We start from the raw sequence: 72,089 nt of genomic DNA, 5'->3' as shown, positions 1-72,089 counted from the left end.
CGATAAGAAAGTATACTTGATGTCGGAAGCACACACATTTCCCGGAGGTAGATCCTGACACAAAGAGGATTGAGGCTAAAACCCTTGGTTGTATAACCAATATCCAAGTGACACAATGCCCGTAGAAAAATGTGATATAAAGGTATGAACTCCAACGAATCCTAGTGACGGGTGATAGAAGACAGTACAACATCAATGATATGGGAAGGGCGATAATAAATCCTACTCCGCAACTATTTCTCACCCCAAACGAAAGGGCAAGCCGAGGTAGGAAGTTGAGTAATCCTTGATGGACTGAAAGAGGGAAGAATACTCGAGAAATGACTAGGCAGACATGCCACTTGCAAAGAAATGATAGGAGTTATTCCATTCTTACTGGCTGATAAAGCTGAGGTTGTGATGCCATTATGAATCACTCAAAAAACTCCAAAGGTTGAGGTCTTTGAGCCCGGGGAGAACGAGGAAGATATTACACATACTTTAGATTCACTGAAGCCAACACCGGGATTGTTGAGCATCTGCAACAAGTTTCGATGACTATAATGTAAGAGAAAAAGAAAGATTTCTTCGATAGAGAGACTTAGTCCTCGGAAAGATTATGGCGTCCTTAGTTGGGCAGAAAGGAAAGGCAATCTCAATTTTTGAAGAGTCATCCCTAAACATGAACATATTTGGGACAAGGATCCCACAAACTTGGAAATATTTTGAGAAAATAAGGTACTCAGGCTCAATATACCTTAAACTAAAGGTCTAATCTAGTTGAGAATCTAAGTAGGACAACTCACCTGGTTGGACTAACTAGAAATAAGGCTCGTAGAGGCCATGTTGATTGAAGGCTCATATAGGCCACTTTCCGTCAAAATTGAGGGATCGAGGAACACAAGAAAAATATGAAGATGCCATCATGAGTTAGATCACGTAATAAGCTTCGTTTCGGTATATTATATGCTCAAATCAGAGTAAAGAGCGAAAAGTTATGGCCATTAAAAGGCTGGTAACCCGTAATTCAGAATTCCTGGTCTAAAGGGCTAGAATTCCTGGTATACGGGGTCAGGACGTATCCTGACCAAATTTCGACCAGGATGCATCCTGGTATAAAATCAAATCGACCAGAGTGTTGAAATAGCCCATAATCCGACGAGAGTGCTCGTCGAATAAAGGGAAGAATCCTAGTCGGAATTCCATACGACCAGGATGACAAATCAGCTCATGATTCGATCAGAATTCTAGACATACTTTGTGTAGTATATATCCTGACCAAACTTCGACCAAGACGCATCCTGGTCTAAAATCAGTTCGGCCAGGACGCATTCTGGTCTAAAATGAGTTCAATCAGGATGAAGGAATGACCCATAGTTCAATCAGAACGCATCCTGGTCAAAAATCAGTTCGAAGAACGCATCCTGGTCTAAAATCAGTTCGACCAGGACGCATCCTGGTCTAAAATAAGTTCAATCAGGATGAAGGAATGACCCATAGTTCAATCAGAACGCATCCTGGTCTAAACTCAGTTCGACCAGAACGCATCCTGGTCTAAAATCAGTTCCATCAGAACGCATCCTGGTCTAAAATCAGTTCAACCAGGATGAAGGAATGACCCATAGTTCAATCAGAACGCATCCTAGTCTAAAATCAGTTCGACCAGAACGCATCCTGGTCTAAAATCAGTTCGACGAGAACGCATCCTCGTCTAAAATCAGTTCAATCAGGATGAAGGAATGACCCATAGTTAGATCAGAGTTCTGGTCGAAATTTGACCAGGATGCATCCTGGTCGAATTTTGACACAGAGGTACGGATAAATTCCTAAAATATTAGGAAAAATACCCGGAGGTACGGAAAAATTACTAAAATATTAGGAAAAAAATATGAAAAATACCCGGAGGTATGGAAAAATTCCTAAAATCTTAGAAAAAAATATGAAAAATACCCGGAGGTATAGAAAAATTCCTAAGATATGAGGAAAAATTATGAAAAATACCCGGAGGTATAGAAAAATTCCTATAATATTAGGAAAAAATATGGAAAATACCCGGAGGTATGGAAAAATTCCTAAAATATTATGAAAAAATATGAAAAATACCCGGAGGTATAGAAAAATTCCTAAGATATTAGGAAAAATTATGAAAAATACCCGGAGGTACGGATAAATTCCTAAAATATTAGGAAAAATACCCGGAGGTACGGAAAAATTCCTATAATATTAGAAAAAAATATGAAAAATACCCGGATTTACGGAAAAATTCCAAAAATATTAGGAAAAAATATGAAAAATACCTGGAGGTATAGAAAAATTCCTATAATATTAGGAAAAAATATGAAAAATACCCGGAGGTATGGAAAAATTCCTAAAATATTATGAAAAAATATGAAAAATACCCGAATGTATAGAAAAATTCCTATAATATTAGGAAAAAATATGGAAAATATCTGGAGGTACGGAAAAATTCCTAAAATATTAGGAAAAAATATGAAAAATACCCGGAGGTATAGAAAAATTCCTAAGATATTAGGAAAAATTATGAAAAATACCCGGAGGTATAGAAAAATTCCTATAATATTAGGAAAAAATATGGAAAATACCCGGAGGTATGGAAAAATTCCTAATATTAGGAAAAAATATGAAAAATACCTGGAGGTATAAAAAAATTCCTAAGATATTAGGAAAAATTATGAAAAATACCCGGAGGTACAGATAAATTCCTAAAATATTAGGAAAAATACCCGGAGGTACGGAAAAATTCCTATAATATTAGGCAAAAATATGAAAAATACCCGGAGGTACGGAAAAATTCCTAAAATATTAGGAAAAAATATGAAAAATACCCGGAGGTATAGAAAAATTCATGAAATATTAGGAAAAAATATGAAAAATACCCGGAGGTGTGGAAAAATTCCTAAAATAATAGAAAAAATTATGAAAAATATCCGGAGGTAGAAAAAAATTCCTAGAATATTAGGAAAAATTATGAAAAATACCCGGAGGTACGGAAAAATTCCTAAAAATTTAGGGAAAATATCTGCGAGTACGGAAAACTTTCTGAAAATTTAGAAAAATACATGTGAGTACGAGATGATCCCCGAAAATGAAGGGCAAATACCAGAAAATTCCTAAATATAGGAATAAGGTAAGAAAATGAGTATGGAAAATTTTATAAATTCCAGAAAATATCCTGAAGCTTCGAATAAGGCAAATCATTGTAAATGTGTAGGTCGCTCCACGATTTACGCTAAAAACGATAACCCGGATAGGGTAAGAGGTAACCTAACTTCCACAAAACATCGAGTGTGTTTCCCAGAAGTTGGGGGGCAAAATGATAGGGAAAAAAATAACCCTAATTGCGGAGTTAATGTCGCATTAATTAGACCTGATTTGGTCAAAGGGGAATGCCCAATTAATGAGGTCCGAAACCCTAACTATTTATTAAATTCGTAATTAATAAAGGGGCTAATTAAATAGCACAATAAATGTGTTCAAATAAGTAACTACTTCTATAAGAAGTAGCCTCCAAGCAACCCAAATTCTGAAGGAAACTAATTCCTGCTTTCTAGAACTCTAAAGTCCAATTTGAGGAGGGGACTTGCCCATCAAGTCACCCAATTCTATCTTAATTCCTAGACTCTGAACGTCTATATAAAGGGTCTTACCTCTTCAACTACAGCAGAACGTTTTGGGGACAAGAGCTCCACACGTCACAAAGCCGAGAAGGCATCCTACAAGCCACGAGGCCATTACTTGGAACGACGTTTTAGACTTAGTCCTTGGAGGACATGAAAGTCACTACGTCCTTGGTGAGCTCTCGCTGCCATAGCCCCGAGGGCATGCATCACCAAGAACTATGTTTTTGCTTGATCCTAGGCATATGCCGAGGTACGTAGGTATCTTGTGAGGGCAGATTCAAGTCACAAAATACAAGCGCAGCCATTAAAGCACGAAGCTTATCAAACCCTAACATTAAATACACACAATAAATAAATACATGTTTTTTATCCATAACAGTTGTGTTGTGAAAGGATTTTTTTATTATCATTGCATAGTACCATGTTTGCCATGATACGTAATTATTGAACTTTGCATGATATAGCAATGCTGTACGATAAGTATATATCGTGAAATGTTTAATTCCGCTATAAGCATAATGTATTATAATAAGACCGAGAATCATTCAAGATAAAAACCCAGGAATCATTCCGGTGATATTATAGGACGATTACAAGTCCATAATAGTACATTTTAAAGGGACTCAACGTCCACTTACGAAACATTAAAATACCTCGAATTTTTATTAAAACGATTTCCCAATGATCATATTCCCTCAACTATATTTTATTATTTGAATAATAAATGTTATATACCTATTCCTTATTATGGGAGAAGTATACTCCAACTATTATTTATTTCAAACCCGATTAAACATTTAAGATTATTATTTTAAATATTCTTTTAAAGAGTAAACTCATTCGAGGTTTAATTATATAACGATTATCATTTAATTAATTATTATTTATTAAAGAGTTTAGTTACCAAATTTAAATTACTTTCTAATTTCAAAAATCATTCGAATAATTTCAGATCGTCAGAGAATATTATCCTGACTTATTTAATATTTTGAATATAGTTTCAAGGAGAAACTTTTCCCCCTTATTTAATTATCCGTTGGCAACGGTCAACTCACATCCTTAGTACTTCCTCCGAAAACTTTCGGAAGTACATATATATATATATATATATAAAGTAAAGTTGCGCCTATCAACAAGCAAAATGCTTGGGGGAACTTCGATGTGGTTCGAGTTCTCGAGGTATGATAGGATCTCCTAAAGGACAAGGGAGGGGTAGGATCCAAGTACTTCGTGTATTGGATATACTACTGGTACCGTAGGAGATGGTACAATAAATACCTACGGACCTGCGAAGTGTGTGTATACCCGAAATGAGGACACATAGCCCGTATGCGGAAAAGGTGATAACCGGGATACGAAGGTGTCATCCTTCTACTAGTAGAAAAGGTTACTTTTATCGCAGTATGAATGATCATCGTATGCGGTGGCTCAAACGAATGTCCTAATTCTTCCAATTGGAATTGTGATGCAATACCGTAACCCAAGCCTAGGTGCTGGGTTTACTTTTAAGGTATTCGCAGATTAATAAAATCCATTAAATAATTGTTTTCATAAGAAGGTGTGTATCACCAAAGAAAACTAATTTCGAATAAAACATAATTATCATATATGATATTTTACGTAAGTTATCATACAGTCATTTGCATACTGTACATTATTATGCTGGGCATTATAGCTCACACTTGTTTTCTTAAATTGACACAACACAACAGTGAATCAAGATGCCTGCCATGAGAACCACAGCCAGGAAACGGGTAGGAAATGGCCAGCTGTTCCATAGATTATTTGGTGTTGTACCATAGGTAGTTCGAATAAGCTGGATTAGTTTTCAATTGTTTTTAGTTCGGCTTATTTATAAGTATGACTTATGTAAGGTAATAAACAAGAAACGTATATTTTTCCGACGGACTAGCCTTACTTAAAGGTTACTCCCCGGTAAGACTTAAGCACTTTTGGGTTTTAATAATTATCACTTGATGGTTGAATTACTCTAGTTATGAACGGTTCATTTCCAAGATAATAACCTGTAAGTGTGTGTGTGATAAGTGTGGGGTCGTAAAGCGTGAGTATTTATATATGGTAGTGTGAGTTGTGTGGTTGTAGTAGTTTAGATGACGTGGCCTCCGAGATTCCTGACCCCGGATTTTGGGGCGCCACAATTTGGCTCTACAGATGAAAAACTTTGCAATTTTTTGACAAATTGATGCAAAGTAAGTATGAAATGAGCATGATGGGAGAACTAACTTACTTTCTTGGTTTACAAGTTAAGCAAGTTAGTGATGGAATACTCATTAATCAAACTAAATATATTCATGATCTTTTAAAGAAGTTTGATCTAATGGATTGCACATCTGCAAAAACTCCCATGGCCACTGCAACTAAGCTTGAATTAAACACTACTGAAAATCTGTGGATATTTCAAGCTATAGGGGCATGGTTGGCTCACTTCTGTACTTAACAGCTAGTAGGCCAGATATAATGTTTGCTACTTTTCTTTGTGCTAGATTTCAGGCTGATCCTAGAGAATCTCACTTAGTAGCTATTAAGAGAATTTTCAGATATCTCAAGGGAACACCAAAACTTGGCATTTGGTACCCTAGAGATTCTGGTTTTGATCTATCTGGTTATTCAGATGCAGATTATGCAGATTGAAAAATAGACATAAAAAGTAAAACAGGAACCTGTCAATTTCTAGGGAACAAGCTTGTGTCCTGGTTCAGTAAAAAGCAAAATTCAGTTTCTACTTCTATAGCTGAAACTGAATATATTGTTGCTGGTAGTTGCTGTGCACATATTTTATGGATGAAAAACCAATTATTGGACTATGATCTACAAAAGAATAGAATTCCCATTTTCTGTGATAACACAAGTACAATTTCCATCACTGAAAATCCGGTACAACATTCAAGAACAAAGCACATAGACATCAAGTACCACTTCATTAGGGAACATGTAATGAATGGTACTGTGGAACTTCATTTTGTTCCAAGTGAAAAGTAGCTTATAGATATCGTTACCAAGCCACTTGATGAATCCACTTTTTCAAGGTTGGTAAGTGAGTTAAGTATGCTGAATTACTCTTGAAGCATTTAAGATATTTTTGCAAGTTTTAATGCAGCCATAAACTTAATTGATTTCTCTTTTTTGGATGAAATTTTGGCTAAGTCAAAATTTACATCCCGATGGATGATCATTATCCATCGAGTTTGATCATCCGTCGGAATATTATTTGCTTATAAAATCAATTACTTTTTTGGATTATTTTATAACCCGACGGATAATTGGTTTATTCTCATCCGTCGAATTGTCTAAATCTTAGCCGTTAAATCTCTGAACATTATCCATCGGGTATACTTACAGTTTGTAAGTATAATATGACAGATAAGTGATAGAATTTTTACAGTTTATTTATTTTTTAAACAGCTATTTTGGGCTATTTTAATTGGTTACTTTATTTCACTTTATTATTTTTGACAGTTTATTTATGATATGGTATAAAAGCAGAATTCATATTCATTCTACTCTTTTATCATTCTCAAATAAATTGCTCTAACTTCCTTTCTTTTCCAAAGAAAATATTCTCTCTGCAAATTTCTCATTCTCTAACAATGGAACTAGTAGTCAAAATCATGTCTCCATCTGGATTTATCTATGAAAAGAACAACTTTGTAGCTCTTGTGAACAAGGAGATTCCACAGTCTGGAGATTTTCACAAGATGATGGACTTTGTGAAGAGCTGTAAACTCAGTTATGCTATGCTGAAATCACCCACAATCTACTGTGAAGTTGTGGAGGAGATATGGACAACTGTCGTGTACAACTCTACTAACAAGACCATAACTTTCACTCTTAAAGGTAAGCAGTTTTGCATTAATAGTGACATTATCAAAGCATGCTTTAGAATTCTAGATAACACCTCTACTGTTCCACACACAGATACTGATATAGTTAACATGTTAAATTCTATGGGCTATGCACTTTCAACTTCTAAGTTAAGTGAGATTAGGAGGCTAGGTCTTAGAAAGAAATGGAGCTATCTGTGTGATGTTGTGAGTAAGATATTTTCTGGTAAAATATGCAATTTTGATTCTGTTAATATTTCCATGCTTAACATGCTTTATATGCTAGTTACTGATAAGTACTTTAACTTCAGTGACTTGATCATGTTTGAGTTAGGTTATAATTTAGGGGAACTTAATAAGAGAGGTAAAAGTGTCTATTATGCTAGATTCTTTATGAGGCTTGCTAACCATCTTATTGAGAATATTACTGTTGAGAACCCAACCAACAAACTGAATTGTTGGGTTCAAGAAAGGAGAGTCATTGCTGATCTCAACAGGGCAAGTCACCACAAAGAGGTGCCCCTCTTCTACTTTCCAATCATGGGGGGACCTCAGATAAATGAGGTAAGCACCACTGTCTCCACTCTTCCAACCTCACACATTTCTTTGCCTTCAAGTATAGTTATGACATCTGTGTCATTGACCCAAAAAATGCCTACCCAAGCTACCAAAATAACAATTTCAAAATCCAAAGCTAAGAAAGCCCCCTTTGGTTTCTTTCAAAAGAAATCAGTTGAAAAATCTACTAAACACAAAGAGTGGAGTGTGAAGGAGAGTGAGCAAGGTGAGGGACAGGGTGAAAATCAAAGAAACCCTAAGGATAAGGCTGGTGAGATTAGTGTACCTAAGCCTAGCCACACCATAGTTTCCCAACAAACTGTGGTTGTTAATAAGGATATTAGCTCAATTCTAGTTTCATCCTCACAAAAGGATGTTACTATTGAAACAAGCTCCCAACTATGAGAACAGACCAGGAGGGCTAGGGACACAAGTTCACCACAGACTTATGTCAGAAAGAAAAGATCTAAAACCCTTGGGGATGCACAGGGAACACACACAGTGCAAACTGGTGCTAAAGACCCAGTCACTGCACCTTCTCAAATTCAGATTGATATGGCTCCAATAAATGTGGAGTCACAGCCAAAATCATTAATAATTGAAGCACCTGAAACACCAAATTCACCCACACACTCACTGGATGTAAACATTATCCATACATCACTTCTAAATTCTCCATCTTTAACTCTATTGGAGAAGCCAAAAATCCAAGCAAGTGAGCATCATCTTTTAGATGATTTGTTGGCTCACTTGCCAATTCTTTCTGAGTCTATTGAGTAGTGATTGTATCCCGATGGATGTGCCTAACAGCAGTCATCCGTTGGCTAGCCAAACTACTATCCCGATGGATATTCCTCATCCATCGGGAGTCTCTACACAACTTCAAATTCCTACAATTGTCACATGTGCAGATGACTTAGTGGTAGTACAATCACTCTTAGGGATGAGGGCAGGGAGTGAATTGAGTGAGAGGCTGGGTTGCTCCCAGGCAAAAGGAGAGAAAATGAGTGAATCAATGCAGACCATTTCTTCAGGTCTGGCAAGAGTGAGTGAGAGGAGTCCCACCTTAGATGGTGAAGGTGAGGGTGTGAGGGTGGGAAGCCAAGGGGAGCCCTTGATACAACAAAAGAGAGATTATGAGAGAAATGCAGATACAAGAGTGATAAGGATGGACACCATTGCTAGTGAGTCAATGAATGTCAGTGATGCAGAAATGGAGAGACTATTTCAGCAAGAATATCAAGCTGTCATAGATTCTATCTCCCTAGATGCTGAGACATTTACTCATCCCGTTACAGCTTATCAATCTCTAGCTGTACAGGGCAATGAGGAGGCTGAAAAGATGCTCAATCTAGTGCACACAACTGCTTCTCTACAAAGAGCAAAGGATGCAATCACTGCTATGCCATCCAATGCTAGCAGTGATTTTGAACTAGTTGAAGACTCTTTTGGGTATGTTGGTGGGGATGATGTGAAAGACAACATGAGCATAGGGGGAGATGCAGAAATTTCTTCCTGGATGCTAACCAAAGAATGTTTATACTCACATATTCAATCCACATTATTTAACCTCATTCATGACACCCAAATAGCCATTCAAGCATCCATAAATGCCAGCACAAAGAGATTACTTACAGCACATCCTGAAGCTCTCCAGCTATACAAGATTTAAGCTCTCCAACACAGTCAGAGTGTGGATGAAATAAAGCAAGAAGTTTATGAAGTAAAACAGGATATCATAGCAAGGTTGGATGCTAGACTTCCTGGAACCACCATGACTGAAATAGCTCAGAAGCTTAGGAAGGAAGCTGATCTAAATAGAAAGGTTGAGGCCATGGACTGTAGATTATCTGATGTGGAGAAGTCAATGGCCAAGATACTTGCTAATCAGGAAACTTAGACTGCTCTACTTTAACAGTTGGTGGCTACTCAACTCCCTTTCACTCAATAACTTGATGCTAACAAAAAAGGGGAGAAAGGTTCATCAAGTGAGGGGGAGAAACAGCTTAACATTCAAGTCAGCAAAGTAATTGTGCCAACAATTGGTTTTACTAAGCCACCAGCCATAGAAAACATTGACATCATCAATCTGGCAGCAACAAAACTTGAATCAAATTACAAACTGTTAAAGATTGATGTAGCAGCAGTTGAGAATGAACTAAAAGAAAAATGGAGGAAAATAGATACAGAAATTCAATAGAAATTTGGGCCAATTCAGACACCAGACAAATTCTTTAATCATCACTCTCAAGTCAAGCAGATTTCTGAGAATGAAATGAGTTTGAATTATCTGGAAAAGGGTCAAACTTCTTGCATGAAGTCTTCAAAGGCAAATCTGGTCCTGAAGCCTAAAAGAAACTACTCAAAGTTTTCAGACAAAAATCATATGGATTTTGTGTATGAAACACCTAGGCCAGATGAGAAGAAGCTGTTGGCTAGGTCAATTGCATTTTTCCAAGATCCAGCTGATTCAACACTTAAAAGAAGGATTGCCAAGATCTATAGAAATGGTAAGGAAATCTGTGTGGTGGCTGGACACCCTCAGTTTGTAGAAGCTAAAAAGGAAGAAAAGGAAAGAATCAGGAAAGAAAAGAAGCAAGCTGCCTTAGATGCTAAGAAACTCAAACAAAAGAAGGAGCAAGATGCTATCTGTGATTATTGAACCTCAAGATCAGAAAATGCAACAGGAACCTCAACAGAAAAAAAGATTCAGATACAAGGTCCCCTCCAAAAGAAAATTGGACTTTAGTGATGAGGAAATGGAAGACTACATTCCCAAAAAGTCTACAACTTCAACTCAGACATCCAAACCCTTAGTGGTATTTAAAGAATTCAAGGTGGTGGATCCAACTAGGAATATTCATGGTGAGCCCATAATTCCAAAGGATGAGCCAGTAGACTGGGATAATTTTCCAATTCCTAAAATAAACTTTCCAATATTTAACAAGCCAAAGAAAACAAAGACTAGAGAAATCAAGAAAGTGAAGCCTGTGACTCTTAGATCCAAGACCCTAACCAAATCTCAACCGAAAATCAACAAGGGAGATCTCTTATACATCTGTGACATCAAGGAGTTCTCCGAAATAAACTTCTACTTGGAAGAATTGGAAGAAGTAAAAGGGATTGATGCTTATAGACATCTTCCTGAAAGGCTAGTGTTCAAGTACAAGGGAGGGAAAGAGATCACATGGCCACTTCACAGAATTCTTCAAGAAAGCCAATTTGTACTGATAAAGGTCTATTCATCCTTCAAGAAAAACTTTGGATTTAATGTGACTGCAAGGAGAATATTCCTAAAGAAAATAGAGGAGCTAAGGAGTAATAGAGCCAAAGATGCACTTCCAAAAACTCTGTCTATTCACTTCACAGGAAAGAGAGTACATTTGAGGCCTTATTGGCTGATAGAATTCATGGATGATAAGGGAGTTAGAAGATTCTTCAGACTGGATGACCAACTGAGTATCTCTAGCAATGAGACTCTTTTGGAAATGCAAGAAATGTTGGATTTATCTGAAGCTGATGAACTTGAATTCCACAGATAACTCCAGAATCAAATAGAAGAGAACAACAGTAGGCTTGGGAAGAAATCCAGACAATCAAGGAAATAGATTTATCTGCTCAGACTAGAGGAGCACCTTGATATTGATTGTGAACAACTCTTTGTACACTTTGCTTTGTTCAATTTTCAGTAAATATTGTAGCACTTATCAGTTTTATCTACTACTTTTCAATCTATATCTTTAGGGTGTTTTGTTATCATCAAGTTTCTCTTAATTTATGGTTACAATTCCAGTAGATATAAATTGGGGAAGATTGTTAGGAATATGTTGTGAACTTGATGATAAGTTAAACAAATCACCTTAGTAGATTTAACTTAGTGAATTTTGTAGCACTCGACGGATGATCTTATATAGTTCCGACGGATAAACTTTATAGTCCCGACGGATGACAGATTAACATCCATCGAGTGAGTAGCTTATGTAATAATAAGAATTGTAGCATATTTCTGCAAACAACATGTATAAGTCAAGCAGATTGCTTAGGGATTTGTAAGTCATGTTGACTACTAGATTGATATACAGAATAGGTTGATTAATTGTAAATATGAGATGTCTTGTAATTTTGTATAAGTGAAATGGAGTCAAGTGACATATAGACACCCGGCGGATAATCTACAAGACTCCCGACGGATGATCAACAAAGCTTCCCGATGGATGACAAGCATAGACCCGACGGATGATCAAATTCAAATAGCTGTTGACAGTGACAAAGAGTCACATGCGTCGGGTATTTGCAAAAGGAATGTGGCAGCCTGTTAAGCAGGAATTTGAGAACAAATAAGCATTACCATTTACATGCAATTGTGAAGATATTCAAAAATACTGGAATAGAGTAATGAGTAGCATGAAGTTAGACTAGATGTGCTTTATTTTATTATCTTGTCTTATGATCATGTAAACTTGGTGATATATAAACCAAGTGTAGCAAGTATAATAACTTAACTAAGAAGATACATTTTCAGAGAAACTTATCAAGCTATATCCTGTAAGCATTTCTCTGTAGTTTAGTTGTTCAAACTTGTAATCAGCTGTGTGTTATTCAAGCTTCACAGGGTTCTCAGTTGATATATATATATATATATATATATGGTGGATACTTTCAAATCCACCAGAAAGTTTTAAAAGCTTTTATTTTTATTACTTAGTGTTTTGATCTCTATCATCTTTTTATTCCGCACAACTGCTAATCAAACACTGTTATATTTATCAAGTTAAAACTGTTTTAAAATCTGAAAAAGTAGCCATAATTACATTCAACCCCCTTCTGTAATTCTTATTGTATTGTTAGGGAATAACATCTATCAAACCTCCATCATTCAAACCTCGAATCAACACTCATTTCAAGTCTACTGGGAGAAAAATAAAGAAAAGAGAAGCTGAAGTGGGTAATCTTTGGAACTGCTTCAATCAAGTTGATTTTTTACCAATCTCAGAAGAAATATCAGATGATGACTATAACAAACAACTATCTGAATAAATAGTTGATAGGGATAAATAAATTATGATTGTATAATTAAATACTGCATTAATTGTACAAGTTGTGGGCTGCTAGGCCCAATAAAAAGATATATGAAACTCAGACCAGAAAGGTTAAGCCTGATGGACCAGATCAGGCCTGGTGGAATAAAAAAGGCCCAAAAGCCCTGATTATTAATTAATTTCGTAATTAATTAATAAGGGAAAAATCAGCTATTGAGAAGAGTCCCGATAAGGATATAAATCCTTATAGATTAGCCTCAAGGGGACCTAAAAGGATAAGGGATCAGCTTCCTACTTCCTAGGACTCCTAAGTCTATCCTAATTCAGAGGCTTGTCCACCAAGTCTCCTATACCAAGTCCAATTCAAGGACCACCAACATCTATATAAGGGGTCTCACCCCACAAATCAGAACTACGTTTTTTGACTTGATCCTTGGCAATCAGCAAGGTACGTAGGCATCTTGTTAAGGCAGATTGAGTCACGAAACACAAGAGCAGTCAAATCGAGCCTCGAAGCTCACGTTCCTTAGTATTAAATACAGCAATTATATATAGTAGTTTTAATCCATAACATTTGGCGCCGTCTGTGGGAAAAACGCAACAACAACCATGGCGAGAACACGGAGAACAACCAGCACTCTGGAGGAGGGAACACCATCAGGGACAACCCAGGTGATTTCATCAACCGTGGAGGTTCCTCCCCATTCAACTTATGCATCTACTCAGGGGGAAGCCCAGACAGGGGCAACTCATCCTCAGCCACAAGGGACAACTCCCCCGATTATTCAAGGTACGAATCCTCAAGTTCAACAAATACATATACCTGTGAATTCTCGACCCGTCGGGTATGAATATTCAACTATTGTTACTACTAACCCCCCTTATGGGATGCCCCTTCACCCTGAGGTTGGAGGAAGTGGATATGCGGGGCGAAGCGAAGCACGAGGGCGGTCGCCCCCCTATATACGAGGTTTGGATCCTATCCCTGAGGATCGGGAATTTTCTGGTCCATACACTGAGAGAGACTCCGAATCTTCGGATGATGAAGTGGCCCCGAGAAGGAGGCGTCCTGGAAAAGAGCCAATGGCCGATGGAAGGCAACGCCCCCAAAGCACCCCAGGGGCGAATCCCCAAGAAGTGCAGGAAAAGATCAGGGCTCATGAGGCTGAAATCCAAAGGCTGAGACGTGATTTGGAGGCTCACCAAGCCACCAGATCCCACATACCTCCTAGGGGGAGAAATCCTCCTCCTATCATAGACCTGGATGGTCCGGTAAGAAGAAGGGCTGCTGTCCCAAGAACTGATCCAAGCAATCTCCTTCCCCTTGGAGATCCTGATGATCCAACTCCACCCTTCACAGAAGAGATAATGAATGCCCATATCTCAAGGAAATTCAAGATGCCCACTATCAAAGCCTATGATGGCACGGGAGACCCCGCTAATCATGTTAGGACATTCTCTAATGCACTGCTGCTGCAACCCGTGAACGATGCTATAAAATGTCGGGCCTTTCCTCAAACCCTGTCGGGTATGGCTCAAAGATGGTACAGTCGCCTACCCCCAAATTCTATTGGATCATTCAGAGAATTAAGTCAGGCTTTTATTAAGCAATTCATCAGTGGAAGAGTCCATGAGAAAAGTTCAGCATCTCTTATGAGTCTTGTGCAGGGAGCTAAGGAATCCTTAAGAGATTACCTGAATCGTTTTACAAAGGAGGCTTTAAAAGTCCCAGACCTTGATGATAAGGTAGCCATGATAGCACTGCAACAAGGAACTAGGGATGAGTTTTTCAAGATGTCTTTGGCCAAACGACCCCCTGAGAGCATGTTGCAGCTCCAAGAGAGGGCAGGGAAGTATATCAAGGTTGAAGAAAGTATGAGGAAGACTGTAGTAAGTAATGAGCCCACTGGAGGCAAGAAACGAAAAACTGATTTGGAGTATATCGCTAAGGATAAATATCCTAGAACTGAACAAAACCCTGATTCAACCCCCAAGAAGGGAGGACCTGGGCAAAAGTTCACTGAATACGCTAAGCTGAATGCTCCCAGAAGTCAGATTTTGATGGAGATTGAGAAAGACAGAGATATTCGCTGGCCTAAGCCCTTGAAGGCTGATCCCGCCAAGCTAGATAAGGGCAAGTATTGCAGGTTTCACAAAGATGTTGGCCATGACACCGATGAGTGTAGGCAGTTGAAAGATGAAATTGAGTTTTTGATTCGAAAAGGAAGATTGAACAAGTATACTGGAGATAGAGGAGACAGAAATAATAATGGAAGGAAGAACTTTGAAGATCGTATGAGGGACCAAGATGATCAGGGGCGGAATCCCCAACCTAGAGGACTAGTTATAAACACCATTTATGGAGGGCCGAGACCTCGAGGGCCTGTGATAAACACGATCTTTGGAGGTCCAACTGCTGCTGGATTGTCCAAAAATTCCAGAAAGGCATATACTAGAGAGGTTATGCATATTGTTGGAGAAGCCCCGAAGAGGGCCAGGACAGAAGTAACATTGGCTTTTGATGATTCCGACCTAGAGGGTGTGAAGTTTCCCCATGACGACCCGCTGGTCATAACACCAATAATGGGAAATAGCCCGGTTAAGAGGGTCCTTGTGGATAATGGTGCTTCTGTGGATATCTTGCTCCACGACACCTTTCTAAGGATGGGGTATAACGACTCCCAGTTAACACCAACCGACATGCCGATATATGGATTTGCTGGAGTAGAATGTCCTGTGGAAGGGATAATCAAGTTGCCAACCACCATAGGTACGGAGCCAAGGCAAGCAACGCAGATGCTGGATTTCGTAGTGGTAAAGGCTAGTTCAACTTATAATGCTATCATGGGGAGAACAGGGATACATGCCTTCAAGGCAGTCCCCTCTTCCTACCATTCAGTCATGAAGTTTCCCACCCGAAACGGGATTGGAGAAGAGAGAGGAGATCAAAAAATGGCTAGAAGCTGTTATGTGGCCTCTTTGAGGGCAGATGGAGTCGGGGGGCAGGTTCTCCCTATTGGAGATATGGATGTTCGAGAAAATGATGAGAATAGAGGAAGGCCAGCAGAAGAATTGGTTTCGTTTCCTTTAGATCCCAAGAATCCTGAGAGGATGACTTTCATTGGAGCCACATTAGAGGAGCCCCTTAAAGGGAAGTTAGTGAAATTTTTGCAAGAAAATAGTGATGTGTTTGCATGGTCAGCAGCTGATATGCCAGGCATAGACCCGGAGTTAATTACTCACAAGCTAAACGTGGATCCAAGTCGGAAGACAGTGAAACAAAAGAAAAGAAATTTTGCCCCGGAAAGACAAGAGGCTATAAAGCAGGAAGTGGAAAAGCTCTTAGAGGCTGGTTTCATTGAGGAGATTCAATTTCCGGAGTGGTTAACAAACCCTGTAATGGTGAAGAAGGCTAATGGAAAGTGGAGGATGTGTATAGACTTCACCGATCTGAATGATGCATGCCCCAAAGACTGTTTTCCGCTGCCTAGAATTGATACTTTGATTGATGCCACCGCTGGACATGAGATGCTGAGTTTCATGGATGGGTTTAGCGGATAAAACCAGATCAAAATGCATAAGGATGACATTCCAAAGGTATCATTTATCACTGACTTTGGTGTTTATTGTTATCTTGTTATGGCGTTTGGTCTCAAGAATGCAGGAGCCACCTATCAAAGGTTGGTGAATAAAATTTTTAAGGATCTTATTGGGAAGACTATGGAAGTCTATGTTGATGACATGCTAGTCAAGAGTCTAGTAAAGACTGATCATATAACCCATTTGAGGGAAGCTTTTGAGGTCCTGAGGTACCACAAGATGATGTTGAATCCCACGAAGTGTGCTTTCGGAGTAGGATCTGGAAAATTCTTGGGATTGATGGTCTCAAAGAGGGGAATTGAGGCTAACCCCGATAAAATAAAGGCGATCCTGGACATGGAACCCCCAAAAACTGTCAAGGATGTTCAGAAACTCACAGGAAGGGTTGCTGCGCTAGGACGATTCATCTCCAAGTCAGGAGACAAGTGCTTGTCATTCTTCAAGTCATTAAAGAACATTAAAGACTTTGTATGGAGTGAGGAAAATCAGAAGGCATTTGAAGAGTTAAAGAAGTATATGGGCCAGGCCCCGTTGTTGGCCAAGCCAGTTCTGGGTGAAGTTTTATTCTTGTACTTGGCTGTTTCAAAAAGCGCCTTGAGCGCGGTGTTGGTTAAGGAGGAACTGAAAGTCCAGAAACCCGTATACTATGTCAGCAAAATTTTGCATGGTGCTGAGTTGAATTATTCAGCCATTGAGAAATTCGCTTTAGCCTTGGTGATGGCTTCAAGAAAGCTGCGTCCTTATTTTCAAGCTCACCGAATTGAAGTGCTAACAAATCAGCCACTGAGAAATATCATTCACAGTCCCAAGGCAAGTGGGAGACTAATTAAGTGGGCAATAGAGTTGGGAGAGTTCGATCTCAAGTATAAGCCACGTATGGCCATAAAAGCCCAGGCACTAGCTGACTTCGTGGTGGAATGTACCATACCCAACCAAGAAGTCGGGGGGCAGGAAGATACCACACCTCAAGACAAGGGAGTCGACAATGGGGACAAGGAGAAAGAATATTGGGTTCTCTATTTTGATGGAGCATCAAAAACAAATTCCAGTGGAGCAGGGTTGGTTTTGCAAAGCCCTGATGGATTCTTAATTGAGTATGCCATGAAGCTAGACTTCCCAACCACAAACAATGAGGCAGAGTATGAAGCCCTGATTGCTGGCCTTGGTCTAGCTGGGACACTTAGAGTCAAAAACTTAAAGGTCCGTGGAGACTCGAAGTTGATCATATCCCAGGTAAAGGGAGAATTTGAAGCAAGGGATGATACGATGGCAAAGTATGTTCGCCTAGTAAGGGCTGTGATGACCCAATTTAATGAATGCCATGTTGAACACATTCCAAGGGAAGAAAATGCTAAAGCAGATGCGCTATCAAAGTTTGCTTCATCTGAGATTGAAGAAAGTTCAGGAAGTGTGTACTTCCGTGTTTTGAAGACACGAAGCATAGATGTTAAGCTTGTGGCTCCCGTAGGCTTGGGGACGTCATGGATTGATCCCATCAAGGCTCACATTCAGACCGGTTGGTTGCCAAGCGATACAATTGAGGCACGGAAGTTAACTGTTCGAGCACTAAGGTACTCTTTGATAGATGGGATTCTATATAAAAGATCTTTCGTGGTTCCTTACTTGAGGTGTCTCAGGCCCGATGAGGCACGCTTGGCTCTTGAGGAAGTGCATGAAGGCATTTGCGGGCAACACTTGGGGGGCAGGGCCTTGGCTCATAAGATAACTCGTTTAGGCTTCTATTGGCCAGAAATGATGGCTGATGCCAAAGAATATGTAAAGAAGTGTGATCATTGTCAGAAGCATGCACCAGTCGCCAGACAACCCCCCGAGATGCTGACCTCTATCAACTCACCTATTCCCTTTGCTATGTGGGGGATGGATATTCTAGGGCCTTTTCCTATGGCCACAGCACAAAGGAAGTTTCTGATTGTAGCCATTGATTATTTCACCAAGTGGATCGAAGCCAAACCTTTGGCCAAAATCACAACTAAGCAGGTTGCACAATTCCTGTGGGAAAATATTATGTGCCGATATGGAATTCCCCGTATCCTCGTCACTGACAATGGAACGCAATTCAACAATGAGGAATTCAAGAAGTATTGTGAAGAAAATGAAATTGAGTTACGATTCACCTCTGTGGCTCACCCGCAAGCCAATGGGCAAGCGGAAGTAGCAAATCGGATAATCCTGGATGGACTAAAGAAGAGGATCGAAAAGTCGAGAAATAATTGGGTAGATGAGATACTTCCCATATTATGGGCTTATAGGACTACCTGTAGAGTCACGACAGATGCAACTCCTTTCATGTTGGCATATGGGGCGGAAGCAGTAGTTCCTGTGGAGATATCACATTCCTCTCCAAGGATTCAGGCTTTCGATGAGAAAGAAAATGAGGAAGGGCAGAGATTAGCCCTGGATTTAATTGATGAAGTGCGAGATAAAGCACATGCAAAGATAGTAGAATATCAGAAAAAAGCTTCATTCTACTACAACTTAAGGGTTAAAGAAAGGTTTTTTAAACAAGGCGATCTAGTCTTGAGGAAGATAGAAGCATCTGGTGTAGGACAAAAAGGGAAGCTTGCCCCAAATTGGGAAGGGCCGTACAGAGTTAAGAGTGTTCAAGGTAGAGGAACCTACAAGCTCGAGACTATGGATGGTTTTGAAGTCCCGAGGACCTGGCACGCACAAAACCTGAAGGTTTACTACGTGTAAGATAGGCGAAGTACGATTCTCACTTGTCATTGTGACAAGTAGGCTTAAAAGCACCTGGAAGCTTTGCTTGCATAGGATTTTATATTCCAGTAGAATTTACATTGTCTAGTTATTATTGATTAGGGTCGAACCCATGCTATGTAAGGTTTTGAAAAACCAGACTTCAAACTGAAGAAATCGAAATTATTTCAACCTATGGATGTTGAGTTGTGATAACACTGGTGTGGCCAATTAGTTCAAGCTTGAATGCATATTAAAGTATCAGAAAGATAAAGGAGAAAAATGCGAATAAGGAAAGAAGCATATAAAATAACCCCGGAGGGTAATAAGATCTGATACAAACAAAAGTCCAGACATAAATTAAGGATCAAATTACAGAATAGAAAAACTACTCCTCCATGTGGGAGCCTTCATTCTCTTTCTCCTTATCAGCGCCTTCAGCGTCCTTCGCAGGAGAAGCGGGAGGAGAAGCAGTGTTAGGATCCAAGATGCGATCATCTGGCTGAGGGGAGTTAAAGAGGGCATCTATGCTGTCCTCCGACTCAGCCTGCTCAGGACTTATAAAGTCCTTAGGGTCGACTAAGCCCGGGTACTTCTCAGAAACCGCCTTCACGGCCGCGTCCCATCCCTGAGTAAACTGTAGGGAATAAAGACCCTCATCATGAATCTCCATGAGATTCTTAAACTTGTCAGAATCCATGTAGTCATCGATGAGCTTATCCTTATCGCTCCTAAGTTTCACCAGCTCGGAATGAGCCTGAGCCAGCTCCTCTTTCTTCGTGTCCAGCTTCTTCTCCAGGACCTTGGCTCTCTCCTCCCATTTCTTCATCTCTTTCTCAAACCCATCTGAGTTACCCTTCCAGGACCTAGCCTGATGGAGGGCCGCCTGGAAGTAGGTATTACTCTGCAAAGAAATATGTATGAGTTAGCACAAGTTCGTTGGAATACAAGAAAGTTGGGATTCAAAGAAGGAGAGAAAGAAAATTACCGCAGCTTGGGCTTGAGAACCCAGAAGCTCAATAGTCTCAATATCACTCCCCGTAACAATGTCAGTAAAGTCATGGGGAGTGACGGAGTGATAAGACCAATCTTTAGCGTGTTTGGTGGATCCAACCACCGTATCGCTCCTCCTGAAGCCCCAGTTAGGCCTGAAGGAATGTGCCTTAAGTGGAGGATCCACATCGTCCCCCAGCTCGACCACCGGGACGTGGGGCTTAAGAAAAGAAGGACCGTCAGGTTTGCTCCTAGGGTCCCTGTTTAGCTTGGCCCTTTTCTGACGGCCTGACTCCCCCTCCTTAGGCCTGTTAACATTATTGATGGCCTCGCAAGCTGAAAGGAAAAGTAGAAGGAACATTAAAATCCAGAAAAAAAGAAAAAGTGCGATTAAAGAGAAGGAAAAATAATTACGCAGGTATAAATTTACCCTTATCACTGGCCTGGGAGAGACCAACTTTCTTCAAGGAAAACTCCTCTAAAAGGGTCCAGGTATCCGTTTTCCCATCATCTGAAATTAAGGCCTGGTAGGCCACCTCCTCCTCATCAGTCAATCTGATACTACCAGGACTACCATCTGATACCTTGCAAAATGGCCTACGGAAGAGTGTGGCCCAATCACCCCCAGCCCAGGTCAGCCTTACAAACTCATCCCTCCATTTAGGGTTGTTCTCGACTATAGAGTTACTATCAAAGATATGGGGAACTTTGGGTCGTTGGCGAATTAAAACCCATCCCGGTTGACTCATGGAGCTATTATAGAATTGGAAAACTTTCCTAAAGACAGCTACGGAAAGAGGGAAGTTATTCCTGAGACAAAGGACCATAAAACAGATAATATTCCTCCAGGCGTTGGGAGGGAGTTGACAAGGGTTGATTTGTACATCGGCTAATAAACGAGGAATAAATTCGTGGAATGGGAACCTAAGACCTGCGGTCAGGGCTCCTCGATAAATGAACAGGGTATCCCCCTCCCAATTACAAGTCCTATCCCCAGGGGCGGCTGGAGTGATCCTAAGGTGGGGTGGAAGTCTGTACAGGGTGTTCATAGACTCTATTCTACCATCTAACTCATGAAAAGTGTTACCATGATTATACGAATCTAACTCAGATAGAGAAGGATATTCATCACCTCTCGAGTTAATCATGTCAATGAGAGAAGTATATGGAGATTGAATTTGAATGTTTGTACCTCTCTTAGAGACATTCATCTTCTGCAAACGAGCCAAGTCGCGGTCCGCCATTGATATACTTCGTTTAAAAGCTTGAAACCCAGAAATACTTGAGAATGGTGGAGCTACGGTGGCTGTGTGCTCGCCGGAAATCGCCTACTCAAAGGGAGAACTCTAGAGAAGTTTGTAGAAGAAAATGAGAAATGAGAAGTGAAGTGAGGATTCTCACTTCACACTACACTTATATAGGCGAAAAGCTCGGAATACGAGGCGTTTCTAGGCCCATTTAGCCAGGCCCAACCTAAAAGCCCGTCTACTAGAAATATCAGGAATAATCTAGAAGCTCATATGGAAAATGAATGGTCAAAAATCGACCAGAGTTTTAAACTGGATCGATCGGAGTCCTGATCGATACAAAAGAGAATCCTGATCGATATATTATTCGAACAGAAGGGAAGAAATCCCCTAAATCCGATCAGAGTCCTGATCGATACAAAAGAGAATCCTGATCGATATATTATTCGAACAGAAGGGAAGAAATCCCCTAAATCCGATCAGAGTCCTGATCGATACAAAAGAGAATCCTGGTCGATATATTATTCGAACAGAAGGGAAGAAATCCCCTAAGATCGATCAGAGTCCTGATCGATACCAAAGAGAATCCTGGTCGATATATTATTCGAACAGGAGGGAAGAAATCCCCTAAGATCGATCAGAGTCCTGATCGACACAGAAGAAAATCCTGATCGATATTCCATTCGATCAGAATGATAGAAAATCACTTAATTCGATCAGAGTCCTGATCGAAATCGATCAGGAATCCTGATCAATTAAGCACGTGTAACAGTCGACTAGGGTGTCACTTTGAAGATCAATTCGATCAGAGCCCTGATCGAAATCGATCAGGAATCCTGTCGACCATAGTGTAAGATCCTGAGTTAATTCGATCAGGATCCTGATCGAAATCGAGCAGGAATTCTGATCGATTTGGCTGAATCCTGATCAATTTCTTCTGCATCCTAATCAATTTTGTATGCATTTTAAACCAGAAATTACGGATAAATCCAGAAAATTGCGGATAAATCCAGAAAATTACGGATAAATCCAGAAAATTGCGGATAAATCCAGAAAATTACGGATAAATCCAGAAAATTGCGGATAAATCCAGAAAATTGCGGATAAATCCAGAAAATTACGGATAAATCCCAGAAGTTAAGGGAAAATCCTAGAAAATTAGGGATAAATCCCAGAAATTAAGGGAAAATTCCAGAAATTAAGAGAAAATTCCAGAAATTAAGGATAAATCCCAGAAATTAAGGGAAAAATCCAGAAATTAAGGGAAAAATCCAGAAATTAAGGATAAATCCCAGAAATTAAGGGAAAATTCCAGAAATTAAGGATAAATCCCAGAAATTAAGGGAAAAATCCAGAAAATAAGGGAAAAATCCAGAAATTAAGGATAAATCCCAGAAAATTAAGGAAAAATCCCAGAAAAATTAGGGAAAATCCCAGAAAAATTAGGGAAAAATCCAGAAATTAGGGAAAAATCCCGGAAATAAGGGAAAAATTCCTGGAAATCAAAATAATTCCTAAATAAAAGGAAAAATTCGTTGTAAACGTGTAGGTCGCTCCACACTTTACGGAAAAACGAAACCCTGTAAGGGAACAAATAGACTTAACTTCTGCGAAACCTATTCAATGTTTCCCAAAAGTTGGGGGGCAAATGATAGGGATAAATAAATTATGATTGTATAATTAAATACTGCATTAATTGTACAAGTTGTGGGCTGCTAGGCCCAATAAAAAGATATATGAAACTCAGACCAGAAAGGTTAAGCCTGATGGACCAGATCAGGCCTGGTGGAATAAAAAAGGCCCAAAAGCCCTGATTATTAATTAATTTCGTAATTAATTAATAAGGGAAAAATCAGCTATTGAGAAGAGTCCCGATAAGGATATAAATCCTTATAGATTAGCCTCAAGGGGACCTAAAAGGATAAGGGATCAGCTTCCTACTTCCTAGGACTCCTAAGTCTATCCTAATTCAGAGGCTTGTCCACCAAGTCTCCTATACCAAGTCCAATTCAAGGACCACCAACATCTATATAAGGGGTCTCACCCCACAAATCAGAACTACGTTTTTTGACTTGATCCTTGGCAATCAGCAAGGTACGTAGGCATCTTGTTAAGGCAGATTGAGTCACGAAACACAAGAGCAGTCAAATCGAGCCTCGAAGCTCACGTTCCTTAGTATTAAATACAGCAATTATATATAGTAGTTTTAATCCATAACAATAGTCAAAGTCTGTGTAGAAACTCAAGGAGAGGTGAAGATTTATTTTAAAGATGGCACATTCAACTTGCTCAACAAAGAAGTGATTGAAAATTACTCAATTGTAGAACTTGAAAGAGTAATTAGTTTGATGACTGGGAATGATGCATTTACCAAGATGAGGAAGGTTGAATTGGATAGAAGGTTAAAATAAAGAGTTGAAAGGCATGCAAGGGAGAAGGCTGAGAAGGAAGCAAATGAAATAAAGAAGGATAAGGAAATTGAGATGTTTAAGAAAAGGTCAAATGAGCTTAAGGCAAAATGGTTAAGTAGAGTTTCTCCTGATGACGTGTTTCTGAATATTAAGACTCATAGATTATCAAGGTACATGATAAAATATCTTAACATTTAATCAGTATATGAATGACTCAAACTGGTTGAAGCTCTAAGAGGGACTGAAATAATTGAAAAATTTGAGTTGTTAGGTCACACACACTGTAGAAGGGGGGTTGAATACAGTGTATAGCACAATCAAATCGAATTCAAAGAACACAAGTAACAGAAAACAAACTTTATTAAACTCTGTTACAATGTGGAACTGTCTTCTCTCAGTGATGAACAAAATATCACGAGAGCAGCTAGGGTTACAATGAATATTATTCTCGATTATGATACACTTATAGTGTAAACCCTATGTCTGTGTTTATATACTACACAGTTATAAGATAATCACTAATTGATATGGATTATAATTCTACTTCCTAAAATATATCAATCAGATATCTTTTCTTCCAAGTATTCTATTCTTCATAGAATTCCTTCTTCATGCATATCTCTTCTTGCGTTTGTCTTGATCTTCTTTCCTTTCAATCAGCCGCCTTCCTTATCTGAAAGTCTCCTTAAGTCCTGATATTATCTCCTGATAAATATCTTCTGAACCTTAAGTTCTGATAACTTAAGTTCTGACTTCAGTATAAGTGTTGATTTCCAGTTAAGTACTGATTTCTCCTGTTTAAGTAAGATCTGAAAACTAAACACAAATCATATAAGACATGACATTATCAAATATATCTAACAATCTTCCCCAACTTGTAAATTAGCATAATATACAAGTTTAACAGATATTTGATGATGTCAAAAATATTAAGTACACATGCATGAGAATTTGACTAGATAACTACAACTTACAGTCCTTAAAGCTTTACCAACTTTAACTTCTGATAACAACTTTAGTCTGTATACTTATCAGAATTTAAGCAGTTGTAGATCTTGACTTGACTTCAATTTCTGATCTCTTCAATGTCAGGAGTTGTTCTGAGATAGTTCTTTAACAAACATCTCTCAGCATATTTGAGTTCATCAATCATTCTCCTTTTAGCATTCTTCAATTCAACTGTATCTTCACCAATTTAAAAGATAGCAGCCCTGAGATCATTTATTTTAGCTTTCCTTATCTCCTGATCTAGTCTGATCAAATATGCCTTGTCAGACTCAAGATTGAATTCTACAGCCTTATAACCCAGAAAGGTAGTCATAATCTTAGCAGAGTTAGGCTTCATCTCGACAATATCACCCTTGTGATCTCTGTACTTAGGACAGTATGTGTTGTCAGACCTTACAGAATAAAGCTTCTTCTGTCTCTGAATTTGAGTCTTCAAATAATTTGCAGCACTATCTGTTAATCCGTTCTTCACTTGAAGTAGAATTAGAACATGTTCTAGTTCCTCATAATACTTCAGTGGTATAGCATTCTGCCTAATATGGTAAACCCTTCCATCTGTCATGAAATATAACAAGATGTGTTCTTTCAAGAAGGTATGGTAAACCATCTGTACAGATTCAAGCTGATTCAATCTTTCAGGAGTTGCTCCAACACCTGGTTCACTTAAGGAAGTTGGATCATTGGTTGTGTTATGTACTCTTCTTTCATCAGCACTACCTAATCCAGATTTATCTCTTGCTTCCTTTCCTGTAACTACTCTTGCTTAAAAATCACTTGCTGCAGTCTTCAAAGGTTGAGTCTGTTTTGCTTTAGTGAATCCTGGTAGGAGTAACTTTGAGGATTTAACATGAGCAGTGTCAGAGGTTTCCTTTGACTTATCTTCTGATATCAAGCCAACTTGAGCTATGTCAGAGGTTGCTTGATTCAGTGTCATATCTATATCTGGACTCTGAACAACTTGAGCCATGTCAGAGGTTGTTTGAGAAATCTTCCTTGAAACCAGAGTAAGATTAGCATCTTCATAAGATATTTCTTCATCCATAGGAGGCACATAAACCTTTACAGGTTCTCCAACTTTTTCTTTGCCCTTGGACCTTGGATCTATCTGCAATTGTGATTTGGCCTTGGTTGCCACAAGATTAATCCGTTCTTTTATCACAATGCCTTTAGCCGTAGGAAGTTTCTTTTCAACAACAGACGCTTCAGATTTGGAGATGACTTTTTCTAACTTAAGTCTAGCTTTTTCTTCCTTTAGACTCTCAAAGTCCATTCCTGGATTTTCTTTCAGAAATAACTGTCTTGAAATTTCCTCATCAGGTTCCAAAAGTTCCTCAGAACTTATCCTTTTACCAGTATCAGAAGTTATTCTTCTCCCAGTATCAGAACTTGTTCTATGACTTGTAGTTCCAGCTTTACTTGATGAATGATCTTTACCTTGACCATGACCTCCACCCATTTCAGAGTTTCCCGGGTCATTACCATCATCCTTTCCCTTTAGTGTCTTAACAGGTTATAAAAGTAAATAAAAGATTTTACAATCTTTTCTCTCTTTTACTTATACACGGTAAAAAAATAGCCGTTTGAGACACCTTTCAGACATGCAACAGTAAAAGATAATTAATGGGCACGAGTATTCAGTAATCATTACTTATCACATGCAGTTTTTCAAGGAGAAAAACCGTTCCACTTACAAAGTAATCCCATTAATCAAAGACGTTCAATTTTATTTTAAATTTTAAAATTGTTCCCACTAAATAAATTATTATTACTTCTTTACCAATATCCTGTAAAAATATAACCAGTGAGATAATGACCATAAATAAACCAAGTAAATAAATACTGCCATGTCAGAATCAGAACTTGATTTGTATCAGAGCTAAAAAGGTCATCAGGATATGGTTAGTATCAGGATTTAAAATATCATCAGAATATGAAACGACTCAGAGATGAAATCTTGCAAAAAGATAAAATTTCATTAATATATTAAGCAAATATATTTCATGAAACTTAAATTACATGCTTAACATTACACGATTGTCCTAAGCTACAAACCCTAACATCAACAGCTTTAGTCCTAAGCTAAGAAGCCTGACAAAGCTAACGGTGAAGAGAAATGGATGGATAACAATTAATTCTTCTTCATACTTTTAACAAAGTAAACAGCAAGACGAATGATCCGTTCTTGCTGATGGAGAGCTTCTCTCCTTTCATCTTCCAGACGCTCACAACTGGCGATGATAGTCCATATAGAAGAATAAGAGGTCTGTGAGGACCTCTTGGGGAACTGAGTCCCAGATTTCATCAGGAATGATAGTTACATGCCACTCCTGCTGCCAATCAGCACAGCTCAACTCGATAGTAAAAGTGTCATAGTTCAGGAGCAAGTTGAAACGAACCATGTTTTTGATGAGTATGTAAAAAAAATGAGTTTGAGAGAAAATGAGAGATGTGTTGGCTGGAATGAGGTCTTGGTTTATATAACCAATAGAATACCAAGAGACGCAGGGAAAATTGAATGGTTACAGGTAAAAGTAATTATACCTCATCTCCCTAGACTGATGAGTAATAATAACAATCATTGAAAGTTTAAAATAGGAGTTAATGAGCACACTGAACCAGTAAAAATTACTATCCATTTACGAGTACCATTAATCCAAATTATGTTGACTGTTAATATCTCACCCAAACATATTCTGATTTTAAATATGACTATTTCAGATTTAACCACAAATAAGTCAAGCAAAGAATCAGGATTTAATATCAGAACTTAGACTTATATCAGAACTTAACAGTCATCAGAACATGACTTCTTAACTCGAAGAGTGAATGCCTATTTCTGTAATTCTTCACACAAATTCTGATTTCATTTCTTCAGAACTTAATCATCAGAATTTCCATCATAACTTGTCCTCAGAATTTATGCAGCTGACACTTAAACTGTTCATCTAAAACAACATTTATCACCACAGTAATTTTCATCATTCATATGGAGTGTATGTGTGTGTAGTAAGCTAAATATCAGATAAAGATTAAAGTCTGATTCACTTCAGTACATCTTAGAAATAAGGTATAACTAAGAACTTTGCTCAAAATCTGTCAGGATTCTGAAGTCTACTTTAGAATGATTTCATGCATGAGTCCACCTCAACTGTTTTGTGCTCATTTTATGCATCTTTTGAAATTCCATTTTACAGTGGCTTCTCAGTGTAAGTGAGTCACGACTGCTTATCAGAATTTATGCTATTATCAGAGTATTTCTCCAGTAACCATAAAGTGTGAAAAGTCACCAAGAAAATATTTATTTTGCTTTTCTGATGCATATTACTTAATACCAACAATGCACTTGGGTCTTCCCTTCCACATTTTTACTCTAGATCTCAAAGGAGTACCTGATTTCTATTACTATTTTTTTATAAGTGAGGCTTATCAGCACTTAGTACATCCACCAGATTTACTAATATCAGAACTTAACAGATAAGAAGCACTATTCTAGTTTTTGACTTGGTAATAAGATACACAAAGTAAACTTCAACTAAGCTCAATATCAGAATTTGCTTGTTTTAAAAGATTTCCACATAAACAATTACTTCAAACATGGGACTTTAGTATATTAAAGACTACTAGGTCAGCATCTAGCACAGTTATCCTCATTGGATTGAATAGTTACAGAAGCATGCATATCACTTTCAGATTTTAGAAATTCACATCAGACAACAATCAGCACTTAAGCAATTTTCAATTTAAGCACAGAATACACAAAGATAGTAATATCTGTAAATACTGATCATAAAATATGATGAATCAGAACAAAAACTAAGCAGATTTAGAGAAAGAACCTGAAACCATTCCAAGTTCATTTACCAATCTTGTAAAAGTAGCTTCACACAGTGGTTTTGTGAAGATATCTGCTAGTTGTTGATCTGTTGGAACAAAATGCAATTCCACTGTACCTTCATCCATATGTTCCCTTATGAAGTGGTACCTAATGCTGATGTGCTTTATCATTGAGTGTTGAACTGGATTACCTGTCATAGCAATAGCACTTTGATTATCACAGTAAATAGGGATTTTAAAATATGTCAACCCATAATCCAGTAACTGATTCTTCATCCAAAGAATCTATGCACAACAGCTTCCTGCAGCAATGTACTCTGCTTCTACAGTTGATGTGGAAATTGACTTTTGTTTCTTGCTAAACCAAGAAACCAATCTGCCTCCAAGAAATTGGCAGCTTTCACTTGTGCTTTTCCTGTCAATTTTGCATCCTGCAAAATCTGCATCTGAGTAACCTATTAGTTTAAAGTCTGATTCTCTAGGATACCACAATCGCAGATCAGCTGTTCCCTTAAGATACTTGAAAATTCTTTTCACAGCTGTTAAGTGAAGTTCTCTTGGATCTGCTTCAAATCTTGCACAAAGACAGGTAGCATACATGATATCAGGTCTACTAGCAGTTAGATAGAGTAGTGAGCCAATCATACCTCTGTAATCAGTAATATCTACTGATATACCAGTATCCTTATCCAATTTTGTTGCAGTGGCCATGAGAGTGGATGCACTTGAACAATCTTGCATTCCAAATTTCTTCAGCAAATTTCTGGTGTACTTGGATTGACAAATAAAAGTGCCTTTGAAAGGCATATATCATAGCCTATTTGTTTATTCGAGGATTTAACTCAACTCAAATAAGGATGTAACAAGTAAATAGTGGTTCTATCGTCAGAGAGATCTCTCAAAGTAACATATGTCAAATGATTAAGTAACATTGTTCATCTACAGTCTTGAGGACTTGATTCACTGGAAGAAGCTCAAGAAATTGATCATGCCTCAGTGATATAAATCAAGATTGTGGATTTAATCAAGTGACAGAGATCTCGTCAGGGTATCAATTAATTACAAGGATTTAGTCTGAAGAAAATCAAGGGTATCAAAGTCAAGGCATGAAGAAACGTCACGGAAGTTAGTCACTCATGAACCAGACAGTACATCGAGTGTCAACATTGAAGTGTGGAATTGATTCATAATTATCAGAAGATTTTCAGAAGAATGGTTGCTGTTCAAGAGTAGTATTAATTCTCTATTAATTAATTAAGTCGTATAATTTAATTAAGAAAATAAATTATATCTGCAAAGATTAATTTATTGATTAATTGAATTAATTGATTAATTAATTCTGAATTAATATTATGTATTTCAGAATTGATTTTGAATTAATATTCTATATTAATTCAGCAAGACTATCTTTTGTATTAGCAAGACAATCGGTATGACAATCAATAGCCATACCGAAAGTCATGCCAGTTCATTTGATTGTCTTGCCGAAAGTCATGCCAGTTCATTTGATTGTCTTGCCGAAAGTCTTTCTAGTTTAAATGAATTGTCTTGCCAAAAGTCTTTCTGGATCAAGTGGATTGTTTTGTTTACTTAACAACAGCAGCTGATTTTTCAACAGAGTGTGCATTGAATATCATATACAGAAGAACACAGAACAAAAAGAAAACCTGCAGAGAACTTATTGCAAATTCTCAGATCATTTATTTCTAGTATTTATTGTTAAATCTAATCCACTAGAAATCCTTTTCTTGTTCTTGTGTAACTATCTAGCGGATCAAAATCCCTAGAACTTAATCTCAAATTACAGTTAGCATTTGATCCTTTTATTACAAAAATAGAAAAAGTTCATGTCAAATTTATTCTAGATTTGGAATAATTTATTTGAGATTAATCCCTTGTAAACGATACCATTGTTGTAACACCTTTCAAGTTTAATAATAGTTTTATTTAACTTGAATTTTGTTTCACCTTTTTATTCCGCATTTTATTAGATTAAACGGTATTGTTTGTATTCAACCCCCCCTTCTACAAACATATTGAGACCTAACAATTGGTATCAGAGCCTTCTGATTAACGTACAAATCAAGATCCTAGACTTTTGTGATTCTTTCACTCCTTGAATTTTTATTTACTAAAAAATTCATAATGACTACACAAAAAGTTGGAACCGTTAAAATTCCACTATTCGATAAAGAAAATTATGTTATGTGGAAGAAGAAGATGCTATTGTTTTTACAAGTTGCAAATTCCAAATATCTGGAAGTGTTAAAGAAGGGTCCAAAAATTCCGATGGTTATTGAACTAGAGGTAATAGAAAATGATGTGGTGATTACCAAAGCTAGAACTTATGTGAAAGATCCTGAGGATTTTTCTCCTGCTGAAAAAGAAGAAGCCTCCCTGGATGCTAGCCTTCAATTAATTTTAGTAGATTCCCTTGATCCCTTGATGAATAGACATGTGATGAACTATAAAGATTCCAAACACATCTGGGAAACTATTGAGATTATTAATGAAGGCACAGAGGAAGTTAGGGAGAACAAGTTAGAAATCCTAACCTCTGAGTATGAATACTTTAAATCCAATCCAAGAGAAGGAATCACTGAAGTGTTTGAGAGGTACAATGCATTGATCAACTACCTGAACATTAATGGTAAATACTATTCCATCAGGGAGGTCAACAAAAAGTTCCTTTTAACACTGCCAACTCATCTCGAACATAGAATCACTGCCATAAGAGAAGCAAGAGATCTGAGTGAGATTTCTTTGGAAAGGCTCTATGGTGTGTTAAAGACTTATGAGTTGGAGCAGATTCAGCAGAAGGAAGTCTACAGGAAAGGAAGAGTGGTCAGCACGTCTACTGCTCTAGTAGCTGAAGAACAACAACAACAACCACAATATCAACAACAATCTCAACAGTCAGAAAGAATGGTACAGTCTTCCAAGGTTGAAGAAAATGTGATAGTAGCAGAATTTGATCCTCCTACTACAAATCAATCAGGAGATGATTTTTATTCCTTAGAAGAACTGGAGCAATTGGAAGATGAGTCAATGGCCCTGATTGTCAAGAGATTCTCCAATGTTAGATTCAGGAGGAATCCAAAGTTCAAGTACAAGTCCAACTACAACAGATTCCAGAAAGGTGGATCTTCATCCTCTAACACCAGTATTGGTGGGTTCAAAACAGGGATGGTTGATCGAAGCACCATTCGATGTTTCAACTGCAATGAATTGGGACACTTTGCCACAGAATGCAGGAAGCCAAAACAAGTTAGGAAGAACTCTTATGATTCTAATCAAAAGAGTAAATCTGAAAGGGCTTACCTGGCAAAGGGAAGAAGCTGGGATGATACTGACAGTGAAGATGAAGAAGTTGAGAATCTTGCTCTCATGGCTAGTGATGCAAACACCTCATCGTCAAGAAAAGAGGTAAAATTTACTGATGCTGAATTAGTTTATCATCTAGGAGGTTCCTTAGATTGTGCTCGTCGTGATAATGAAATGTTAAATCAACAAATCAAAGACCTTGAGAAAGAGGTCAATAAATTAAGACTTGTGCACATTAATCAAGAAAAATTAAAAGAACAAGTATCTTTTCTAGAGAATAGAGTTGACTATTATAGACAACTCGAAACTATTCTCAAAGACAAGATCATCGGTCTTGAGGCTAAGGTTAAAGCTTACTTTAATTCTTGTTCAAAGTCTAAAGAGTTTTGCAATAAGCAAGCTGTTAATCAAACATCTGGAATAGGTTATGATTACAATGTTGCTATTGGAAAATTAGGCATAAACTCCCCTCCTCATGTCTGTGCTAAAGGTAGGGAAGTACCACATGTGCTTAAGGGTGTTGATGAACCCCTCTATAAAGAATCAATTGCTGAACCATTTGATGAGACCTCATTTATTATTCAAGAAGAAATCCGTGCTGAAGATCTTGCTAATGAGAAAGCTGTTTCCAAGTCAAGTGCGTCAAAGGTTCCGGTCAAAGTTTTGAAAGCAACTGAGACTAACTCAGACACACATGAGTTGGATAACACAAATGCCATGTCTACCATGCATAAGTTGCCTATTGTTAATCCCTCTCATAAAGCATGTGGTGTTCCTGATTGTATGTCTTGTGCTTTTAATTTGATGTATGCTTATTTTAATGGTAAGCATGTTTCTAATGATAAGACTACTCCTCGTCAGCATATGAATAATAGGAAGCATGATAGGTCTAAGACTGCTAGTCCTCCTAAAGCTAGAAAGGAGACATTTGTGCCTAAGCCTAAACAGAAATTTGTCAAGGCTGTTTAGAAGGTCAAATGTCCAGTCATTGAGAAAGTTGAGAACATTAAAGTTAAGAATGTTGTTTCGCCTGATAAAGGCCAATTTTACAAGTATGCCGGACCCAACCAAGCTTGGGTTCCGAAGAAGGTCTAATCCATTTGTACTGCAGGGCATTAAACAGGTACAACCGGTAGTGTGGATTCTTGACAGCGGATCGTCAAGACATATGACCGGAGATAGAGCCCTGCTATCAAATATGGTTGAGAAAGCTGGCCCAGTGGTTACCTTTGGAGATAACAGCAAAGGTTTAACTGAGGGATATGGCTGTTTGCTAGCTGGAAATGTTATCATTGAAAATGTGTATGTTGTGCAAGGACTTGAACACAATCTGCTTAGCATTAGTCAGTTCTGTGACAACGGCTACAATGTTTTATTCGACAAGCTGAAGTGTTAGATTCTGCACAAGAAAAATGAAAAACCCTCCTTGATGGGAATCCGAAAAGGAAATCTGTTCGTAGCTGACATGAACTCTGGGAGCAATCCTGAAGTCAATTGTTTCTATACAAAGGCTTCGTCAGATGAGAGTTGGCTATGGCACAAGAGACTTTCTCATCTCAATTTCAAAACAATGAATTCTCTTGTCAAAAGAGAATTGGTCAGAGGTCTGCCTCAGCTGGAATTCTCCCCAGAAGGACTGTGTGAGGCTTTCCAGAAAGGAAAGTCAAAGAAAGCAAGTCACATAGGCACTGACACATCCTCCATAACTGGTGTTCTGTAATTATTACACATGGATTTATTTGGACCAGTTAATGTTCTTTCGATGTCAAAGAAGTGTTACTATCTTGTGATAGTTGATGACTATTCCAAGTATACGTGGATTTTATTCCTTCACTCTAAGGATGAAACACCACAAGTTATGATTGATCATATCAAGTTGATCGAGTTAGATTCTAATGTCCCTGTTAGAGCAATAAGGTCAGATAATTGAACATAATTCAAGAATTCACTTCTCAATGGATTCTGTACAGACAAAGGGATTACCAGACAATTTTCAGCTCCTAGAACCCCTCAGCAAAATGGAGTGGTAGAAAGGAAGAATCGTACATTGATTAAAGCTGCAAGAACGATGTTAAGTGAATCAGGTCTTCCAATGTACTTTTGGGCTGAAGCTGCCAATACTACATGTTATACTCAGAATCGAACTCTAATCAACAAAGACTTCATGAAAACTCCTTATGAGATTTTGAATGTACAGAAACCTTCTATCAAATACTTTCATGTATTTGGTGCCAGATGCTTCGTGCTCAAGGATGGAGATGATCGTCGTGGTAAATTCGAGGCAAAGGCATATGAGGGTATTTTTGTTGGATATGGAAGAAGATCATACAGGGTGTATATCATTGATCAACACAAAGTAACTGAAAGTGTCAATGTTACATTTGATGACACTAAACTCCCTAGTATCCAAACTGAAGATCCTTCTGAGAAACTGAAGTTTGATGATATGTCAGATTCATAATCAGAACATGATCAAGAACCTGAGGTTGTTGCTGGTGAAAAACCTGTTAATCATGATGATACTCAAGGTAATGGTGATGGAAACTTTGGAAACAATGGAGATACCACTACTACTGACGGAGAATCTTCAAGTTAACATGGCAACAACTCAGGGGGAGATGCTGAAGGATCAACTAGTAGGACACAACATCCCAATGAATTTCAAGGTGAATCATCAAGTTCAAATCTTCCAAGACAGACTGTCTGGAATAAAGCTCATCCTTTTGAGTTGATTATTGGTGATCCAGATGTTGGAGTCAGAACTAGACGTGCTACTCAAAATGAGTGTCTGTTCTCAGGATTTCTTTCTGAGATGAAACCTAAGAAGATTGAGGAAGCACTGACTGATCCAGATTGGGTGATTGCTATGCAAGATGAACTCAATCAGTTTGAACATCAACAAGTCTGGAAACTGGTACCTAGACCTACACACAAGAAAGCTGTTGGTACTCGGTGGGTATTCAGGAATAAACTAGATGAAGATGGTGTGGTTACAAGAAACAAAGCAAGACTGGTAGCTAAAGGGTATTCTCAAGCTGAAGGCATTGATTATGATGAAACCTATGCTCTAGTGGCTAGACTAGAGGCCTTCAGGATATTTCTGGCATTTGTAGGATTCTCTAACTTTAAAGTTTATCAAATGGATGTCAAAGAGTGCCTTTCTGAATGGAAAGATGGATGAAGAGGTATATATAGAGCAACCTCCTGGTTTTGAAGATCCAGATCATTTGGATTTTCTCTACTTTCTTTTCAAGGCTATCTATGGACTCAAACAGTCTCCGAGAAAATGGTATGACACTCTTTCTGAATTTCTTATTGAAAATAGCTTTATTAGAGGTGTCATAGACAAAACTCTCTTTTCTAAAAAGCATAAGAATGATACTATATTAGTCCAAGTCTATGTGGATGATATAATATTTGGGTCTACTAATGATAATCTCTGTAAGAGATTTGCTAAGTTAATGCACAGCAAATTTGAAATGAGCATGATGGGAAAGCTGAAGTTCTTTCTTGGATTACAAGTAAATCAAAGGTTAGATGGAACTTTTATTCGTCAATCCAAGTATCTCAAGGAACTCCTCAAAAAGTACAATCTAGAGGATTCTGCATTAGCAAGGACTCCGTCAACTACAGCTGTCAAGCTTGGACCATGTGAAAACTCCATTAAGGTAGATGTCACAAGCTACAGAGGTATGATTGGCTCGTTACTCTATCTTACTGCAAGTAGACCAGATATTATGTGTGCTACATGCTTATGTGCAAGGTTCCAAGAGGATCCTAGAGATATTCATCTCGTTGCTGTTAAACGAATCTTGAGATATCTTAAGGGAACACCAAATCTAGGTATTTGGTACCCTAAAGAATCTAGTTTTAACCTTGTTGGATATACAGATTCAGATTACGCAGGAAGTGTTGTTGATAGAAAAAGCACCTCAGGGAGTTGTCAATTCCTAGGTAGCAGACTAGTCTCATGGTACAGCAAGAAACAACAAACAGTTTCAAATTCAACGGTCGAGGCTGAATATATTGCTGCTGGAAGCTGCTGTGCTCAGATCTTGTGGATTAGGAATCAGCTACGGGACTATGACTCTGTATTAAACAAAATACCTATTCTATGTGATAATACAAGTGCAATAGCCATCACCAACAACCCTGTACAGCATACAAGGACCAAGCACATTGACATCAGGTATCATTTTATTAGAGAGCACGTCATGAATGGTACTGTTGAACTATTTTTTGTTCCAACAGAAGAACAAATAGCAGATATTTTCACTAAACCTCTTGATGAATCCACATTTACCAAATTAGTTGGTAAATTGGGTATGTTGAATAGCTTTAGTGATTAAACTTGTAAATATCTGAAATCTGTTCTTTAGTGAATTTACAAATGAATTTTTCATAAATGAAAAATTCATTTGCAAATTTATTTTATCATATTTTCCATAATTTCTTGCTTATTTTTATGTAATTTTTATTATCTTATCTTATTTATTTATTCAACTTGTTAATTTTAATGTCTCAGAATATTTTATTTTCTCTAAAAATATTTTTCTATGAATTTTATTTGCTAAAATTCAAAAGAAATCTATTTTTGGACTGAAAATATAATTATCTCTAAAATATTTTAATTGTGTAAATATTTTCTGCCATATCTATATTAGTATTTATTGTAGTTTTATGTAATTTTTAATATGTTCTGTATTTGTTAAAAACTGTTTATATTTGTTTTATATGATATATATATATTTCTTTTTTTTATATACTAGAATGACAATCGGCAAGACAATTGAAATTGTCTTGCTGAAAGTCATTTCAGTATATATATATTTGTTATTGTTTTTATTTTATACTAGAATGACAATCGGCAAGACAATTGAAATTATCTTGCTGAAAGTCATTCCAGTACATATAAGTATTTATTTTTATATATTCAGTTTAATTTTATAACTGGCAAGAAAATCGGTATGACTATTGATTGTCATGCCAGTAATAAAATTTATTTCAGATAAATATTTGTTTTATTTAGTACTGGTATGACAATCGGTATGAAGATTGTCATACCAGTTATATTATTAGTATGTTTGTTTCTCAATTTCCTGGTATGACAATCAGGAAGACAATCGGTATGACTTTCCTCGATTGTCATACCAGTTGTTCTACTTATTGTTTTTTTGTTTTGTTTTGTAAATCATTCAGTTCAGTTTTTTTTTTCAAAATTCCAACAGTTTTCTCTTATTTCTCTCTCTCTCTCTATTCGATCTTAATCTAACCTCCATTGATACTTATTGCTCGAGTTTTTACTAAGCAAACAAAACTTCACTCCTGTGATATATACATACACGTATATATATACAGAAGTGCTGCCAATTTTTATTTTTTTTAAATTTTCACTTCATTTTTTTTGTTCCCCTCAAAATCAGTGTTTGTTTGTTTTTGGGCTTTTTTAGTTTTTTTTTGTTTTGTGTCTTGTGCGTTTTTCAGATCTTGTGTTGAGAGTTAAGAACTTTAACGAGATACATTACTTTCCAAATTTTTCGGATATAATTGATTTAATTCGAATTGTTAAATTAATTTAATTAATTCGAATTTTCTTAATATTACTCTTAAAATTCTGAAAGTGTGTGTCTTATTATAATTTTTAAATGGCTCTCAATTTCCAAATTATTTCGCATAATCTTGTTGGTTATTTTAATCCAGATAAATGTGATATGGAAAAATTTAAGTCGTGGATTAGATTTTTAAATGACCATTCGATTGTTAGCTCTGCTATTAAATCAAATGTGATTTTAAATGTCGATCTGCTCAGACTGATTTGCACAACCTCTACTATGGCCGATGATTTTAAATCTTTTTCATTCACCGTGGCAAACACACAGTATGTGGTTGATGAAACAGTCGTCAATCGAGCGTTAAATTTTCCATTGGACAATTTCTGTAATTTGCCCTCTGAAAATGATATTTCAAACTTTTTCCATGCTATTCACTATCAGGGGGTGATTAACTTAACCAAGTTGTCTAAATCCAATTTGGTTTCTGAATGGGACATTTTCTTCGATACACTTTCAAAAGTGTTTGCCAACTGCACTAAATCCAACTTTCACAACATCACTTCCACTCTGCAGTATGTTGGTCTTGCGGTTGTTTTCAATCAAAGGATCAATTTTGGTAAACTACTTTTACCCATTCTTCTGAGACATCTCACTACTGCTTTACATGATCATTCTACTAATCGTAGGGTTTCGTGCTACTACGCTCGTTTTCTCATGCTCATAGCAGAACATCTTCTCTCACCTGAGCATAAAGCTCTTTTTGCTAACTCTTCAGTAACCGAACCCCCTCCAGTAAGCAAAAAGATTTACACTCGCCAAGACACAACCTTCAAATTCATGCAAGTTCCAGTACTTGTATCTACTTTCATGGCCACTTATATTCCTTTACCTATCTTCAATCTTCCCGGTCATGAACAGCAAGCTCAACCTCCAGTGGTTCAAACCACCCAGGCTCAAACATCAGATGCTCTTCCTCTACAGGTAATAATTCCTCAAACTCAAACTATTCCTCCTTCTGTTGAAAGATCCCCAGTGGTTGATAGGACTGACCATGAAGTTGTAGAACCACAGCTTCAATCCCAGGTCATAGAGCCAAACACAGAGTCACAACCTATCTCAACCTCTCCCCCACTGTCTAAAATGTTACCTAGAAGGTTAGTAGGAAGTAGTATGTTGTTGGATGTGAATGAACCCTCAGCTCTGCCTCCACCCAAGAAAAGAAGAACATTTACAGAGGCATCTGAAAGCCCATCCTTGTCCTCCCAACAGGACATGGACTTTGAAATGGCCAATGAACAGTTACTAGAGAATTCTCTCAACAGGATGAATCTATTGAAATTCGCCATAGGGCCATGGCATCATGTACTGAGTCAAGCACACTTCCATTACTCATAATGGAAGCATACAAACCAATAGATGATACTCAGGACACGGAGCGAGGAGTGCACATTGAGTCGGTTACAATGCCTGCCATAGTTACGGCAGAAGAGCAGTCACATGCTTCTGAGGGAAAATCTGACTCTCAGCCACCTTTAATAGAGTCATTTTCTCCCCTCCCAGATCCAACACCTCTGGCTCCCTCACAGAATTCTCCACTCGCAGATTTATCTGGAGAAAGTGGAGGGCAACTTGGTCAATCTATCCCTGAAGCAATTCAGACATCTATTTCACATGAAAAGATAGGTTTGACTGAGGATCGGGACTCGCGAATTCCCATTGCACCACCACTGACCTCTCTTGAAGAGGCTAGGGTGATTTTAAATGCAGGTACAGAAGATCAGCATCAGGAAGACTCTTCACGAGCAATTATATTGAGAGATACACAAGCACGTGAGTTGAGTGAATCAAACAGGAGAGATATTCAGGTGAGCGCACACACAGACACAAACACTGAAAATCTGTTAGCTCAAATTGCTGATCTCAAGGAACAACTTGCAAAAAGTCAAGCTGAGGCTCAATCATTCAAAGCACAAGTGGTTGAACGGTCTTCTTCTTCCACCTCTGTCAATAATCAGCTGGCTCTCATCAGGACTGAAATATCAGATTTGAAGACATCTGTTGTACCAAAGCTTAACTCAATCCAGGCATCTCCAACGTTATCAGCTGAAGACATTTCAAACTTCTGCTCTCTCCATACAGGAATGACTTCTCTTGAAGACTTGGTTGAAATGAATCATTCACTGGATTCCTCCAGATTTCTGAAGATAGAGACGGGTATGGAACATCTGAATGAAGGGATGAAGCACTTGTACTTCATGATCAAAAATTCTCACTGCCCTAATGAAGAACAAAGGACGTTCTTTGAAGGGCCGTCTGGTGGAGGCTCAGGCTCTGGAGGTGATGGAGGTCATGGAGGATCTAAGGGAAAGTCTGTAGAGGATTCCTCAACTAAGAGGGAGAAGAAAGGGAGAAGTGGAAAGGGAAAAGAAAAAGATTCTTCTGCTGGAGGCACAGGCAAGGATGATGATGTCTACCATAGTGGAGAATAGGATGACTTTGATATTTATGACGTTCCCACTGAATCAGTCTTGGGAGATAAAGATGGTTTCTTTGAAGCTGAGGAGGAAAGTGATTTTGGAGAATGGGAAGAGGAAGCTCCAGTGGATCCTGTGTTTGAGAAAGAGTTTCAGCAGCAACAATCAGAGTTGAAAAGAAAAGAAGCTGAACTCAAAAAGGTATCCCAGATCATTGACATGAGGAAAGACATCCAAAGAACAGAAACTCTTCAAAAGCAACGTCTTCATGACATTAAAGCTAAAGAAAGGAGAAGAGATGTCAGACTGAAGATTGGTGAAAAATGGGATGAAGCTAGGAGAGTACTTGATATGCCTCAGCTAAGCACAAACAATGATAGAAAGTTTCTACATCTTCTGGACAAGCTGAAGATCTCTAATCCAAACAATGGCGTGTACATGAATGCTATAAAGACTGAAGTCTCAAGGATCATAGCTTCCTTTGACAGATCTCTGAATGAAATGAGCATATTTGTATATTGTCAGAGCGAAGGATCCTTCAAGGTGTCACTTCATCTGTTTGAGAATCATTCTTTGTCAGAGATTTGGGTTCTTCTCAACAAAGTCAAGAGAAGTTCAGAATTGAATGAAGTTCTTCGAGAAAGGCTCAAAGAGTTTGCCAGCAGAGCTAGTCCTCAAGTGGTCAACAATCCTCATCAGGTAAGATTCTTTAAGTTTGACTGTCTTCAAATCTGCCAGCTCGATTCACAATCTCTTAAAGACTACTCAGCTAAGCATCTTGTCTGGATGGAACATCACTTAAGAGCTGCTAGATATTCATCCATGTTGAAAACTCAAGCAGCTGATCTGATTCAAGCTTATTGTGAAAAGAATATTAAAAGGTACGATCAGTTCAAGAATAAGCTAAAGTCAGTTGGAGTTCAACCAGTCAGACCAGCCAGCTTCACTTCTGAAAAGGATCGTGTCTTTGACAAGGAGTTGCTTGAAGATTTGGAAGAAGGTGAATTCAGAAGAGAAGACAACTGAATTCAATAAGCTCAAAACTTAATGTAATATGATTAGGGCTTTATGAATCAAGATAGACTAATGTAGTTATATGTTCAGTCTAGAGGAACATCTATCTTGTATTCACTTGTAAATTTCTTTTGGAATCTGGAAAATGTTAAATATAATCCAGAACTTTTCTGCTATTTACTTTGTATTACTGTTTATATCTTTTTCTTATTTGTTAGTTGAGTTATCCTCTAGGTATTTGTTGTTATTGTCTAACAAACAAATAGGGGGAGATTGAAAGGCATATGTCATACCCTATTTGTTTATTCGAGGATTTAACTCAACTCAAATAAGGATGTAACAAGTAAATAGTGGTTCTATCGTCAGAGAGATCTCTCAAAGTAACATATGTCAAAGGATTAAGTAATATTGTTCATCTACAGTCTTGAGGACTTGATTCACTGGAAGAAGCTCAAAAATTGATCATGCCTCAGTGATATAAATCAAGATTGTGGATTTAATCAAGTGACAGAGATCTCGTCAGGGTATCGATTAATTACAAGGATCTAGTCTGAAGAAAATCAAGGGTATCAAAGTCAAGGCATGAAGAAACGTCACGGAAGTTAGTCACTCATGAACCAGACAGTACATCGAGTGTCAACATTAAAGTGTGAAATTGATTCATAATTATCAGAAGATTTTCAGAAGAATGGTTGCTGTTCAAGAGTAGTTTTAATTCTCTATTAATTAATTAAGTCGTATAATTTAATTAAGAAAATAAATTATATCTGCAAAGATTAATTTATTGATTAACTGAATTAATTGATTAATTAATTCTGAATTAATATTATGTATTTCAGAATTGATTTTGAATTAATATTCTATATTAATTCAGCAAGACTATCTTTTGTATTAGCAAGACAATCGGTATGACAATCAATAGCCATACCGAAAGTCATGCCAGTTCATTTGATTGTCTTGCCGAAAGTCGTGCTAGTTCATTTGATTGTCTTGCCGAAAGTCTTTCTAGTTCAAATGAATTGTCTTGTCGAAAGTCTTTCTGGATCAAGTGGACTGTTTTGCTTACTTAACAACAGCAGCTGATTTTTCAACAGAGTGTGCATTGAATATCAAATACAGAAGAACACAGAACAAAAAGAAAACCTGCAAAGAACTTATTGCAAATTCTCAGATCATTTATTTCTAGTATTTATTGTTAAATCTAATCCACTAGAAATCCTTTTCTCGTTCTTGTGTAACTATCTAGTGGATCAAAATCCCTAGAACTTAATCTCAAATTGCAGTTAGCATTTGATCCTTTTATTACAAAAATAGAAAAAGTTCATGTCGAATTTATTCTAGATTTGGAATAATTTATTTGAGATTAATCCCTTGTAAACGATACCGTTGTTGTAACACCTTTCAAGTTTAATAATAGTTTTATTTAACTTGAATTTTGTTTCACTTTTTTATTCTGCATTTTATTCGATTAAACGGTATTGTTTGTATTCAACCCCCCTTTACAAATATATTGAGACCTAACAGCCTTCTTCATTCTGCTTGACTTGAAGGCCCAAAAAATAGCTAAGTTCCCCCATCATACTCATTTGATATCTTGACTGCGTTAGTTTGGCAAATTTTTTGCAAAGTCTGTCATTTGTAGAACCAAAAATGATATCATCAACATATATCTACACCAAAAGTAAGTCCTTTCCATGGTTGAGGTAGAACAGTGTTTTGTCAATAGTTCCTCTGTTAAATCCACTTTCCAGAAGAAACTGAGCTAAAGTCTCATACCATGCTCTTGGAGCTTGCTTAAGGCCATAAAGTGCTTTGTCTAGTTTATAGACATGATTAGGAAATTTTGAATCTACAAAACCTGGAGGTTGTTCAACATATACTTCCTCTTCCAATTCTCCATTGAGAAAAGCACTTTTCACATCCATTTGAAAGACAGTAAACTTTTTGTGAGCAGTATAAGGAAAAAATATCCTTATGGCTTCCAATCTAGCAACTGGTGCAAATGTTTCATCATAATCAATTCCCTCATGTTGTGAATATCCTTTTGCAACCAGCCTTGCTTTATTCCTTGTAATTATGCCATCACTATCAATTTTGTTTCTGAAAACCCACTTTGTACCAACAACAGATCTGTTCTTTGGTCTTGGCACTGAGGTCCAAACTTTGTTTCTTTCAAATTCATTTAACTCTTCCTGCATTGCTTGCACCCAATCAGCATCTTGAAGAGCTTCTTCCACTTTCTTTTATTCAGTCTGAGAAAGAAAAGAATTATAAAGACATTCATTTGATGTAGTTGTTCTAGTTCTGACACCTGCATTAGGATTTCCAATTATTAAGTCAGGTGTATGTGATTTAGTCCACTTCCTTTTAGATGGAAGGTTTTCTCTAGAACTGGATGCTCCCCCATGATCCATGCTATCTTCATCAACATTTTCTGATGCTCCCCCTGAAACTATGCTCTCTGAGTTGGATCCTTCAGAATTTGAGTTTTCAGACTTATCAGAACTTAGCTCATCAGAACTTGATGAATCAGAACTTGAAGAGCTAGTTATAGGTTCTGATGTTTCTTGAGATGTGGTTGTATCTTCAGTATGCCCCCTGCACATGTGCATTTTCCTTTGGTGTAGTCACCACAGTTTCAATAACATCAGAGTTTAATCCATCAGAGTTTGCAGTATCAGAATTTAGACTGTCAGGATTTAGACTGTTAGGATTTACAGTATCAGAAATTAAATCTTCATTTTCAAATCTCAGTTGATCATGATCATTGAAATCTTCAAGTCCAGTAATCTTCTTATCATCAAAGGAGACATTGATAGATTCCATGACAACCCTTGTTCTTAAATTGTAGACTCTGAAGGCTTTTGTGGAAAGTGGATATCCAACAAAAATTCCTTCATCAGCTTTTAAATCAAATTTGGATAGATGTTCAGAATGAGTCTTAAGAACAAAACACTTGCATCCAAATACATGAAAATACTTCATATTTGGCTTCTTTTTCTTCACCATCTCATATGGTGTCTTTCAATGCTTGTTAATGAGTGTTACATTCTGAGTGAAATAAACAGTCTGCACAGCTTCAGCCCAAAAATAGGTTGGTAGCTTTGCTTCATCAAGCATAGTTTGTGCATCTTCTATAAGAGTTCTATTCTTTCTTTCAACAACTCCATTTCGCTATGGAGTTCCAGGGGCAGAAATTTCCTGCTTGATTCCATGGTCTTTGCAAAACTCTTCCATGATCAAATTCTTGAACTCCGTGCCATTATCACTTCTTATGATCTTCACAGAATCTTTGACCAATTTATCCAGTTGATTGACATGATCAATCAAGATAGATGCAGTTTCACTTTTTGTGTGCAAGAAATACACCCATGTGTATCTGGTGAACTCATCCACTATGACCAAAGCATATTTCTTCTTTGCAATAGACATGACATTCACTATACCAAATTGATCAACATGTAGTAGGTGGTAAGGCTCAAGAATTGATGATTTAGTCTTGCTCTTGAATGAAGATTTTCTTTGTTTTGCCTTCTGACATGAATCACAAAGGCCATCAGGAGCAAATACTGATTTTGGCAGTTCTCTCACAAGATCTTTCTTGACTAGTTCATTTATATTGTTGAAATTTAAATGAGAGAGTTTCTTGTGCCAATTCCAGCTTTCTTCAATTGATGCTCTACTTAACAGACAGATTGCAGAACCATCAGTACTTGTTAAAAGCTTAGCTTCATAAATGTTACCATGCCTGTATCCTTTCAGAACAACTTTGCATGTAGATTTGCTTACAACTTCACAGTGTTCTTCAAAGAAATCCATATGATAACCTCTATCACAAATTTGACTAACACTGAGCAGATTATGTTTAAGTCCTGAGACCAGAGCTACTTTCTCAATGATGACATTCCCAAGATTGATACTGCCATATCCCAGTATTTTTCCAATGTTGCCATCTCCATAAGAAACACTTGGGCCAGCTTTCTCCACAAAGTCTGATAGCAGGGCTTTATTTCCAGTCATATGTCATGAGCATCCACTGTCCAAAAATAGGATGTTTTTCCTGTTGCCCTTTAACTCAGCAGCTTCAGAACTGCTATCAGCATTTGCCATGAAGGAATAGTTCTCCTCACTTTCAGAATCTGAAGTGTCTGTCCAGCTTTTTTTCTTTGTTACAAGAGCCTTGCCTTTGTCACTCTTCACTTTCTTGCAATCAGGAGATATGTGGCCTTTCTCACCACAGTTGTAGCATTTGACATTTGTGTAATCTCCTCTGTCAGACTTCCCTCATTTGCCTTCAGATTTTCTGAAACTCTTCTTATCAGAACTTGCACCTTTCACGGAAAACTTCTTTCCCTTCCTGAATTTTCTGTATGCAATCCTTGTGATTCCTTTCACCATAAGAGCACACAGCTTCATCATCTCTTCATCAGCATCCATCTCAGGCAAGCTTTCAGTTTCTGAGTCATCATCACTATCAGAACTTGATGACTCAGTATTTGACTTTGTGATGAGCGCTTTTCCCTTGCCTTTCCTTGAGGTAGCTGCTTTGGGGGATTCTTCCTCAGCCTTAAGAGCAACTGCCCTTGACTTTCATCCTTTCCTCTTGCTTCTTTGTTCCATCTCAAGTTCATGAGTTTTGAGCATCCCATAAATTTCATCAAAAGTTGTTTCTTCAAGATTATAGTTGTCTCTTATAATTGTGGCCTTCAAATCCCAACTTTCAGAAAGAGCTAACATGAATTTAAGGTTTGAATCTTTAAGATCATACTCCTTATCAACTAGTGACAAATCATTCAAGAGTTTGACGAATCTGTTATATAAATCAGTCAATGACTCATTAGGCTTTGAGTCAAAGTGTTCATACTCTTGAGTGAGTATAGTCTTCCTGTTCTTCTTAATCGAATCAGTTCCCTGGCATCTTGTCTCCAAGGAATCCCATATCTCCTTTGCAGTCTTGCAGTTAATTACCCTTTTTGACATTACATTATAAATGGCACTATGCAGCAAGTGTCGTACCTTAGCATCCTTAGCAATTGATGCGATATCTTCAGCAGTGTAGTCACTCTTCTCCTTTGATACAGACTTTGTTGCTTCACCTGCAACTGCAACAGCGAGTTTGGTTGGCTTGTGAGGTCCTTCATTGATTCTGTCAAGATATTCTGGATCTGTAGCTTCCAGAAACATAGTCATCCTCACCTTCCATATGGAGTATTCAGATGGTTTCAGTATGGGAACTCTAATAGCCTCATATCGACTATGGATTTGAGTCTTTGGAGGTTCTTCAGTTTTGGTGGGCTTGGTTGGAGTTTCTGCTTCAGACATGATTGTTTTTGGATCTTAAACTGTTTGTGTGTTAACAGATAGGCTCTTGATACCACTTGTTAGGTCACACAAACTGTAGAAGGGGGGTTGAATACAGTGTATAGCACAATCAAATCGAATTCAAAGAACACAAGTAACAGAAAACAAACATTATTAAACTCTGTTACAATGTGGAACTGTCTTCTCTCAGTGATGAACAAAATATCATGAGAGCTGCTAGGGTTACAATGAATATTATTCTCGATTATGATAACACTTATAGTGTAAACCCTATGTCTGTGTTTATATACTACACAGTTACAAGATAATCACTAACTGATATGGAATATAATTCTGCTTCCTAAAATATATCAATCATATATCTTTTCTTCCAAGTATTCTATTCTTCATAGAATTCCTTCTTCACGCATATCTCTTCTTGCGTTTGTCTTGATCTTCTTTCCTTTCAATCAGCCGCCTTCCTTATCTGAAAGTCTCCTTAAGTCCTGATATTATCTCCTGATAAATATCTCCTGAACCTTAAGTTCTGATAACTTAAGTTCTGACTTCAGTATAAGTGTTGATTTCCAGTTAAGTATTGATTTGTCATATTTAAGTAAGATCTGAAAACTAAACACAAATCATATTAGACATGACATTATCAAATATATCTAACATGAGTGCATTGTAAAACTCAAGGATTTTATTAGAGAACAACTATGATATGAAAAATTTAGCTAATTCTGTAAATTCAATTCTGAATGTAACTGCAAGATGTATCTCATATATAAAACATGTACTTTGTCAATATGCTAGTTTTTAAATTTTAGCTTGGGGTTAGTCTTTTTATCAGACATGAATTTGTGACAAGTAATCTTCTCAAAAATTGTGGGAGATTGTTGTGTAAGACATACTTGTACATAACAAGACTAAGTCACTTTAATAATCCTAAAAATTTCTTATATAATAATCTTATTGTATTTTGTATTTGTATTTCTTGAGTTTGTAAAAGTGTTAAGAAGATTAGACTGGATGATTTTTCTATGAACATCCATCAAGCTAAGGAATAAACTATAGAAGAAGATCAATCCTGATAATGCCTCAGAGAAGTGTAGAATCTTGGAATTTAATAATGTTGTTTTTGGAAAGAAGTTTTAAGTTGTTAGGAGTAATTGATGACATCAAGTAGAAATTATTAGAAGTTCACATCAGAACTTATATCAACGGATGATGATAATGTCAACGGATGATGATATCAACGGATAATGATATCAACAGATGATGATGTCAACCGATGATGTAATCAGTATTTATCACATCAGTTGATCTTTGATAAGGAAAAGGAAACATGAACTCAAGGCGGTGAAGGACTTTATCTCAGAAGCATTGTATTAGGTTTCCTTGTTGTTAATAGAATAGAATTCCTTATACATTGTGTAGATGTGCTCCATATAAAGCACATATTATTTTCATGCTATATGCATTGCGACATTGTTATATCTTTCACATAACCTAGCAGCTCTCAAGGATATTTGATCATCCTTTCGAGAGAGTACGTTTGTAATAAGTTTTTATCTGATAATATAAAAACTGTTGATTCGGTTGAAGCTTTGTCAAATTGATTGAATATACTGTATTCACCCCCCTCTACAGTTGATTAAGGGTCTAACAATTAGTATCAGAGCTTGCTGTTAACATACAAACAGTTTAAGATCTAAAAACTAATCTATAATGGGAGACAAACAAGAAGAAACACAGAATCCGAAGCCACCACCCCCAGCCACATCACAAAGCAGCAACATGAGTAGATGTGAAGCAATCAAGGTGCATATCCTAAAGATACATGAATATCCAATCTGGAAAGTCAGGATGGCCATGTGTTTGGAAGCCACAGATCCTGAAAATCTAAACATGATCCATGGTGGTCCTCATAAACCAATGAAGGTAGCTGTTTCGCTGGCAGGAGAACCAGAGAAGATGATAGACAAAGAAAGGAAGGAATATACTCCTGAAGATCTCTCATATATCATGAAGGATGCTAAGGTCAAACACATCTTGCATAACAGTCTTGATAGTGTTATGTCCAATAGAGTTATTGGATGTAAGATAGCGAAAGAGATATGGGATGCTTTAGAAGTAAAGTGGCAAGGTACAATCGCTATCAAGAAGAACAGGAGGACAGTACTTACATAAGAATATGAGCACTTTTACTCAATGGACAATGCGTCCTTAACTGAGATCTATGACAAATTTCAGAAGTTTTTGAATGACTTATCCCTTGTCAACAAAGAATATGATTTTGAGGACTTAAACTTGAAGTTCCTACTTGCTCTCCCTGAAAAGTGGGACTTTAAAGTCACCTCAATAAGGGATAACTATGAACTTGATGACACACCTCTAGATGAGATCTATGGAGTTCTGAAAACTCATGAACTAGAGATGGAGCAAAGAATCAAGAAGAAAGGATCTAAATCTAGACCAGTTGCACTCAAGGTTGAAGAGAAGCCAAATGAGAAAGCTAGGAGGAAAATCTACTCCAAAGGGGAAAGCCATGATTGCAAAGTCAGATACTGAATCATCAAATTTTGATGATGACTCTAATACTGATAATGAATCAGATACTGACAGTGATCATAACAACAATGAAGACATGGATCACATGGCTGCCCTACTGGTTAAAAGCTTCAAGAAGATGGTCTACAAGAAGTTCAAGAAAGGAAGAAGATTTTCCAGAAAAGGTTCCAGTTCCCCAAACTCTGATAAGGGAACAACAGAAGAAATACTGATTGGAAGGAATTTAGATCTGGAAAACCTGACAAGTCAAAAGAGAGATATTACAACTGTGATATAATTGGACACTTTGCAGCTGACTATAGAAAACCCAAAGCTAAGAAGAAATAAGCTTTGATCTCAAAGAAGAGAAACTGGGATGATTCATTAGATTCAAAAGATGAGATCAATTATGCTCTCATGGCAAATGTTGATGCTGAGGTCGACAATGCTGAATTAAAGGTACCTCAGACTATTCTTGCTTTTGATACTGATGATATCTATGAATTAAGATTATTCCTTAAAACTCTACATGTTAGTTATAAGGATCAAACCTTAAAGGATAATAGAATCAAGAGAGATAACTCTGAGTTAAAGAAAAGGAATAATCACCTAGAAATTGAGTTGCTTTCCATGCTAGAAATTCAGAAAGAAAGAAATAATGTTGTTTATGTTAAAGATAAATTGTTAGAAAAATATGCTTATCTAGAGAAGGAGTTAGCTAAAGAAAGAGAAGTCATTAAACTTTGGACTAACTCAGGAAATCCAACTCAGGAAATTTTAGAGAATGGATGTTGGGGATCAGGATTAGGATATTCTTCTAGATCTAATTCTGATAAGAAAAGTGGAAAAAAACTGAGAAAACATAACCAATAAAAACTGATAGCAAGGTCAAACTGAACAAGGTTCAGATAAAGACCATTAAGTTTAATCCAAGTGCTAATAATGTTAAGTCAATCCATGAGGAAGGTACAACCTCATCACCTAGATCAAACTTAATTACTGATAAGAGTGAACATGTTCACACAAATTCAGTAAATATTGGTTCAATGACTCAGAAACAGCTTAAGCAAAAGTTGAAGGACTTACACATGAAAGACAAGAGGAAAAGATCTAGGAAAAATAGGAATGACAAGGTAGGTAATTAATAAGAATGGAAATTATGTAACTCCTCCAAATGCACCTAGAAAGATCTGTTCAAACTGTGGTAGCACTAATCATCTTGCTAATTCTTGAAAGAAGAATAAAAAGATAAATACTATTCCTTCCAAATATGAGTTTAGGAATAGAACAGTTAGATATAAACCACAGAGTCCTTGTTTTCATTGTGGTAGTTTTGGGCACTCTATTTATACATATAAAGAGTATCACAGTTTGTATTATGATTACTATAAACTGAAACCCTCTTTAGTGATAAGTGGAATTTATATCCACTTGGAACGCTTCATATCGGCTTAATTTGGTGTCTTGGACTCAAGTATGTGGTGTTTTTAATATGTTTTTGGTATTAAGTCATTACAGGGCATTAGTCAGAAGGAAGAAAGGAGTTTTTCAATGATTTTATGCTAATAAGAGGTCAGGAATGGAGTTTCGGAAGATCGCACGAAGAAAGGAGCGTGAAACAAAAAAAAATCAGAGTTTATGTCAGAAGGCAGGCGCGCCCATGCCAGAAGCGGGGCGGCCGCGCCAGGAGATCCGGTAAGGCAGCGCGCCCGCGCTAGTGTGTTTTTGCAGAATCCTGTTCTATTACGATTCTGATTGTCTGAGAGTCCAGGTTCACTTGGGGCTTATATATAAAGATAAAAAGACGTTTTTATCAACAAGGAATCCAGGGAGAACATTACGAAGACCTAGAGCACACGAGATGGCTAAGGAGAAGAAGATTTAGTTTCATACTTTTCTATTCTTCGATTTAGGCGATACTTTTGGAAGCTTGTTTTTCCTTTGTTCTAAACCCTGGTACTTTTATATTCTATCATAATATTCAGAACTTATTTAGTATCATGTTTTTACTAGAACCCATAGTGACGATATGTTCGATCATGAACTAATTATTGTCATGGAGTTCTAGCAGATTTACTTATGGATTGCAATAGTTGATTATTCTAAATCTTTAGTGTATGGTGATTTATGATTTCCTAGTTTGGTTGTGCTTATTCGTCTTTGATGCGTAGCTAACATCTAAGATTGTTTGTTAATCTCTATTGAAGTGACGGTAAATATAGAGGTTTAGAACTTGCCATGCTATCATAGGTTTATGTATGAATTGACATGCATAATTTGTAGTGTAATTTTAACCATCTTACATACCCTATATAATCATAATAGATAACCTGCTCTTCAACCGTTATGTTTTAAAATTCTATAGACATATAGGGTCTAAGCATAATTGGTGTCTACATAACTTCTATCTTGATTATGGATGCTTAGTAGTAGGGTATACATATATCGAAAGATAGCGTATACTAGTTTAGTATTATTTGATTAGTTAACATCACCATCGCATACTATTGATAAAGACATAAACTTTGAATGAAGTACTTAATGAAGTTAGAATCCCATGTTTTATTTCATATAAGTAAATCACTTTTAATCACTTAGTTAATGCATGCTAGTATAATCTCTTAAGGTATTTAATCAAATCAAACTTGTTACTTGTCTTAGCTGTGAATGATAATCATACATTGTTGCATAAGTGCATAATCTGAACTTAACCTAAACCAATCCCTGTGGGAATGAACTTGACTTATATCTTATACTACTTGTGATCATGTACGCTTGCATATATTTTTGCGTGTATTTTAGTGTGAACAAGTTCTTGGCACCGCTTCCGGGGACCGATGTTAAATTTTAGTTCATGTGCTTGACATCAGTGGTCATTAAAGTTTACTGACTCCGACTATTTTACTTATAAGGTTACATTGTTGTGTTTCAGGTACTCTAGAGAGCGTGTATGCAAACATGGTCTCAATCTCATAAGGAAATAATTGAAGAAGATAAAGTAGTTGAAGAAGTGGAAGAAGAAGTTTTTGAAGAAGTTGAGAAAGTTGAAGAAGAAGTGATCATTATAATGGGAGAACCAGCAGCACCAACGAAAGCGTTGATGGATTTTTATCAACCAAAGATCAATGACATTCAATCTAGTATTTTCAGGCCAGCTATCGCATCTAATACCTTTGAGATCAAGCCTGGCACGATTCAGATGGTATAAAATTCAGTCCAGTTTGGGGGTGCTCCGATGGAAGATCCCAATATGCATATTAGGGATTTCATCGAGATCTGTGACACCTTCAAGTTCAATAATATTTTTGAAGATGCGGTGAAATTGAGACTATTCCCAATCTCTCTGAGGGATAAAGCTAAGAGCTGGTTACACTCTCTACCAGATGGTTCTATTGCTACTTGGGAGGATCTTGCTCAGAATTTCCTTACTAAATTCTTCCATATGGCAAAGACAACTGCAATCAGGAGTGCTCTTACTGAATTCATGCAGCAATCGGGAGAATCTTTATGTGAAGCTTGGGAGCGCTATAAGGAGATGCTTAGAAAGTGTCCTCAACATGAAATGCCTGACTGAATGGTGATCAATTGCTTTTATATTGGTTTGGGAGCATAGTCAAGACCTATGCTCGATGCAGCATCAGGTGGAGCTTTATGGGCTAAGAGCTATGAGGAAGTTTATGATCTGATTTAGATGATGGCTGTGAATGAATATCAGAATCCAACTCAGAGGCTACCACATGGCAAGTTAGCAGGAATTCTAGAGGTGGATACAGCTACAGCTATCGCTGCTCTACTAAAGCTGTTGACTATGAAGGTCGATTCTCTGACCAACTATGGTGTTCAACCAATAATGAGTATTTGTGTGTTTTATGCAGGATCGCATGCGACGGAGTATTGTGCTATATCTAGTGAATCAGCTCAGTTCGTGAGCAACTTTTAAGAGGTCGCAGCAACTATTATGGATAAAAACTTAGGGTATATTTAATGCTAGGGTTCGTGAGCTTGGAGGCTCGATTTGACTGCTCTTGTATTTCGTGACTCAATCTGCCTTAATAAGATGCCTATGTACCTTATTGTATGCCAAGGATCAAGTCAAAAAATGTAGTTCTAATTTGTGGGGTGAGACCCCTTATATAGGCATGGGATGCCTTCAAATTAGGTTAGGGTTAGGAGACTTGGTGGACAAGTCTCAAAATTAGGATGGACTTTAGAGTCCTATAATACAGGAAGTTGATTCCTTATCCTATGGGATTTCTTGGAGGCCAATCTCCAAGGAATTGTATCATAATTAGACCTTAATGATCAGCTGATTTATCCCCTATTAATTAATTACAAAATTAATTAATATTCAAGGCTACTAGGCCTTCTTTGTTCCATCAGGCCTGATCAATGTGTTAACCTTCTTGGGCCTGATTAATGTGTTAACCTTCTTGGTTTAAATGTCATGCATATGGCCTTCTTTAATGGGCCTTGCAGTCCTAGATATAATTAATGCAATATTAATGATGTAATTAAGGTTTATTTTATCCCCTATCATTTGCCCCCAGCTTCTGGGAAATCGTAAAAGATTTCGTAGAAGTTAAGTTTATTTGCTCCCTTTCAGGGTATCATTTCTTGCGTAAAGTGTGGAGCGACCTACACATTTACAACGATTTGCCTTGTACGTGGCTTCAGGGTTGTTTTGGAACCTCTCTATTACTTTTCTTACCTTATTCCTATTATTTAGGAATTTTCTAGTATTTTTCCATAATTTACATGAATTTTCCCTTAATTTCTGGGATCTTTCTCTAATTTTCAAGAATTTTTCCTTAATTTCTAGGATTTTTCCTTAATTTCTAGGATTTTTCCTTATTTTTCAGGAGTTATCCCTAATTTCTAGGATTTTTCCTTAATTTTTAGGAATTATCCTTAATTTCCAGGAATTTTTAAGGAATTTCCTTAATTTCCTTTCCTTTTTCTTTTTTTTTTTCAATACATAATTTTGACGAGGAATCTGTTCGACCAGGATCCTGGTCGAATTAGGCTCCCCAAAACTCTGGTCGACACATCCTTCGGTCAGGATGGTTCGATTAGGATCCTGCCCGAATTCGGTTAGGATTTTGACCCTGGTTTACTGTTCTGACCGAATTAAGTCCCCATGTTTCCTGGTCATGCTTAATTTCGACCAGAGTTATTCGGCCAGAATATTGACCGAATTTCCGTCAGGATTTATTTGCTAAATTAGTTTTTGACATATTTATGACCCAGTATTTTTTGCTCGTGGAGTTTTCGATCAAAAACCTTCGATCATAATTCTTGATCGAATTTTTGGTCAAAGCCTAGTATTTATCCCTTTTTATGACCGAATTAAGGACCGTTATTTTATGATCAAAAGTATTTTCGAGCAAATGTTGTCGACCAGGAATTATATCAGAATTCTGACCGAATTTAGGTCAGGATGTAATTCTTGACTTTGCCAGACCTTCAATCCTCGGGCCTTCCGTTGGGCTTTTTTTTATCATGAGCCTTTCCTTGGGCCCAATTGTGGCACCCTCCAAACCCGGGTCAAAAGTTTGGGGGTCCACAACACAAACATAATTTATCAACCTGTATATGAAATATTAATTGCAATGACCCTACTCTATGTAACAATGGATCACAACAGGTTTTAGTATGAAAATAAGCCACAACCTGAATTTTTATTACAACATACCAAATCCCAACTAATTTAACTCACAACTGATTATAAAATTATTCTTACAATCTTACAATCTCACTACCGCCATAAGCTCCTGCTAGCTCGATCCAACTCAATCTGGAATCCTAGCTCGTACATTGAACTGGGAAACTTCACCATCAACCGCATCCTTCTTAACTATAGAGTACATAAAAATATCCGCAAGAGTGAGCTAACTAGCTCAGCAAGTCATAATAGCGATAACTGAGGTTAAACAATGATCAAGGGATGTAATTCAGATGAATCAAGTTTCTTTTTAACTAATCATTAGAATTGGATATTCATTTTAAGTTTTAAAAACCAAGGTTAGGCTGCTGATCAGTCACGACTAACCCCGAGCAAGCACACATCACTGCTCTAATTACTGGATCCAAGGCACACATTGGCCTAACTTGACCATTGGTATGGTCTGACCATGAATCTGGTCCACATATATAAAAACTATCCAATCCTAAAGCAGTTCAATATGATAAACAATATAATTCGATCAAACAAGATCATAATCAATGATGGTTAAACACTTGAAAAAAAACGTAAGGAAATTCATGGATATCTCAAGGGTATATCAGGGTATGTATAAGAAACGGTTTTCAGTTTGCACAAGGGTCAGGTATTAGACCAGTAATGATTTTTCAGGATATGGTTCTTTGATGTTATAAGGAATGATTGGAGTATAAAAGTTTCTGTGTTTTCAAACTATTCTCTTCCAGTGTTTGGTGTTTGGTAGTTATACCTTTGGGGAGTAGTATTATATTTGTATGGTTTGGTGTCTGAGGATCAACAAAGGACGGTTTACAAAGAATAAGGCCTATGGCTCAAGATCAAGAAAATCTGGGTTTAAGGGTAAGTAGTTTAAAGCACATGCATTATAAAATAGGAGTTATGTTTAATGATAACAATATGTTATGAAACAGTTCAAAAACATTGGTAATATATCTTGAAGAAAAGTTCAGAAATACTTGCCTTATAAGGTTTTACAACTATTACTGATCAACTCTGAGCCCACTCTACTGCTCAGGCTCTAACGTCCAACCACTACATCCCATTGGATTCAACTTCGACACTCAGGTCTTTCTGTTGAAACTCTACTGAGCTCGTAGACTAACCACTAGGTTATCTTTAGTCCATTGTCCACTTTCAAGTTCCTGACTATAACCTATAGGGTCGAAATACCCTACGTTAGACGTCTAGGTATGCTTGACATATCCTCGATACCAATTTTATCCAACGATATTCAAACCCAATTCGTAATTATGTATATTATAATAACACACACAACAAGTAGGGTTCACAATCTCAAAAATCGGTTCGGTGTTCGTTTTCGAAAAAAATACATATACTCTTTATTTTACGGAATCAGGGTTATCGATTTGGCAAAATATTTCATCACATTGTACAACCAAGTTTCGTATAAAACACACAGATATATATATATAGTCTCTCGACATCCCGATATTCATCAGATACATTCCCGTATTTACGTAAATCAGTTTCCCGGAAATCGTGCAGCGTCTCCTTTATTTATTGTACTACACGTCAAAACATCAATCGACGTCAATTCAACAACACTCCAATTTAAAACACGACAACCAATCACGACTCGCAAATTCCAATCACCGATACAATTTAGTTATTAATTATTATTATTCACATGTTTATATTTTTTTTATTCATAGGACTCAGAAATGATTCATCACTGTCCACCGTCGGCTCGCCGAGGCTCATCGCCGACGGCGGTGAAACCTGTCGGTGCCCGAATAATTCAGGTGTCCAGACCGATTTCTCCGATTATTTCAATAGTTTTTCGTACCAAATAATTATTTTATTTCACGAAACCAATCAATAATTCCTGCATAATTAATAAAAATGATAACATCAGATATAATCAAAGACACACAGTACAAACACATTCCCGCACACACGCACACACACAATACACACACACACTCAACACACACTGCACACACAATTTACACCAAGTATACACATATAAGCACATTTATAAATGCACATATGTTAACGAACGGGGCTGAATCGGAGTATTCACCATAAACAATCGGAAAACCAGGATGGCGACGAGGAATCACCAGAAACAGGAGCAATCGAAGAAAGGAAAGAACAGGGGAGTCACCAAGCTACTCGGCGGCAACTCGCCGGAACCCAACCGGAGAACCTCAATAGAGAAACCACGGGCGGAAGAGAAAGAAAGAAAAGAGGGATAAGAGAGATGATAGAGAGAGAAGGACGAGAGAAACGAGAGAGATTAGTGAGATTAAGCCGAATTGAAAACACAGAAATAAGAGAGTTGTATCTGTTTGTTGTTTTTTTTAACACTCCTGGTGCTTACACATGTCCGGGAGGATTGTAAAAATTAGACACGTAGCAAGTTAATTGATATGATCCTCTTGTTGCCCCGTTTTTGATTCGTTTTCCCCAATTTAACACATAAAGGTGCGATTAAATAAAAACCCGTAAAATTGCGAAAATAGTTTTAAAATATTACAAATAATTCATAGTTATTAAAAATAAAAAAAAATTCGTAATTTTTTAAAGTATATTTGAAACGTAACTCATATCCGCAGTTAACAATTAATGATCCGAGCTATACCTAAAACAATTTCAGAAAATCACGGAAATAAATTTAAAATGTTAGAAATATCCCGAAGTTTATAAAAATATAATTTTCACAATTTTAGAATAATTTTCGAAGTGCACCTTATACCCGCTTTTTAATAATTAAACGAAACAACGCGCGGGTGAAATTAATCCCGAAAATTTCCAAAATAATTTTAAAATTCTCAGAATATTATAAACTTAGAAAAATATAAATTTTGTGATTTTTGAGAAGCTCTGGAATTAAATACGAATTTTACGAGTAAAAGAAATCAGAAAATCATTTAAAGTTAAATAATCAATAAAATATTGATTTCCCAATTTTATAAAATCCTAAAAATAATTATTAAAATTATAAAATCATAAAAACAATTTTAGAGACACTTCAAATATTTATACAAATAAAGTTGCATTAAATCCACTTTAAAAGTGGAACAATTCAATGCAATTCCTTAATTAATCACGCGAAATACCCGGTACATCGTAAATCGCACCTAGATAAAAATCAAACAACACATACCGGTCAAAACCAATACACATACTTTATTTAATAATTTCCATAATAATCACGTATTTAAATACTTCAAAAATACACGGGTCGTTATATCCTCTCCCCCTTAAAAAGATTCTGTCCTCAGAATCTGGTCTAATTACACAAGTGAGGATAGTTGTCAAGCATATCTGAGTCTAGTTTCCAAGTAGACTCTCCTACTCGAGGATTTCGAACGTACTTACTATAGATATACACTCATTTCCAATGACTCGCCTTTAACGATCAAGAGTTTGGGTTGATCACTCTATGCAAAACAAACTTGGACAAGAGCCCCATTGGCTCCTAATCAATCACTTAATTTAAATCAGATACTTATCGTTTTTAACTATAACAGGTCAAGCACACTATATATACACACTGTTGTGATGGTAACATCAACTCATGAACAATTTTATCTACATTTATTAATACCTTGAATGGTTTACTAATTTTAGGACTTAACCTGTCTCTTCTACTTAGACTTATCTAGTCTCTTTCAAGATGAAACTTGTACTAACACTACTGGTCCTATTTCTATACTCATATTCTTTCTCGATACAATTTCGCCTTCTTTCTTTGTCTACTCCGAGCTGCTTCAATCAATATCACTACGCTCTTGGTGTGCTGAATTACTTAGAATTTGACAACTTTCTTTTTCCCACTTTATCTTAATAAAAATGGGGACCTACACCTGCGTTCACATGAAACTTGGTGAAGTGGCATTCCAAAGCTAACATCGATGATAAATGATCATTCCAGTATTTCCTTAAAGCTCAACCTCTCAACATATATTATATTTCCTGAATCACTTTTGTACTTCGACTCTCCGTTTAAGGATGGTAGGCGGTGCTCGTTTTCAACTTGGTTTCCAAACATTTAAACATCTCTTACTCTTTTTCATTAGTTAAGGCTGAAAAGTAATCTCATATATTCACGTATTATCACCTTTAAGTATTTGAACTTCAGATTCCACTCTTTCCAATTCGTTTATTAACTCCTCGGTGGTCTTAATTACATCTAATCCTTTCTGTTGGCATAAGGCATCTGATATCATACGGCTTTGCTTAGGTAGTTATAAATGGATTAATTCAGAATCTTTTGTTAACCTTAGTCAAAATTCTATTCTTGAAGACTCAACGTATAGTTGCTTTCCTTCTGATCCTTGGAGAAAAATTCTTGGGCATTCCATGCAAACTTTCTTATTCTTTGTGTAGCTGAGGATGTTATCAATAAATACAATTTGCTTATCCAGGTATTCCTTATACAACATGTTACTTAATTCCTTATAGAAAACTGATACACTTGTTATTTCACATAATATCATCAGAGCTTGCAATGCTCATAACTCATTCTATTCGTAATCGTTGATATGTTCTCAGGTCGGATCTTAAGTTAATCCCCGCAACATAACACACTTCCTGAATTAGGTCTTGTAAGTAATTAATTCTTTATAGGGGTCACTTATTCTTATTTGTTATTTTATTAAACTCCCGCTAATCAGTACACAATCTCATAATTTTATCCTTTTTCTCCAACAACCTCACTGGTACATTTTACGATTTGCTTTTTGTAAAACCATACCTTGGTCTGTCTTGGTTACTAGGCTTCCGATACTTCGCTTTAATTCTTTGGCATGTCTAACACTTCCCAATCTATTTTAAAATCCACTTCTTATACCCGGTTATCACTATTTTTCTTTAAATTTCCATATATCTTGGCGTCTCTTCAATAATTAAATACTTAATATTGTTAATTCCATGTGGGATCTTATTTCTTAATTCTTCTACTTGTAGCATCCAAGTGCTGGAAGAAAATCTGGAGATATCGTGATCGTCCTCCTGGGCGCATAAATTTCCTTTTTCTAACTACTAACATCGTGATCCATTATCTTCTCTTGACATCTTATCTTTCCCTTCACAACTTCAACTAAAAGGTCACACTATCCATCTTTCTCCCTTTTGGATTATGAACTTTAGCTTCCATTTCCAACTTCCAGAATCCTATAGTTAATTCTTCTGGTGTAGTCTCTATGTTCGTTCTCCCCTTTTTTTTATCGCTTGCCACTACATTTGTTTTCCTCGTGAATACTTACTTCAAACTCTTATGGTCCGTAGATCTTACACCTTTCTCCATACATATCATGTCTCCCCATTTTTCAAAACAAATATTATTACTGTTAGCCCCAATGATGAGTAGGATACTTCTGCTCATAAGATTTCGGTTGTCTGGGTGCATATACAATAACTTTATTGTGCTGTATCATCACATATCCTACTCCCTTATGAGAAGCATCACTATAACTACCAAATCTCCTTGATACTTTCAAAATGATAAAGCAAGTGCTGTAACCATTCTTTCACTTAACTCTGTAAAACTTTCTTTACCCTTCTCTACTTCGTATAAACTTCTTGCTTTTCCTGGTCAGCTTCGTCCAAGATATTGCAACTTCCAAGAAATCTTGCACCAATTTTCGATAGTAACCGGCCTATGATAAAACTTCTTACTTTTGTTGGTGTTTCTGGTCTCTTTTCATTCATAGTAACTTTAATTTGTACTGAATCTCTCTTGGTCTTCTCCACATTGACTATTTATACTAAGAACTATACTTCATACAACTTCTTTCTTCTCCAACTTCTCAGTTATCATTAAATGCATGGTCCTCCGTTAACTTTAAGTTTTACGCTACAGCTTATCCAGATATTCCTTAAAGATTTTTGTCCATCGAGTTCAAATATTATGGGTATATTGGTTAATCCAAATGACAATAGGGAAACAGTACTTAGTTCTGAAAAATTATCTTTGATATATCCATAGGTTTAATCGTCAATTGGTGAAATACCAAATCTTAAATCGATCTTACAAAAGTACTTTTCTTCCTTCGTCTAATCAAACAAATCATTGGTTCAAGGTAACAGATACTTGCTCTTGATAGTAAACTTGTTAAGCTTTCGGTAGTCGACGCATAACCTCATACTTCCATCTTTTTTATTAGTAATTAATACCGGTGCACCTTATGGGGTACACTAGGTCTAATCGCTCCTTCTTCTAACGTTTCTTACATCTGCTTTGCTAATTTCCTCCATGTAACTAGTGCCATTTTTTGTAAGGCCTTGGTCACTGGCTTCGTCTCAGGTGCAACGTCAATCGCGAGCTTCATTTCTCTATCTGGAGGAAATGTTGATAACTTATCTGGAAACATATCTTCAAACTCTTTAATTGCTATAAAATCTTCAATTTTGTTTGCCTCTAACTTTTATTTATCTCATAATTACCATAATACTCACATCTTGATCATCGTAATCATCATTAATCAATTCTTTACCTTCCTTTTTCCTTTATGCCTAATCATATTCTCATTTAACGTCTTCAAAACTATCTATTCATCATGACTGTTCGTTTGGGCATCATGCTTCCATAGTTAATCCATTTTTTTAGAATAATGTCAAATCCTCTTATCTCAAATGATATCAATTCTTCATAGCTTATTTCCAGAAACCTCAATTCCACCATTAGTACTTACTTATTTAACAACTACACATTCTTGACTTGCTTATCCTTTTAACCATAATCTCATCAATTCAACAAGGTAATTTATCTTATTAACAAAACCTTGAGAGATAAACAATTAAGTTTCTCTCACATCTTTTAATACTTTAACGCATAAGGTACTTACCATCGTCATCCATGTTGTCACGTCCATAATTTGAACAACATATTTCACAGGAAAGTCGCATATTCTCGTTCTCGAAGACGTATCCTAATTGGAGTAGATTCCCTTGATTCTTAGTGCATCCCTAACAGGGTTAGTGATTTGCAATTCTCGCCATATGCCCTTATTTGCTTTCCATGCGTGAGAGGTAGATGGAACTTTGCCCGCTTGGTCCATAATTTGTTGATTTATGTTTGAAAAACTCTTACAAAGAACGACAGTACAACGAAGCAACTAGAAGGATTCACAATTCAACAAAATTTAGAGTTGGAAAGAAAGAAGAAACAAGGATTTGAATATGAATGAGACAACCACATTGGTACTTAAGATGGCCAGTCTTTCATACCATTTGGCATACATCACATGATTAGGTGGCGTCCCACCCGACTCTTCGTCATTCCGACAAAGTGTCTCACCACAACACTGTTTGTCCCAATCAGAAAGCAAAATTTGAGGAAACAATTAAATTTGAAAGGAATGCAATATCCTCCTTTTCGATATCATAGCAAAGAGTTTATTTAAGAAAAGAAGTTCATACATTTTTAGGAATTGAATAGGAATATATGATGTAATATTGAAGGCAAGAACGATACCATTGGTCACCATCCACATTTCATTTGTATTCATCTTTCGAGCTCGTTCGATCATATCCCAATTGCATCATATAACAACTTTAGAAAGTCTGCTGAAATGTCTTCGCAAACCAAACATTATAATGAATTCTTACTTGCTAAGTTTTGCGTCTTTAACATCGCACTTACACTTATAATACCTTAATAATTCGATCATAATGGCGTTCCTACCAGGTAACTTCAAGATTCCTCTTTTAATTTAGAATAACCACGTACCATTTGACATAACGATCCTTTTGTTAATAATATTCTGCTTTTAGAGAGGTCTGGAAATCTTCCCAATCTTCTTCGATCACGCTCCGGCTTCTGTTAAATCAATGAATTCTTCGAACTCTGATAGTCCTAGTAATTGAATGTATAGTTACTCTGCACACTGATTCTGTTGTAAATTTTTATCAAACAATACTTGCACTTTACAGATAGGAATAATCAACTTCTTCATAATCATAGGTTACTTCGTTCTCGAAATTAGCAATACTAAGTCTGAAACAGCATCCTTCCAAGTAATTCGGGCTTTCTAACAAACAAGAAACTCAAATAGTAACTTGACTACCAATGTTTAAAAATCATTTTATTCGAAAAGGCTTTTAGAAATTTGTAAAGGAAAATCTTTTTTGAAAACTTGTTTAAAAAGTTTGGAAAATCACAAACCTGGTTGTCCTTACTATATGAGTTGGTTGTTGTCCTTCCGACCTATAACAAGGTACCAAATTAATGGAACGATCATATAAAGGTCCATTCACTTCAATCTACTTTTGCTTCTTCATCGTGTACACTTACCTTCCTTAATCGACAAAACTTCAATTGTTGTCGCACATTATCTTATTCGTAGTTTCACATCAAGGCTCCCATACTGGTAATACTCCCAATATTATCGTTGCAGTAGTTAAGTAGAACAGGCTATCCAATAGTCAACAAGTCTATTTCATAGAACAAAGTTTGCTCGTATCACATCACATCACTACTTTACATATCGCATTTATCATAGCACCATCATTTAATTCCACCAAAAATTCAAGATTTATACCTTTCTCTCTAACTCTTTCAAAATTCAGCTAATTCATCCCATAATTATTCACGGGTGGCTTAGTCACTAATGACTTCTTTTAACCCGATAACAGCTATCCTCTGAAACACTTAAATCTTCTCTCTAAACTTCTTCTCACCTTTATTTATATCTCAAGCGCTCCCCATTTACTGTAACTCTCGAATCCATCCTCGTAGGTACAATCGCTTCATAGGACAAGTTCTAAACTGGGGGTATAGAACAGGATGTAGGGTAAACTAAAGAGATACACTCACAGCCGAATGTCCAGTGAAACAAAAATAAACAGATGGAGGTTCTTGAATAGGTAATCTCATATCAAGAGGTGGAAAAGTAGCATAGAATAGCTTGAAGAAGTGCAATCGTTATAACAGAAGGTAGTGCCATTAATACTGGTGGAGGAACAAGGTGCAAATCAAATCTGAGAGAAGATGACGATCCTCGAACGGAAAGCTCCAAACGATCAAATGACATCGGGAAATCAGGATCTGCCATTGCCGTTGTCTGGAAATCACGTCGCAAGCTGAGAATCCTGAATCGCAATACGAACTGTGTCGGAGACCTACTATACCATCGCACTCAACCTCATAACGTCTTATCTTTCTCTTTCCTATTCCTAATCCTAACCCTCTACCCAATCCAGACAATCTAGGCTTGTTTCAGTGACTTATAACCTGTAGCTCTGATACCAACCTGTGGCGCCCTCCAAACCCGGGTCAGAAGTTTGGGGGTCCACAACACAAACACAATATATCAACATGTATATGAAATATTAATTGCAATGACCCTGCTCTATGTAATTATAGATCACAACAGGTTTAAGTATGAAAACAAGCCACAACCTGAATTTTTATTACAACGTACCAAATCCCAACTAATTTAACTCACAACTGATAATAAAATTATTCTTACAATCTTACAACCTCACTACCGCCATAAGCTCCTGCTAGCTCGATCCAACTCAATCTGGAATCCTAGCTCGTACATTGAACTGGGAAACCTCACCATCAACCGCATCCTTCTTAACTGTAGAGTACATAAAAATATCCGCAAGAGTGAGCTAACTAGCTCAGCAAGTCATAATAGCGATAACTGAGGTTAAACAATGATCAAGGTATGTAATTCAGATGAATCAAGTTTCTTTTTAACTAATCATTAGAATTGGATATTCATTTTAAGTTTTAAAAACCAAGGTTAGGCTGCTGATCAGTCACGCACTAACCCCGAGCAAGCACACAACACTGCTCTAATTACTGGATCCAAGGCACACATTGGCCTAACTTGACCATTTGTATGGTCTGACCACGAATTTGGTCCACATATATAAAAACTATCCAATCCTAAAGCAGTTCAATATGATAAATAATATAATTCGATCAAACAAGATCATAATCAATGATGGTTAAACACTTGAAAAAAAAATGTAAGGAAATTCATGGATATCTCAAGGGTATATCAGGGTATGTATAAGAAACGGTTTTCAGTTTGCACAAGGGTCAGGTATTAGACCAGTAATGATTTTTCAGGATATGGTTCTTTGATGTTATAAGGAATGATTGGAGTATAAAAGTTTCTGTGTTTTCAACCATTCTCTTCCAGTGTTTGGTGTTTGGTAGTTATACCTTTGGGGAGTAGTATTATATTTGTATGGTTTGGTGTCTGAGGATCAACAAAGGACAGTTTACAAAGAATAAGGCCTATGGCTCAAGATCAAGAAAATCAGGGTTTAAGGGTAAGTAGTTTAAAGCACATGCATTATAAAACAGGAGTTATGTTTAATGATAGCAATATGTTATGAAACAGTTCGAAAACATTGGTAATATATCTTGAAGAAAAGTTCAGAAATACTTGCCTTATAAGGCTTTACAACTATTACTGATCAACTCTGAGCCGACTCTGCTGTTCAGGCTCTAACGTCCAACCACTAGATACCATTGGATTCAACTTCGATACTCAGGTCTTTCTGTTGAAACTCTACTGAGCTTGTAGACTGACCACTAGGTTATCTTTAGTCCATTGTCCACTTTCAGGTTCCCAACTATAACCTACAGGGTCGAAATACCCTACGTTAGACGTCTAGGTATGCTTGACATATCCTCGATACCAATTTTATCCAACAATATTCAAACCCAATTCGTAATTATGTATATTATAATAACACACACAACAAGTAGGGTTCACAATCTCCAAAATCGGTTCGGTGTTCGTTTTCGAAAAAAATACATATACTCTTTATTTTACGGAATCAGGGTTATCGATTTGGCAAAATATTTCATCACATTGTACAACCAAGTTTCGTATAAAACACACGGATACATATATAGTCTCTCGACGTCCCGATATGTATCAGATACATTCCCGTATTTATGTAAATCATTTTCCCGGAAATCGGGCAACGTCTCCTTTATTTATTGGACTACCCGTCGAAACATCAATCGACGTCATTTCAACAACACTCCAATTTAAAACACGACAACCAATCACGACCCACAAATTCCAATCACCGATACAATTTAGTTATTAATTATTATTATTCACATGTTTATATTTTTTTTTATTCGTAGGACTCAGAAATGATTCATCACTGTCCACCGTCGGCTCGCCGAGGCTCATCGCCGACGGCGGTGAAACCTATCGGTGCCCGAATAATTCAGGTGTCCAGACTGATTCCTCCGATTATTTTAATAGTTTTTCGTACCAAATAATTATTTTATTTCACGAAACCAATCAATAATTCCTGCAGAATTAATAAAAATGATAACATCAGAGATAATCAAATCACAAGAACACAGAATCGTCACCACTGCAACCCACGCGCGTCACGCGCACAAACACATTCCCGCACACACACAGTACACACACTCAACACACACTGCACACACAATTTACACTAAGTATACACATATAAGCACATTTATATATGCGCATATGTTAACGAACGGGGCTGAATCGGAGTATTCACCATAAATAATCGGAAAACCAGGATGGCGGCGAGGAATCACCAGAAACAGGAGCAATCGAAGAAAGGAAAGAGCAGGGGAGTCACCAAGCTACTGGCGGCAACTCGCCGGAACCCAACCGGAGAACCTCAACAGAGAAACCACGGGTGGAAGAGAAAGAAAGAAAAGAGGGATAAGAGAGATGATAGAGAGAGAAGGACGAGAGAAACGAGAGAGATTAGTGAGATTAAGCCGAACTGAAAACACAGAAATAAGAGAGTTGTATCTGTTTGTTGTTTTTTTAACACTCCTGGTGCTTACACGTGTCCGAGAGGATTGTAAAAATTAGACACATAGCAAGTTAATTGATATGATCCTCTGGTTGCCCCGTTTTTGATTCGTTTTCCCCAATTTAACACATAAAGGTGCGGTTAAATAAAAACCCGTAAAATTGCGAAAATAGTTTTAAAATATTACAAATAATTCATAGTTATTAAAAATAAAAAAAAAATCGTAATTTTTCAAAGTATATTTGAAACGTAACTCATATCCGCAGTTAACAATTAATGATCCGAGCTATACCTAAAATAATTTCAGAAAATCACGGAAACAGTTTTAAAATATTAGAAATATCCCGAAGTTTATAAAAACGTAATTTTCACAATTTTAGAATAATTTTCAATGTGCACTTTGTACCCGCTTTTTAACAATTAAACGAAACAACGCGCGGGTAAAATTAATCCCGAAAATTTCGAAAATAATTTTAAAATTCTCAGAATATTATAAACTTTGAAAAATATGAATTTTGTGATTTTTGAGAAGCTCTGGAATTAAATACGAATTTTACGAGTAAAAGAAATCAGAAAATCATTTAAAGTTAAATAATCAATAAAATATTGATTTCTCAATTTTATAAAATCCTAAAAATAATTATTGTAATTATAAAATCATAAAAACAATTTTAGAGACACTTCAAATATTTATACAAATAAAGTTGCATTAAATCCACTTTAAAAGTGGAACAATTCAATGCAATTCCTTAATTAATCACGCGAAATACCCGGTACATCATAAATCGAACCTAGATAAAAATCAAACAACACATACCGGTCAAAACCAATACACATACTTTATTTAATAATTTCCATAATAATCACGTATTTAAATACTTCAAAAATACACGGGTCGTTATAGCAATATTTATAGGCTTCCTCTCTGGGCCCAATTTTTCTGGGCTTTCTTGTTGGGCCTTTGATCTTTGGGCTCAATTATGTGAGCTTGGCTTAACTGCCTTGGGCCTATTTCATGGGCTTCTAAGCCCAAAATCCAGAATGTTCTAGAGTCTTGTAGCATCATTTTATATATATGCAACTATTTATTAATTTTTTTGTTTTTATTTTCCAAAAATTCTCTAGATCCTTCTAGAGTTGTGTAGATTTGGGCCAAATGGGCTTTTGACCGGTTATAACCAGTTGAAATTCTTGTTTCACCGGCCCATTGACCGGATAACATGTGCTATATAAGGGGGGAGAGTGAAGTGAGAATTCACATTTCACTTTCTCATTTCTCACTTCATAACTCTCCTCCTCTCTCTCAACCTCTAAAAAAAATTCGGTTAGAAACCAGCCTTTTCCGACCTCATTTCTCCTCCTCCCTCAGCCTCAAGTTTTCATCTACCTCCATTAATGGCAGATAAGAGTTCTGAGAGGGCAGCTAAGATCGCTTCTGCTTCCAAATGAGGTAACAACTTTAAAATTCGCTCTTCTTATATGTCGTTAATAGACATTATTAAAACTAGGGGTGAATACCCATCGAATGCTCATTTAGATTCATTTGACTGCTTTAATAAATGGTACAACGTAGATGCTATCAATAAGCTTACCACAATCTATAACATTCGTCCACCCCTTAGGATAGTTCCTGCCGAAGGTGGCGATCGTACATGCCATCGGAAGCCCGATACTTTATTCATTTATGCAGATGCCCTTACTACGGGGCTTAGGTTTCCTTTTCATGAGTTCATTCCTATTTTATTAGCAGACTTACAAATTAGTCCTTGTCAACTTCCTTCTAATGCCTAGAGAAACATTTTATGTTTCATGGTCTTGTGTCTTAGAAGTGGTTTCCCTATTTCGTTAGCTGTATTTAGGAAAATTTTCCAGTGTTACAACTGTTCCCAGAATTCTTGTGGTTGGGTTTATATTAGACAAAGGCCCAAATGTAAGCAATTTTTTAACAGTGCTTCAATTCCCGATAATAACCAACATTGGAGGGATAGCTTTGTCGGGCTTATGTGGGAGAATGGAGAGTGGGGCACTCTCTTTAGATCCTCCTTTGGGAAGGTCAGTGATGGTAGTCCCAAATCCATTCACCTAACTCCCGAAGAGACTATCATATATAATGAGCTCATAAAGGATAACGGTGAAACTCCTAGCTGGACTTTGTTAGAGGAGTTTTCTTTGATCCATGTGGGGCTTTCCTCAGTCTCTATGCAGGGTATTTTTCTTTCCTTCTTATTTTTACTTTATTTCATGCATTATTAACGCCACTTATTTTTGTTTTCCTTTGTTTTTGCAGACGCCAAGAAAATTAATGAAGATAACTTGCCTGTCGTTGAGGAAACCGCAAGAATGAAAAGACCCGGCTAGCGGGTTTGGATACACGTGGCAAGGAACTGGAGCCCAGTTTTCTGAGGAAGCATAAGGAGCCTATGGTGGAGGCTTCTTCCAGGGGAACTGAAACCCCAATTGTTCTTGCTTCTATAGCTACAAGCGCTTTCCAACCTCTCTGGGGATTTCGTCGAGGGGATACCGTCGTTGGATCCATGAAACATGCATGAGATTGGTCCCACCACTCTGTGACCCCTAAGGACTTCACAGATATTGTGGCGAGTCCATATTTGGAGAGGATAAAGCTTATGGGTGCTCAATCTTTGGCCTCGGTATGGTCTTTCCTCTTAAACTCCTTTTTCTTTTATATATACTTGTAGCATTCTCTTGCCTTACGCTCTTTGTTTATCATTTTATTTCAGTCTAATGCTTATTTCCAATCAGCTGTGAGGCAAGCTGAGTCATTGAGGAAGGCCTCAGATAATGCGGACTGTGGCGCCCCAAAATCCGGGGTCAGGAATCTCGGAGGCCACGCCATCTAAACTACTACAACCACACAACTCACACTACAATATATAAATACTCATGCTTCATGACCGCACACTTATCATACACACACACTTACAGGTTATTGTCTTGGAAATGAACCGTTCATAACTAGAGTAATTCAACCATCAAGTGATAATTATTACAACCCAAAAGTGATTAAGTCTTACCGGGGAGTAACCTTTAAGTAAGGCTAGTCCGTCGGACAAATATACGTTTCTTGTTTATTACCTTACATAAGTCATACTTATAAATAAGCTGAACTAAAAACAACTGAAAACTAATCCAGCTTATTCGGACTACCTGTGGTACAATACCAAATAATCTACGAAACAGCTGGCCATTTCCTACCCGTTTCCTGGCTGTGGTTCTCATGGAAGGCATCTTGATTCACTGTTGTGTTGTGTCAATTTAAGAAAACAAGTGTGAGCTATAATGCCCAGCATAATAATGTACAGTATGCAAATGACTATATGATAACTTACGTAAAACATCATATATGATAATTATGTTTTATTCGAAATTAGTTTTCCTTGGTGATACACACCTTCTTATGAAAACAATTCTTTAATGGATTTTATTAACCTGTGAATACCTTAAAAGTAAACCCAGCACCTAGGCTTGGGTTACGGTATTGCATCACAATTCTAATTGGAAGAATTAGGACATTCATTGGAGCCACCGCATACGATGATCAGTCGTACTGTGATAAAAGTAACCTTTTCTACTAGTAGAAGGACGACACCTTCGTATCCCGGTTATCACCCTTGCCGCATACGGGCTATGTGTCCTCATTTCGGGTATACACACACTTCGCAAGTCCGTAGGTACATATTGTACCGTCTCCTACCCCTCCCTTGTCCTTTAGGAGATCCTATCCAATACACGAAGTACTTGGATCCTACCCCTCCCTTGTCCTTTAGGAGATCCTATCATACCTCGAGAACTCGAACCACATCGAAGTTCCCCCAAGAGTTTTGCTTGTTGATAGGCGTAGCTTTACTTTTTATATATATATATATATATGTACTTCCGAAAGTTTTCGGAGGAAGTACTAAGGATGTGAGTTGATCGTTGTGAACAGATAATTAAATAAGGAGGAAAAGTTTCTCCTTGAAACTATATTCAAAATATTAAACAAGTCGGGATAATATTCTCTGACGATCTGAAATTATTCGAATGATTTTCAAAATCAGAAAGTAATTTAAATCTGGTTCTATGATTTTTAAATCATAACTAAACCCTTTAATAAATAATAATTAATTAGATGATAATCGATAAATAATTAAACCTCGAATGAGTTTACTCTTTAAAAGAATATTTAAAATAATATTCCTCAACTAGTTTATGTCTACGCAAGTAATAATCTTAAATGTTTAATCGGGTTTGAAATAAATAATAGTTGGAGTATACTTCTCCCATAATAAGAAATAGGTATATAACATTTATTATTCGAACAATAAAATATAGTTGAGGGAATATGATCATCAGGAAATCGTTTTAATAAAAGTTCGAGGTATTTTAATGTTTTGTAAGTGGACGTTGAGTCCCTTTAAAACATACTATTATGGACTTGTAATCGTCCTATAATATCACCGGAATGATTCCCGGGTTTTTATCTTGAAATCCCGACCGACTCTCGGTCTTATTATAATACGTTACGCTTATAGCGGAATTAAACATTTCACGATATATATTTATCGTAAAACATTGCTATATCATGCAAAGTTCAATAATTACGTATCATGGAAAACATGGTACTATGCAATGATAATAACACAATCCTTTCACAACACAACAGTAAATAGAGCTGGGTTCGTAAACTTACCTGGGTATCTCGAGGTGGAGGATGCTCTAGGTTCCGCTCAAAAATCTATTAATCATAAACACAATTTGTTAGGTCCTGTTCTAATTTACGGCGACTCGCATTGTTGCGCTACTTATTATGCACCCTCTTAACTTGTACTACCCTTATTATTCCTTTAAGTCCTTATTCACATCATGGTCGCTTCATTTCTCTAAGTATCTTAGGTTCATTTTCATTATCGTCGTCGGCTCCGCTTATGGATTCTACGGTTTCTACTCGCGCGGTCTCGGCTCCGATATTTTTATAAAATTAAAAAATCATTATTTTCACTTAAAATTTTTATAGAAGTTAGGAAACTTAATATGTTACTCTCTGTAAAAATTTCATGATTTATGAACACTTTTAAGTCGATCCTTTGTATTTTCAAAGTTCGTAATTCGTAGCAGTTTTTGTCGCGTAAATCACTTTTAGTAAAACGGCCATAACTTTTGATTCGTAAATCGGAATCAAGCGATTCAAGCGCCTAAACGATCCTTGTAACATTTTCTATCATAATAAAGGGTTATTTTTCAAGAAATACAGTTTATATATTCGGAACTTTCTGCAGAAACTTAAAGTTACGATTTGTTTATTTTAACGGAATTACGTTTACGATCGGGGTTTCGTTTACGCCCTAACTCTTAACACAACCACCAACAATCATCATCTCATCATCAATACACAAACTTCTCTAAAGAAAATCATGTTCTTGAGGCAACAACAATCAACTTTACATCTACTTAACTAAACATCAAGATTTCAACAATACCACTTCTAAAACTACGTTTACAACTACATACTAAATGGATCTTGAAAA

General features: G+C 36.9%; 1 non-coding gene across 1 annotated transcript; it reads right to left on the bottom strand.

Moving 5' to 3' along the window:
• Positions 1-52,542: 52,542 nt before the first annotated feature.
• LOC141716425 (small nucleolar RNA R71) lies at positions 52,543-52,649 on the bottom strand. The gene has a single exon (XR_012573136.1). It is a non-coding gene; the product is annotated as a small nucleolar RNA R71 (small nucleolar RNA).
• Positions 52,650-72,089: the final 19,440 nt, after the last annotated feature.

The sequence above is a fragment of the Apium graveolens genome, chromosome 3 (assembly GCF_009905375.1).
Source record: "Apium graveolens cultivar Ventura chromosome 3, ASM990537v1, whole genome shotgun sequence".
In the NCBI taxonomy this organism is placed as follows: domain Eukaryota; kingdom Viridiplantae; phylum Streptophyta; class Magnoliopsida; order Apiales; family Apiaceae; genus Apium; species Apium graveolens.
Note: the sequence above shows the minus strand (reverse complement) of the source record. Positions and strands in the feature narration are given on the sequence as shown.